This window comes from Rhododendron vialii, chromosome 7a, assembly GCF_030253575.1.
Source record: "Rhododendron vialii isolate Sample 1 chromosome 7a, ASM3025357v1".
NCBI lineage: Eukaryota > Viridiplantae > Streptophyta > Magnoliopsida > Ericales > Ericaceae > Rhododendron > Rhododendron vialii.
The window spans coordinates 37503351-37573780 of NC_080563.1; the positions used below are offsets into that span (position 1 = coordinate 37503351).

At 38.3% G+C, this 70430-nt stretch overlaps 5 protein-coding genes across 8 annotated transcripts; 3 read left to right on the forward strand and 2 right to left on the reverse strand.

The window, feature by feature from the left end:
* The first annotated feature begins 2494 nt into the window (after positions 1 to 2494).
* On the forward strand, positions 2495 to 9152 carry LOC131331996 (auxin-responsive protein IAA9-like). 3 transcript variants are annotated; one of them, XM_058366006.1, is made up of 7 exons: positions 2495 to 2710; positions 4852 to 5294; positions 5717 to 5943; positions 6253 to 6479; positions 6616 to 6757; positions 7700 to 7761; positions 8748 to 9152. In XM_058366006.1, exons 2-7 carry the CDS (start codon positions 4890 to 4892, stop codon positions 8783 to 8785), a joined length of 1101 nt encoding a protein of 366 aa, XP_058221989.1. In that variant the 5' UTR covers positions 2495 to 2710; positions 4852 to 4889; the 3' UTR covers positions 8786 to 9152. The 3 variants fall into 3 exon arrangements, with proteins under 3 accessions (XP_058221989.1, XP_058221988.1, XP_058221991.1); XM_058366005.1 differs by having other exon boundaries at positions 2500 to 2710; positions 5705 to 5943; XM_058366008.1 differs by lacking the exon at positions 2495 to 2710 and adding an exon at positions 2909 to 2974.
* A 2410-nt stretch (positions 9153 to 11562) lies between these two features.
* LOC131331995 (glutamyl-tRNA reductase 1, chloroplastic-like) lies at positions 11563 to 15034 on the reverse strand. The gene is made up of 3 exons (XM_058366004.1): positions 14487 to 15034; positions 13588 to 13829; positions 11563 to 13018 (listed from the first exon to the last, which is right to left on the reverse strand). Exons 1-3 carry the CDS (start codon positions 14761 to 14763, stop codon positions 11888 to 11890), a joined length of 1650 nt encoding a protein of 549 aa, XP_058221987.1. The 5' UTR covers positions 14764 to 15034; the 3' UTR covers positions 11563 to 11887.
* Positions 15035 to 20702: 5668 nt separating this feature from the next.
* LOC131331997 (ubiquitin-fold modifier-conjugating enzyme 1) lies at positions 20703 to 23734 on the reverse strand. Its single transcript, XM_058366009.1, has 3 exons — positions 22723 to 23734; positions 21400 to 21461; positions 20703 to 20979 (listed from the first exon to the last, which is right to left on the reverse strand). The coding sequence occupies exons 1-3, from the start codon at positions 23050 to 23052 to the stop codon at positions 20850 to 20852; spliced, it is 522 nt and encodes a 173-aa protein (XP_058221992.1). The 5' UTR covers positions 23053 to 23734; the 3' UTR covers positions 20703 to 20849.
* Positions 23735 to 25259: 1525 nt separating this feature from the next.
* Positions 25260 to 54564, forward strand: LOC131331993 (uncharacterized). 2 transcript variants are annotated; one of them, XM_058366002.1, is made up of 27 exons: positions 25260 to 25462; positions 27377 to 27536; positions 28477 to 28569; positions 29243 to 29345; positions 29499 to 29670; positions 36575 to 36749; positions 37473 to 37601; positions 37700 to 38290; positions 38551 to 39150; positions 42253 to 42321; positions 42733 to 42846; positions 42922 to 43161; positions 43500 to 43547; positions 43696 to 43842; positions 46320 to 46472; positions 46589 to 46651; positions 47692 to 47802; positions 47950 to 48033; positions 48126 to 48173; positions 48325 to 48399; positions 49722 to 49817; positions 50283 to 50363; positions 50452 to 50523; positions 52024 to 52068; positions 52195 to 52278; positions 52409 to 52512; positions 53833 to 54564. In XM_058366002.1, exons 1-27 carry the CDS (start codon positions 25260 to 25262, stop codon positions 53948 to 53950), a joined length of 3978 nt encoding a protein of 1325 aa, XP_058221985.1. In that variant the 3' UTR covers positions 53951 to 54564. The 2 variants fall into 2 exon arrangements, with proteins under 2 accessions (XP_058221985.1, XP_058221986.1); XM_058366003.1 differs by lacking the exon at positions 27377 to 27536 and having other exon boundaries at positions 25329 to 25462.
* A 10070-nt stretch (positions 54565 to 64634) lies between these two features.
* LOC131331998 (receptor-like protein kinase 7) lies at positions 64635 to 69091 on the forward strand. The gene is made up of 3 exons (XM_058366010.1): positions 64635 to 65315; positions 65968 to 67967; positions 68323 to 69091. The coding sequence occupies exons 1-3, from the start codon at positions 64753 to 64755 to the stop codon at positions 68709 to 68711; spliced, it is 2952 nt and encodes a 983-aa protein (XP_058221993.1). The 5' UTR covers positions 64635 to 64752; the 3' UTR covers positions 68712 to 69091.
* The last annotated feature ends 1339 nt before the right edge of the window (positions 69092 to 70430 follow it).

The window sequence follows — 70430 nt, forward strand, 5'->3', positions numbered from 1 at the left end:
CATGCTGTTCGACGGTGAGATTGATCTTTCAGGATTAGTCGAGGTGCATGTAAACTGTCCCGGACACTTGATTATAAAAATAAAAAATAAAAAATTTAATAAGTCTAAGTGCATCTTTTTATAATTGGCGAAAAAATCGGATTGAGAAAATTAAAGTTCACATCAAATTTTATCTCACATCGCTAATCTAAGCCACTCAAGTTTAGTTAATATCATCTAGACGTTTTTTCACATATAGCCACTTTATTTTATGTTATAACCTCAAAGAAATCTAAAATGAAGTTGGATATTGAATGACCTCACCTCAAATAGTCGAATCTCCCCTGAGGTAAAAGCCTCCACCTCCTCTATCCATACCTTTACATATTTTCGAGTAGGACGAGAGGAGTGTTTGACATTATCTCACATCGGTCACATAAACCGTCCAAGCTTATTTAACAATTAACACTATAATTTAGAAATTACTCCACCTATTGTCAATCGATTCTATGTTGAAACGGGGACTATTATATCGTACTTTAATGTTATTTCTCACTTATAAAATGTGACAAGTGGAAAAACGTCACTAAAGATTATTTTAGTCAACTGGCTTTTTGACCCTCTAACATAAAATTAATAAATCGGTGAGAGGAGGGAAGTCCTCCTTCTTCCCTTCTGCCCGTTGATTGATCATCTTCTCCCCCTCCTTAATTATTTTATTATTTAACGGACCCAGTTCTAGGTTTGGATTAGTGAAGTTTTACCCTTCCTTTTTTACCAAAGGTTAGAAGAGTTTCATTATTGGAGTATTTTTCAACGATAATGCTTCGGTCAGAAAATCGGACACAGATATGTACAAAGTCATAAAAAATAAGTGGATTTCGAAGTGCATACGTGATTTTCGGACGGTTCCAAATCTTTGTCTGTACATCAATGTCCTTGACACTACTTTTCGATTAATATTATAGATTTAGTCGCGCTAGTGTTGGTTTTCAATTCCTAGCAATAAAAAAGTCAAAAATAAAAGTAGCAATAAAAGAAAAAAGTGGAGTACTAGAAAGAATAATTGAAACGGGACCTAAAGAGTTTTAAAAAATGCGAAAAAATAATTTCAGCACATTGCTCAAATACATCAGCACTACAATATTTTTTTGTTATTATGCAGGTTTATATATTTAGGAAAAAATTACTCATAATTCAAGTTTTCACAAATAAAAATAATATTACAAAATACACAATCACATCAATTAATGTAAAAAAAGAAAAAAAAGACATCAATGGATAGGTGGGAGTGAAAATGACCTTGCTAGACATATACCCCTTCTAATTTTACCCCACGGAAATAAATTGTTTCAAGATCCTTTTTATCTGGGTATTTCGGACTTAACCCATTGAGTGTTTGGACTTTATGTCATTTTATGTTATTATTCAACCGTTAGTTGAATTCCCATTCTCTTTCCTCCAATTTGATGTACTTTTTGTCAAGTTTTTTTAATACTAACAACGGTCTTGCTATTGTCAGCCCACTGGATTGACGATAAATATACTAGAAAACAAAAAAAAAAACACGTAATTTTGTGTACTTTTTGCACCATTTAATACATATTCACATATTTATTATTGTCAGCCCGATTTTAGAATTTTCCTACTAACAAATTTTATTGCTAATAAAAAGGATCTTTTTTATCTGGTAATAGTATAACAGAAAGAGTTAAAAAAGGAGAAGCGATCTATTTTTGTTCCATGTTTTCATCTCCTTTCTCTCTCTTTTTGCCTTGGTATTTTTGTTGGAAGTTAGACTTTTTCCCCTCTTGGTAGGAGTATTTTATTGGTTGGAGAAAAGCCGCAGGTTCGGGTATTTATAGCCTCTTATTAGAGTTGCATATACTCCTAATATTATCCGCACATGATGGAGCCTTATATTCCGTCTCGACATAAATGCCGTGAAGTCGCTTAGATTCAGTCTCGACATAGATGCCAAGAAGTCGCTTACAATTACAGATAGTGGTGCAGTATAACACAACGATAATACTCTATGGCCCCATTTGATAAACGGATTGGAGGTTGGGATTGGATTGCGAAGGTGATGGTATTTGGTAATACTTTGTTTGGTTTCCAAAATTGGTCCGGATTGGTAGTCCCATGGGATAAACAATCAATCCGGCCCATAGAGGATATTAGCAATACCCATTGGGACTTGGTATTCGTAGTCCAATCCCAAACCCCTTTTCATTACTAATCCCTTCTCATTATCAATTTCTTCTCTCAATCCAATTTCATCATTTAATCTCATATAAAATAAACATAATATTAATAATCTCATTATCTAATCTCATCTTAAATAAACATACTCATTATTAATTATTTCTCATTAATAATCTATTCTTATTATCAATTTCAATTCTAATCTTATCTCTTTACGAATCTCATCCATTCATCTATCACTGTTATCCAACCGGAGAGGTTCTGACCATACCCCCACCCTATTATAGCGAGAAAAAGAAGGGAGTATTTTATTTGGCATTGAGCTTCACATCGGACACCAGATTAGCTTTTTTATAACTTTCCGCCCAGTGGAGGGTCCATCGTCTCTCTCTCTCTCTCTCTCTCTCCTCTCTGCGTGTGTGTGCTGTGCGTGTGCATTTCCTCTGAAAATCGAAGAAAACCTCACTCCAAACCGTCTCTCTCGCCCTCTCCCTCTCCTCACAAACTGATCCAGAAGCTTCTTCAGGTTAATCCCCCTACCCTCCTCCACCTTCATTTCTCTTGGAATTTCTCTTATGCTCTCTCTCTCTCTCTCTCTCTCTCTCTCTCTAAATATATGTATTTGTGTAGCTAATTCCAACCTTAGTAGTTTTCCTTTTAGTGTTATTGTGCTCTGGTGGTAGTATATTATTTTGAAATTTTAGTGGTTGCTCGACTACTTGTTCATGAGCTCGATGGTTTGGTTCTTCAGATCTATTTTCTGATAAATAGGCTTAGAAGTTCAGCTTAGGTCATCTCCAGCCCTTTACTCAATTTTATCCCTTAGTTTTTACTCGAATCTCCTGCCATCAGCTTCTCTTCCACAAATCTCTCTCTCTCTCTCTCTCTCTCTCTCTCTCTCTCTCTCTCTCTCTCTCTCTCTCTCTCTCTCTACATATATATATATATGTACACACACATATGTGTGTGTGTGTATGGTGCGCGGGGTTGCCTTTTTAGGTTGCTCTTTGCCCCATTGTGATTCCTCGTGCTTGGGTTCCTTTTAATCGTTGTAATTTGTTTCCAAAGATTAATGAATTCTGTTTTTTGCTCTTCAAAAAAAAAAAAAAAAAATTCTATCTGTGTATACACAATTACACACGCATATGTAGAAACACAGGCATATCTTTGTGTATTTATTTTCGATATTCTCTATCCTATTGGAGTAAATATTGTGTTCTGTAAATTTATGCTTGAGATTTAGTATCTTATTTTATTTGTTGATGAGCTTCAGTTGTTAAGATCTTGAGATATTTTTTCTCACACAGCCATAAGAATTTATCATATGTCGTCTCCTGCTCTTTACTGCAATTTTACATAATTGAAAAAAAAAAAAAAACATAGTACTCGAATGGGCAAATCCAGATATGAGCGAAAATTGGATATAAAAGCGTCATTAAATGGCAGGGGGGTAAATTTAAAAGACCAAATAAAGCCCTGAAAATTCAGTTAAAGAAAACAGTCCCTGTTGATCCGAGTAAAAAATCTGAGTAAAGAAATACAGTATATAAATTTGGGTGAGTTATTTAATAGGTGTGAAGCGCTCCAATGGGAAAGCTTGGATCTAAGCATAAAGTTGGGTAGAAGCTTAGCTAGTAGCATAGTTGTTGAAAGGCACAAATTGACTATTAAAGATTAGTACAGATTCGAGTCTCCCTTGATTTGAGTAAAAATTTGAGGAACTCAATTCGACATAGTGTTGACTCAAAGAGTGGAGGGAGTTTTAAGAGATTTTATACTCTTATTTGAGTTGAAGTGGAGTTTTGAGTAAGGGATGGGGATGCCCTTGGACCATCTCCTGCCCTTTGACAAAAATTTACCCTCATTGCTTAGAGTTTGAGTAAAAACTTCATTCGGAATGAAGCACTCCAAGGGGCGAATTGGAATCTTAGCATAAATTTGAGTTATAGCTTCATTGACAGCATTAGGTTACAGCACAGTCCCTCAGTCCTAAATTTAGAAGCCACAAAATGGCATTCAAAATTTGAGTAAAGATTTGAGTTCCCTTGATTTGAGTGAAATTATCATTACTTGAGGTATCAAATAGACTATTGGATGTAAATTTGGAGGAGTATTTCATGCAACTGCCTTTGAATTTTGTATGAACTTGGGGTTTTGATTTTATCTCATGCCTCGGGTGTCAATTTTATTTGGTAAAGTTCTGGCAATACCAAGTTGCTAATTGAAGAGCAAGAGGTTTGGTTTTTTTCTAACATTTTCTCTTTTGCGGTGCTTATTTTGTAACCTTATACATGGAAATGTACTGCATTTGAAGTCAAAGACTGCTAAGAACTACAGAACTTGAGGCTGTTATGTACTGCTTCTGCATGTGAACAGATTTGGGGTTGAAGTTTATAAGATTAATCCTTTCCGATATGTTACCTTTGAGGAAGGGTATATACGTTGTGTGACCATGTTTTTATAGGAATAGACATTGCAAAAGGAATTTGTTAGGATAGACTTTTTTATTGGATGGTTTGTTTAGCAAGTGTAGTCAGCTGTTGTTTATTCTCTGCACCTTTTCTGTTTTAGTCTTCATTGGTTATTGGTTTTCTATCCTTTTTGGTCTTTAATTGGGATCTTCAGATTGATGGATAAAATTCTAATTTGCTTCTGTGGTAAGAGCAGATAATAAACAAAATCATCTCTTCTGGCTTTGAATTCTGATGTCTCCACCTCTGGTTGGAGTTGGGGAGGAGCGTAAGAGCAATGTCACTATGTTGGCTTCTTCGGCCTCCTTGGACAGTATGTCCACCAATGGGCCTGAACTGAAAGAACGTAACTACATGGGGTTATCAGATTGTTCTTCGGTAGACAGCTCGACAATTTCTACGTCTGAAGACAATAGCAGCCGTTTGAATCTGAAGGCAACGGAGCTGAGGCTTGGGCTTCCTGGATCCCAATCCCCTGAAAGAGGTCCAGAACTCTGTCTGCTAAGCTCAGCAAAACTTGATGAGAAGCCTCTCTTCCCTTTGCATCCTTCGAAGGATAATAATTATGTGCTATCCCAGAAGACTGTTGTTTCAGGTAACAAAAGAGGGTTCTCTGATGCTATGGATGGATACTCAGAGGTGAGAACTGCTTTTTCTGAAGAAATGTGATCTTTCAACCTATATTACATGCACTCGGATACCAGCTATTGGATAGGGGCATGGATGTGTTTTAGATGTTAAACACAACTAATACAAATGTCAAGGACACGGGGACAGTATTTGTGTTTTTAATATTTCAAATTTTTGCCTTAGGTACATTGTGTTTACAGTGTGTCATAATTCATTTCATGCCTAACATGTAAGTTCTATTCATAGTTCTGTAGTAAACTTGTATCCTAAATATGCTTTCTAGGTGAGTGCTGAGCTAAAATGTTGGGACGCATATCCCTTACTCTTATTCAAGTGTGTCCGATAAACATACTTCACATAATTCGAAAATGATGTGTAACATGGTTTCTGGAGATATACACAGCACTGACATTTCACAGCCTGATGAACAGGGAAGATTTGCTGCTAATTCCGAGGTCAAGGCTATGCTATCACCTAGGACTATTCCAAACTTGGGTGTGAAATCTGGTACTGCAAAAGATAACACTGGGACTCAACAAGCCACAACTAAAGAGGTAGTGCCTCAACAAGTGTCTCAAGAGAGGCCTCGTGCTTCCAATGAGAATGTTCCAAATCGTACTGCTGCTCCAAATGGCAATAGCAGTGCACCCGCTACCAAGTAAGTGCAGATAACTTGAAAATGAGGCGTTCCATGAGAAAGTAGGCTTTACTAGGGCCTGGGGGTGTTCACAGATTGGATTGGTACATCCTTACACTTAGCGGTGCCTAACCCATCGGTTCTATTTTATGAACCAAGGCCAGACTGGTATTTTGTGAACCAAGACCTAACCGGTCTACTTCAAAAATCAAACCAACATGTGCGGATTGGTCCGACAGGTTGATGGTTCAAGTTATTTTATTTTATTTTTTTGTACATCTGCAGGCTTAACCTTGAGAATTGTCTTGATCTATAATATTTATATGGCAGGGCACAGGTTGTTGGTTGGCCACCTATAAGATCGTTTCGAAAGAATACATTGGCCACAACTTCGAAGAACACTGATGAAGCAGAAGGAAAAGCAGGGTCTGGTGCTTTGTTGGTTAAGGTCAGCATGGATGGTGCTCCTTATCTTAGGAAAGTGGACTTGAAAACTTACTCTGCATATCAGGAGCTCTCTTCTGCCCTTGAGAAGATGTTCAGCTGTTTTACTATTGGTGAGATTTGAAGTTAACGATTGGTAAAATGGTCTTAGTAGATGGTTTTCATACTTTTCAAGCGTTTGTTGTTCTTAGATTGCATTTTCGAAGATGTATGCGTGGATCCAGTTACTGCCATTCTGGTGTCATACAGGTCAATATGGATCTCATGGAGCTGCGGGGAGGGAGAGGCTGAGTGAGAGCAAGCTGAAGGATCTGCTGCATGGATCGGAATATGTTCTTACTTACGAGGACAAGGATGGTGACTGGATGCTTGTGGGTGATGTCCCGTGGGAGTAAGTGCTAATCCACTCCTTGTGTTATGAACTTATGATCTGGTTCATCATTTGGAGCAGATGGTATAGTCATAAAATAATGTTCCTCTCATTTAATGAACCATGGAGTTGGTGACTCATTGGAAAAATGGGCAGTGCTTTTGAGAAGCAACCTAGTGCACAATAACTAACTCATAGAGGATCAAACATTCTGTAAGAGATTTGACGCCATGACCTTCGACCATAGCTCTAATATTTTATAAGTGCCCAAAGGCTTACATTGTTAGAAATGGGCCCATCCATGTATTTCAAGCTATCTAATGAGAACTTTTATTAGTGTAGAGGTAGGCGTTTGGAAGAAAATTGTCAACTTAATGTGCCACAATGCTCTTGTACAAGCCTTGAAAAAATCATTTTGAAAGCTTTTATGAGTCTCCACGTTGGTGGACATAGGTGTCATGTCAGTAGAAGTCCCACACTCCCGCGTACACGCTCATCAAAGGAGATGACTGTCCTACATTTCTTAGAAGTGAGACTTGCATCCTACAGGAAACCCCAAAATAAACATTGCTCATTCGCCATACATGTACATAATTATTCATGCTGTATATTTCCAGATAGAACTTGATTCCGAGCTTATCTTTTGGAAGCCTTCTGTTGGGAAGTAAGGTGGAGATATCGCTTTTGTGTAGCCCAACAATTTAAATGCTTCAATTATATCACTCCCATTTGTCACAAACTCAATCATGAGTATTATCCTCTTCTGTCAGCATTGAAATCTTTTTCTCCCCATTTTTTCTTCCCACTTAAACAAAAGGAACCTTAGTTCATACTGAGTTTACATGGCTTTAGGTCATAGTTTCATTTGCAGTACTTAGCATAGAAATTTTTTAATTTTGGCCTGTGTTATTCTTATCTTGCAGTTTGTTTTGGGGGTCTAATTTATGTTTGGATCTACTACAGGATGTTTATTGATAATTGCAAGAGGCTGAGGATTATGAAGAGTTCTGACGCCATTGGCCTAGGTGTGTTTATTTGCTGGTCCATTTGTTTTTATGTTACAGCTTTTGTTACCATTTCTTGTTACCGGGACCAAATAAGTATCCTGTTTCGAGAAATACAGTTCAATGAGTAGATGTGCATTCTCTGGGATCCCACCTTTTTGATAGTATCTTTCTTCTAAAAGATTGATTATTGCCTCCATCTTTAACTTCGGATCTTGTCAGTATGTTAGAGCTACGTACACACAAATTGGTTGACGAATAAAAGAGGGGTTTAAATGTTTTTATCAGTGACTTCTATTGGATCTATTTAACTCGTAGCTCTAGCACCTGAGAACCTATTTATGCCTATAGCAGTCTACTCCATTTTGTTTACCAAATAGGCTTTGCAGCCAGGTCTTGGAACCTTCTTTGGATGTTGCAACTTCTTTGGCAAGATGAAGAGTGACGATAAAGCGGTAAACAGAATAATTGATTTTTACAGTACCAGATGGAAAAGGAACAAGGAACAGCCGAGCAATGTAGTTAACCTTTCGTACTAGACACATTTAGTCGACTCGCATGTTGCTGCTCTGGAATTTACCGACATGACTTAGGTAGTGTTTAGTTTCCTGGAAATGGAATCCTTATTCCTAGGTCTCCTCATGGAATGGGCTGTGTGGCCATTCACATCAGCTCTCTCTCTCTCTCTCTCTCTCTCTCTCTCTCTCTCTCTCTCTCCTTGTAGTTTGCGTAGTGTTAGCTTTCGTGAAACAGGCCAACCTAATGCGGACCGTTTATAAGTTTTTTCTTTTGATAAGTAGATCAAGGTCTTTTAACGTATTGAAGTCCAAAAGTTCTTGAGTTTTCTAGGTAGTGCGTAATAAAGGTTAGAAGTTTTCAAACTTCTTTCTATAGATGTGTATACATGCTACTTTGTATTTATTTATTGTAAATTTTATTTGAGTTGTTTCAGGTTTGTGTAACAGATAGTAACAATATATTTCTAACTTATTTTGGTCTTTGTGTAGCTCCTAGGGCCGTTGAGAAATGCCAAAACCGGAACTAGCTAGCATTTATGCATGGTGTTGCTATCCATTCAACAATACGGAGGGGAAGAAACTTGGGTAAGAGTTGTAAAACGCTTCTCCCAGATTTTCCTTGAAGGTTGACCGACTGGACAGCAGATCATTGGCTAAATGCCTTCTATGTGTTCTATTTTCCTGGTAATTCATGTTCCCTAAGCCTTGTTTAGTGTAAAACTCGTAAGAAGACCGTTTTCCTGGACAGTACTTCTGCAACTTATATAATGAATGTGGTGTGTCTTGCTCCCGGACTGGATTCTAAATTCTTATTATGTCAACTGTAAAGTGCATTGCTTGTTGAACGTCTGGTTTTGTGTGTTTAATGAAAGTCGCGGTCTTCGTTGTCCACTAGCCTCAGTCCTCTTCGACTAACTTGCGTGTATGGTGCGTTCACATAAGTGCATTTGTTTTTCTGCCAACTATGATGGAATTGGACATATTTTGCTAGCATTGTAATTGTGATTTTCTATATAGAGTTGTTGACTGTTTGATCACTAGCAGTCCATTGCACGACAGGTGCAAACCTTTAACTTCCCTTCGACTTACTTGCTCATCATATTTTAGGTGGATGTTTATGTCCATGTTTTTCGATTTCGTATCCGTTCATGTGCCAACTATGATGGAATTTGACATATTTTGCTAGTGTTTCATCTGATTTGTATGGATTAGGTTTAACCGTTTGATCACTTCCAGCCTATTCCATTCTAGGTGCAAACCTTGGTACTTCCTCATCTTATTCACGGTGGATGTTTTCTTCAATGTGTTTCCGTTTCGACTCCAGTACACCGTTGACTCAATTTTTTTCCATACAAAAGAAAAGGTTAAATAGATTTGGTTACAGAGTGTTAACAGTTTTCAGAACTAGTATATTGAGGGAAAATTTTACAATTTGGTATGGTGGATTATATTTTAAACTTGGTTTTTCGATTTTTTAGAAAATCAACCTAAATTTCAGAAAACGTATTCGAAATGATGGAGAAGATGGAGGAATAGAGAAGAAAGTTTGGAATGTTGGAATTGGAACGTTGTTTTTACCTACTCCTACCTGGGTTGGACTCAAGGATTGTACGCGGACGTAAATACTGATTTGCCAGCTTTTTTGATATTCTGTCTGATGGGGATCATGTGATGCATAGTTTGATTGACTGCATTATTGATGTTCCCTTGGACAAATACCCCTATCATGTCTCCATTATTGATGTTCATTAATAGTAGTACCCAGGCCAGGTACCACTCGAAAGGTTGCGGCGGTGCTACCCCCACCGTTTTGTTTTTCACATCATCTACTCTTATCCAATTATATCAATTATTACTCAAACCAAGTATAAGCTAATCTCCCTCCTTAACGTATAACATATCCATCTCTTATCCATCATTTTTCCTTATTCATGTAAAATCTTACCCGCTTGACATACGGGCCGCTACGTAATGAAACAGAAAAAGTAGTAAATGGGGGAAGGTAAGTCATTGCATAAACTCACTTCTGAGCAATGTTATCAATACCATTCCGTACCGGCCGGTACATATCGTTTTTGACAGAATCCGGTACCCTACACCTCTAATTCCGTTCCGGCTCACATACTGGTCGGTACCGGCCAATACCAGATAATACCGGACTATTTTTAAATTTATTTTTTTCTTCAAGTACCGGACAAATACCGGACAGTACCAGGCAAATACCGGATTTTTTTATTTTTTATTTATTTTAAAAAAGTGTATATTATACGTACTATAAATTCTTTTAAGTAGGAAAATAACACTACTAGCGATCAATCCGAAACGGTATCCGGTATTTGACCAGTACCGATACGTACCGTTCCAGTAGGAAAACCGGTAGCCTGACCGATACGGTATTCAAAACATTGCTTCTGAGTTCTAACATTAAACTTTCGATCTCGCTTCTCCGGCTTCTGACATTGCTCTAGGATTCGTGGTTGGAGAGGGAAACTCGAATCCCCCATTTTACATAGAAGATTGAGAGGTCCAAAACAACAAATAAAACAACAAATCTTAAGTATCAAAACAAGTGAAGGGCTAAGTTGAATCTATGTTCTCCCCCCCCCCCCCCCCCCCCCCACCAAAAAAAAAAAAAACTCAATGACAACGAAATGATCGACACTATGTTTGCCTTGGGTTAGTAAACCGGATTGCATTCTCTGCCTTCTCTCTTCCTTTCTTTTTTGTGCTCAATAAACAGTTAAAGAAAGGTTGACTAGCATTGTGACCCCCTGGGCGTCACCATAGGAGTTTCTAACCTCTCTGAATATTTGGCTGATAGGTGCTCTTGTGAGGTAGCCATTGTCCCGGAAGGGACAGTCCATCCTGACAGCTCCCTAAGGGCGCAAATTGAACAAGGATGTCCTCGCAGTCTCACACACAACATATGGTTCATGTGTACTACCACAAGCGGGTTCGAACTCGTGACCTCGTGGAGAGGGAGGGAGTTTCACCCCTCAGTCCCTCACCCTTGCCAACTTGACTACCACCTCGGTGGTCGTCCTCTGCCTTCTCTATCTTCTAAGAAAAGGACTTGGTGGGCAGGCCTGGGCCTAGAAGATCCTTAAGATGGTCAGCTTGGTCCAGATCACGGTCCGACCCGTCTTGGATATGAAGGCCCATGTCCATCCCTAAACCTCTCTACACTATGCAATCTGAAACAAGTTGTCGTGGACACATCGTGACAACTCTCAAGCATTCAAATATGGCAACATTCCAAATGCAGAAACGAAAGCAGAATCTCCTCAAAAAATGGGAAATGGTATAAGCCAACCTCGATATATTGGATTCCTCAATAGTTTAATTACAAACAATACAAGTACATCAGAAACCAGATTGGGGACTATTTCATATGGTACAAAGGGTTAATCTCAGATACATCCTACAAAGTCGAGTGGGGGGGGGGGGGGGACACTTGGTGTTGAATCACCAATAAATGATACTCTAAATGAATTTGGAAACATCCCGGAAATTGATTGAAACGTAAGTTACAACAACTGTGGCTCTACAAATGACTGTGAGGCAATCTTACCTCTGATTATTCAGACTCAAGTGAAAGAAGTACCTCAAAAAAAATTTGACAGAGTAGTTCACTTCTGATTTTGCTCCACCTTAGCTCGAATCTTCTGTTCCAAAACGGATATCTCTGTTTCAAGACTAAACATTCTGTTCAACGCGTGCATATTCTCTAGAGTTTCATCAAGAGTCCTACTATCACTCCCATCACATCTCAAATGCTGCATGGGACCATGAAGTAGCTTGTTTACAATTCCCCGACTGAGATCATCAACAGCTCTCTTTGTTTTCTTTGAAATATCATCACCCATTTTCGACAAGCATTTTTCTAGCTCCGCAACCCTCACTCTTTCTGCATAAGCTCTCAGTTTCTTGATTGTGGGAACGGTTTCCAATGAATCTCTCCAGGCTTCGAATTGCTTAGATTCCTCACCGATAATTTCTTGAGCCTCCATCGCTTTCCGAATCCTATCCTCTTTGTTAGCTGCCACGACTTCCTTTAGGTCGTCCACGTTATAAACCCTTGAATTTTCAACATCCGCAACGCACGTGCCCACATTTCGCGGAACAGAGATATCGACGAAAAGCCTCAAACCCCCAACTTCTTGACTAACAGGCGGAAGATCATGTACGTTTTCTTTCGTGAATAACAGGGTATCTGAAGCAGTGCTTGTGAAAATCACATCTGCTTCAAAAGCACAAGTTAGCATTTCGGAAAGAGGCTTGTAAATTATTTCAACATCCTTCAATTCGTCACGGATGGCAGATACTCTCTCTTCGGATCGGTTCACAACCACCATTTTGGTGCACCCTTTTGCCACCAAGTGTTTGATCACAAGCTTTCCCATTTTGCCTGCTCCAACGACCAACATCTTAGCAGAGTGATGACATGACTGAGGAAGCTTCATTAAAGCCAACTCAACGGCGGCTGAGCTAACTGAAACTGCACCCGATGCAATGTTTGTTTCCGTTCTAACCCGTTTTCCAACAGTGATTGCATGCTTGAATAGGCCACTGATGTTCCTGCCAAAGCCGGTGACTCCTTGCCCAACTTTGACCACTTGTTTGACCTGAGCTAGGATTTGACCTTCACCCAAGACTAGGGAGTCTAGCCCTGCTGACACTTCAAAGAGGTGCTGTGTGGCATCTTTATTGTACAACAAAAACCGGTGCTCGCAAATCTCTGAGACAGGAATCCCGCTTGTCTACAAAGGAAAGAAGATAAGTGTAAAGTGTCTAAACTCTAAAGAATGATAATCACATATTCACATTGTTATGACATGTTGCAACTTGCAAGTGAAATCAAAGAGAAGAGATTAGCAGTTCCAGTGTGATAACTACTATGACATTTGAGAATATAAGCATGATTTAAATATTCTCCATGTCAATTCATGTTCCAAGCAAACTTTACTCAGACACGTAGCATGGTGGTAATGTGACACTCACAATGTAGATGCAATATATGTTCTCACAAAGGCTCAAACCTATCTCATTCAGATCAAAACCATTGACTTCACTACACAATTTATTTTTTTCCTAATAGAAAACAGAATAGAATGAACATAAGAACATAAATGGCAGCCAGCTGGGCTGGCTCATCAGGAGTTTGGGTATTGTGAGTGTTTAAAGGGTCCATTATGCCTCTCCCTAGTCAATAATTGTCTTGGTGAGTTGGTATGTAGAATTACCCTCCCTCATTCCAAAACAAGAACATAAACGTCAGCATGAGGGAAAAAGAAATTATAAGCAAGGGGTAAAGAGAAATGGAAAGTACCTTCGACATCCATTCAGTCACTTCTTTTACACCACGATGTTGAGACAGTGCAACAACGTATATCTCCATCCTGTTGCAGGTACTAAGAACAGCAGCTTCTTCAATGTGATTCAAACCACACAGCTCTGCAATGGCTCGAGGCCACTCGGCTTCAGGAATGGCCAATTTTTCACGCATTTCAACAGGTGCAGTGTGGATACTGAGCCCAATTACAACAATGCTGCTCCTTTCCTTTGTATACCCTGATGAAAATCAAATGTAAATTTTCAGAGACAGCTCATTCATTTTTCTGGTCGATATAATTCATACATAAAATGATTGACAAAGATAAAATCAACTTTAATGAGAAACAATACATGTATTCAGAAACACAAGTATAAAAAACTTGATAATCATTTCATTAGTTCAAAAAGTATTACTTAATTCATCATTATTACCGCATTTTTGGCCGCAAAAGTAGTAATTAAACTCCCATACTAATTTCATGTATAGGCATAACTTAGAACCAAACTCTTATTAAAATCCCTCCACTCTTACTCCCGTCCTAGACTCAAACTCATACCCGATCGAGTTTTACTCAAAATCTTTATCAAATCGAGGGAGACTCAAATTTTTACTCCAAATGTTAAAGGCTTGGTTCACTCTTCACTATTAACAACCATACCATTAATAAAGCTTTTACTTGCGGTTGTGCATATATTCGGGGTTTTCCATTGGAGTACTCTCTACCAAACGAAGCTTTTAGTATTTGAGTAAGGGCTGGAGATGCTCTAAGACATTTAGGCCCCCAAAATTTTAGATTACATTTGGGACCCGACCCGATGCAACCGTATCCTCGGCTAATGCCCAAAGCATTGGAGATTAGCGCATAATTATATGAATGGATATGCGTGACTTACTGTCAGCGGCTGAGGTCTTGAGTTGCTCAAGGGCCGAAAGGCTCGGAGAACGAGAATCCGATGACGCATTCTGATCGATTCCTCCAGCGGTCTGAACCAAGACATCGGAAGCAACCTCGCATCGAATGGCGGGCCCACCTCTCCGAATCAGGGCTCTTCCGGTTCGAGCCTGCTTGCAGAAGACTCGAATCTGACACGGCGGCACGGCGGCGGCACTGTTGCTGAGGAGGAGAGTCTCGAGCTTCGCCCCTCCGAACGCGCTCGAAACTGCCATCATCGCTGGCCGAAAATAGCTTCGTAAGTGCCGAAACCCCAACAACCCTTTCCCTAACCCTTGGATTAGATTAGATGTGTGAGAGAGAGAGAGAGAGAGAGAGAGAGAGAGAGGGAGAGGTTTTAGGGACGGGCCGTGTTTGGTCGTTTCACTCGCTTGGTAATGTGAAAGGGGGGTTGTTCGTGTGCTAGGAATTGGTCTGTTTTTGTACGTAGTAGGAGGCTACCAGGAGCAGTAGTCGTTTTGTCCGGTTGATTGTTGTGTTTGCTTTCACGCAATTGAATAGGATTTAGTTCTTTGGATCAGACCGCAAAAAAATTAATTTTGGTAAATCTCTAGTAGCGGCACGAATGGTCTTTCTTTAACCATATTGAGAAATTCTCTAATCTTGGTGCCGAATGACCTTTTCTTGACCGGATAAGAATAAAATTAGTTAAAGTACACGTAAATTTATTGAAAGAGAGAGAGAAGGGGAGTTGGTGGGGTTTGGTTGTGGTGGCCGGTGGGGAAAGAATTGACCGAGATGGGGGGAGGAAAAGGAAAAAGGGGTATAGGTGGAGATTAGGGGATCGAATTTCTCTGGGTTTCGATTGGCGGGTGGAATACACGTTTTATCCACACTCTCTCAAAGAAATTGCTATTCCTTTGGAATGTGGGATCCACTTGCTTTGTTTAGGAGATTTTTTTGGGCCTCCCAATTTGGACTACTGAATTTTCTTTTCTTTTCTTTCCCATTGATGTTCAAAATTGAATTTTCTTCTTGTATAGGTTACTCTTGTACAGCGGTAGGAAGAAAAGGTCATGGTACTAGTTCTGAACATATTCTTTTATACTTTTGTCTTTGTTTTATTTTTTTTCTTCCGTCTCTTAAGTGTCGTTTGATTTGTGAAAGTTTTGTTTCTCGTCTTCTCAAGAGTTATAAGTTTCGTCTTTGGATAAATATTTTGTCCTCGTATTGGGTTTTTCAGATATGATGTTTTTTCACAATGATATATGTGCCTACAGTGTTTTTATCCCACATGATGTTTTTGGCAGAGCAACTTATTGTGGCTTGTCAGATCTGTAGTTTTTAAAAGTTCATATTTGGTTAGAGTTTATCTGATCGTTTGAGTATTTGTTGTCTTGTATCTTTGGCTAGCATTTTATATCTTTTGAGATTGCTGATTCTTGGTATGAATTTTCAGTAGATTGCTGTTTGCGTCAAGCTCAATGTTTGCCTTGAGGTGAAAGACATCGACTGTCTTGTGTGTTTTTCGTTTTACATTTAGAGGATTAGTTTGGCTTTGCCCATAATATTTGTAATAAACTCCGTTATGTAAGTGCCGATGGACCGTTATTAATATAATATTCATCATTTTGTCAACCAAAAAAAAAACCTACAAGAAAACTAGAAAACATAAAACTAACCTAATCTAACAAACTATTATACTACTTTGTTCCTTGTCCGTTTTTCAACATATCATTATCAAATTACTCATATTTTTCAGTCTATAATATATATTTTTTATCATCTTGAAAACTTTTTTTAATCAAAATAACTAAAATCTATCAAATAAGATCAACTTTGCATATAGAAAATATTATAAATTCAATAATATAAACAGTTTTTGGAGATGTCATAAATAGTGAAAATGGACAATAATTATGTGACGGAGGGAGGAATATTATGTTAACGACTAACATTATGGACTTGAAATTAATCAAGGTACTCATAAATTGGCTTAGAAATATATGTAAAATGAATCATGCTATTTTTGCACTTTTGTTATGCTAGTAATGGAAGCTCAATTTGCTTATGTTTTGGGCATTTTTATGACCTTAAGTCCTTAAACTATTCCTCATTTTTTTTAAAAAGCCATAAAGAGCATAAGCACTAGTCCCCCAGCTTCCAATCGATTGTTGGCTGCAAGATACCAAATCACCACTAAAATCAAAGAAAGGTACCCTAGTATTTGTCTCTTCTAAAAACAGTCTTGATATTTGCACTTAATTTTCAAATTAAAAAGCATATCCGGCCAGCATCCAAAAACTAACGGAAGCTGAGGTAATTCATGCCTTGTCTTGGCACCATGGCATCCACTGAACTGCCCTAATTAAAAAATATTCCTTCTCTTTTTCTTCATCAATAACCAACAAAAATATTGGCATGAGCCAAAGGTGACAAAAGAGGGCCAAGGCAGCTTATTTTACCAAAACCTTAGGGCTTGTTTGATTCACGATTTAGAACATAGTATCGGATTACCAATACCGTAGGAGCGCGTCCCAATATTCGGATGTTATAATTGATAGACGGATTATGAGGGTGTTTGTTAGAGCTTATAATATCAACATTTAGTTCACACCTTTCGCCTACGTAAATTGTTTGAAGCATTTCTGCTTCTTGAGGGCAAAACAGCTTGAAAATTGGATGCAAAAAAAAATTGATAGATTGAAAGATCTAATTGGACAATATAATTTCTACGGCTTGTAACTTGTAAGCAGAATAAGCTCTTACCATCCTTAATTGTTATTATTATTATTTTTTGAAACGGCGAAAATATGATTAAAGAACTTGACAATGGGTACATCAAGGGAAAGAGAAAGGAGAACACTAACTCTCATGCTATTAGTCCCGTTAATCAAACATGGCCTTGACAGTATGTGCGGCATTACCAAAAAGAAATTATTGTTTGATTTGTGTTTTGAGCAGGGATGGAACCAGGATTTTGTAAATGCGGGGACCAAACTATGAACAAGATTTTGAAATTTCAAGGTTCGGAAATCTAATAGTTTGTTTGGTTTAAATTTTGGAGGTTTTTTGAGTAGTATGTAGAAAGGGATATAAAGAGGAATGAGATAAATAATTGAAGGAAAAACTTACGGGAGACCGTGACGTAGAAAGAAAAATTGGGTTTTGGATCCAAAACAAACACATTTTTACAGAATTTAAATGTCTAAATAGCACTTAATACAAAATATAATATTTAGGTGTTATTAACAAAAAAATGCTAATATTCATATTAAAAAAAAAAACTCACTCGAAAGGACGTGGGGGCCGTGGCCCCCATATGACCACACATAGATCCGTCATTGGTTTTGAGGGAGGTTTTTAAGAGTAACGAGTGAAGAGAGAGATAGAAGAAATCTATTGGAGATCATGGCAGAGATTTTAAAATTCAAAACGAACAAGTCATAACATTTCTATTTTCTGATGCATAAAGGTGATAGATTTCAGTTTTTTTTTTTTCCGAGCATTACTGACGGAACGTGTTTTCAAGAGCATTGAAGGCCACACGGCCATGGAAATCTAGTTAAAGGTGATAGATGAGTATTGAAAGAAAAGGATAAGGCCCGAAGAGGAGAAGGGGGAAGATATGTGATGGGGATTGCCTTGTTAAGATTTCCTGAGTATCTATCAGCCACATCTTCCATGGGAAAGGCGTGGAGAAGATTAGTACTCACACTTTAAAAGATACGACCCCATCTGGGACTGCATGGTTCTCAAAAAAAAAAAAAAAAAAATTTAATTAATTAATTGATGCCGGGCATCCCATCCGAGCCGTCCAAAAAATAACCCCATCTGGGACTGCATGGTTCTCAAAAAAAAAAGAAAAAAATTTAATTAATTAATTGATGCCGGGCATCCCATCCGAGCCGTCCAAAATATTTTTTGGACGGCTCGGATTTGAAAGGGTAAATATTAGGTACAAAATACCCAAAACACCCCCCTCAAATCCGAGCCGTCCAAAACATTTTTGGACAGCTCGAATGGGGTGCCGGGTACCACATGGAAATATCCTCCCCGTACCCAAAATTTTCTCAAATGTCCGAACCAGCTTACGCGCACCTCGATTAATTTTGAAAATCAATCCCACCTCCACTAGGAGGGGTCTCATACGTGAACTGACCTCAAAGGAATTGATAGTGCGCACCTAAATAGGTTTCGATGTTTATTTCAGATCTTTTCTATAGTACCTTCTTTTTAGTAATTTGTTTATTTATTTTTGCAAAAGAACACCTCATTAACATTAATCAAAGGCGCAATTACACAGACAATCTATGCACAAATTGCAATGTGGGGCCCACTATGAGTCTCACACAAATTATATGAGTCGTTAATTAAATTTAACACTTTTTTTCAAGAGTTTTCGCAAAAAATAAGCTCAATCTGATACCTATAAGTACTCGATCAACCATCTAATTTTTCATTTAAATTTTTTGGTTGACCTCACATTGCGATCTGTACAAAGATTGTCCGTGTCTACAGCCTTCTTTCTGAACATTAATGAGGGTACAAGAGATGAGAAAGCAGGATTACTTTTTTGAAAAAAGAGGAAAAACCATTGTAAATCAACTATTGCAACATCTTATTGTGCACAGTGTACTCTTTTACTGCATATTTTTTTCATAGCCAACATAGCTAGATAAAGGAAAATTTTCCCAGAACATGGTTGATCAAAACTAAATCAAACTCTCCCTAATTTCGTCGTCATCGTTTTTGAGATTAAGTCACTTAAGATGGTTGGTCAAGTTAATGAGCTATGCATAGAATCAAACTCTCCCTAACCCGCAACTTGATTCAGATCTTTGAGCGCATGATATACCGTTTATATCAACACCGAATCCCGCATTCTTGCCTTACTGTCAAAGATTTTCTCAACTCGATTCGCAGCATTACATATACTGTCTGAAGTATATTTCCAGGTATAGTTTTTTCCTCACACTTGCATCAATATTTGCAATGGAACAGAAGCCAGAACAGATGCCCAACCGATATGCCGCTAGGCTGACTTTCAAGCCTTAATAGTACTTGGGTTGATCTTGTCACCATTACAAGTTAAGTTTTTCAAATTAGAAAGGCCCTCCTAATTTAATGTTTTTCCTCTCAGAATAATTAACAAAGAGGAATCTCTACCAGTTCAATAATTTGATTTCCAACCCATCTGGGTGTAGCTCACCTGTTGATAGGTGAGATCCACTCCATAATTGAAGAAAATGGGGTTGGACTTACTAAGCCGTTGATCTATTGTATGAGCACATTGGAAATTTACAAGGGAAAAATGACAATTGAGAGTGACATATACAGGTTCCAATTGAGAGTAGTGCAGGTTCTGAACAATTATGAACGGAATCCGACACCTGAAAGATGCAAGAATAAGTAGGGAACTGGTGTTCTCCCCCACTACTATAGCATAGATTCGCCCGCACTAGCTGAAGATTAGAGGTTGTTATTTCCAGTGTTTTCTCTTAGGAAAATGGATACAAGAAAGTTGAGAACTGACGATGGTAAATATAGTCAAGCAAAGAACATGTCCTCTTACCTACGGAATGCAAGATTGCACAAAGGACTCAAATAGCAAGATGACTATGCTTAGCTCATACAGGACCCAGATATCGATTTTAAGTATGCCCAGTACAAAAATAGGCCAGCAAATTGGCGTAATGGAGATGGCGACCAACTATTTATAGTTCATGATTTAGAGATTGGAAATTTGGAACCGCCGACAATTTAACCTAGAGGATCCTAGCCGCTGGTCCTACTTTGATTGCAAAGATCTCTGTAAGGAGAATGAAAAGGAAGTATACATGGATAAAACTTATGTTGAAACTTTAACATGCGAAGGCCCAAACAAGCAGAATAGATCCTAGCCACTGGTCCCAGTTTCATAGCAAAGATCTCTGTACGGAGAATGAAACAAATAGCAAACACACTCTACATCATCAACAACTCTAGTTAGCCTTAAGGCCTCCAATCTTATAGTAGAAGTCCAAAACCTAACTTTAAAAAGGAGATAATATTGGGAAATAAAGCTAATCCTGATTTTTGGAAGAACAATGGTGTTGGCAAGGTTTCTGATTGAGCAAATAAGAAAACACAGAAACTGGGCAAGAAGATATAAATCACTTTGCATAACTTAACTAAGGCTCAAAAAGATTTCCAAAAACTTGTGCTGCAGACCATATGGAACAATTCCAATAAATGTATTGTAAACCTCAGAGCATCCATAAATTACACACTTCAATGATTCCACATTTATTCTATATCAAACTACGGGAAAATTTGAGAAAGTTAAACACCGTCTCTACACCATGAGTGACAAGTTAAATTACTAAGACTCGCTAGCTGAGGCAATATCATCTTTGTGCTTAACCATACCAGAATCCACAAGAATGGGAACCTCTGCTGCAAGCCATGGTGCAAGACCCAAACAAAGGGCATGTGCTATACCAAACCTAGGGCTGCCATAACAAAACAACGCAAATTGACAAGAGTCAGAATAAAAAGTCAAACGCAATCTTGTAATGCCAAACCAGAACAAGATATCCAAACCATGAACTGAACCAACCACTAAACAGGGAAGGAGCAGAAAGGGGCTATGAGTCTACAAAAATTCGCTCTCACCGACTTCAAAATTAAACACAAAATTGAAATTATGTTTCCTTGGTATCTGTTTCATTCAGTTTGCTAACAAACAGCAATAGTACAACTGTAAACTACTGGCACCTCAAATCCGTCAACTGATAGGATAAACATCAAATGAGCATTCCAAAGTACAATGAATACATACATTGCAATGTGAACATTATCATTACACCCTAAACCTCCTAGGATTAAAATTTAAAATAAAGTCAAATAAAACAAAAGGAACAAGATCATACCAGTTCTTGGCCCAAAGAGGCTTGAAATGCACGGTCAAGCATATCTTCCCTCCTCTATACATCTGAAACACCCAAAACCACCAAAAAAACCAATGTAATTACGATACATTGAGTCGCGTTAAATCAAAACAGTGAGGCCCAGTTTGGATGACATGAATTGGGAATGAGAGTGGGATTCAGGATTCTCATGGTTACTCTCTAAGTTACATGGGTCATCTTACATCCGTGAAAGAGCCATGTCGGACACTTGATACTAGATAGAAGTATGAGATCCTTGTCCGACAAATTTAGCCAGACATACACCTAGCACGCGTATCTTCTAACTTGAAATTCTCCTTGGAACTCCTGTGTTATGCATGAGTGCCCTAAGGCATTTTGTAAACATTTTTTTATCAGAGAAAATAAAAAAGTTCCACTCAGAAATCTGAAAATTTTGGAGTGTCCCCATGTGGTCGTGCCCTCGAGATGAAAATTGGATGAAGCATATACTTTGACACATGCCCGCACCCGATAATGGTACCCGAGTTCATGTAACAAACATTACTACCATTGGAACAGACTGAATAAAAAGTCCTGATGACCTATCCAACCCAAAATCGCATACCCAGGCTAAGTAAAAATTTGATCACATTCTCTCTAGTGGCAATCTTAGATTTCAGACTGAATCCATGAAAAACGAAAATATAATAACAAATATATAAATTCCCTAAATATCTTCCCATACCATTCAAGTATTAACCAAAACATTTAAGTAAGAACTGCTGGATACATTTATTCCTATGAATCACATCCTCGTTCCCCCTCAATGTTAGCCTCCAACCATAACCTAAGGGTTGGCCTGGTGGTCAAGGCTGAGACTTGGGGGTTTGCTCCCTCGTAAACGTCTCAGGTTTGAAACCACTATCAACTTCTTTGGGGTATCAACTCCTTTGAGCCAAAGTCCATATGTATGGAACACTTACTCCAGCTTCAAGTCACCCGCCAGTGGACGGAGGATTGGTCGAGGTGCTTATAAGCTGACCTCAGACATCTTTTCTGATTCGATTTCTTTAACATGTCAGAGATAGTTTCGGCATTTAGAGAGTTGTATACGTTCTATTTATTTCTTAACATATGTGAACCCCGTTTCGCTAAGGTTATTATTCTCTGTTGCACGAGACAAGTCATTCTCTCCAATATATCACTTTTAATTTAAACAACAAGTACTTATTTGACAAATACGGAGTAAATATTTATTTTAGTCAGTGGAACACATATTGCGGTTGTAATTCAGATAATTGCATTCTTCTACTGCTTGTAATAAAAAAGAAAAAAGCAGAATACCTTCTGAGTCTTCCCATCGAGCTGGGGCAACTCGATCTCGGGCGCGGTGGACGGGTACGTGACGGGGATATCAAACTGAAGGTCAAACTCGTACTTCAACAGGTTGTGTACGTACCAGCACTTTCCGGTCCACCGCGTGCCGTCGGCGTTGGCGGCGATGCGGAACCAGTCGTTGTCCTTGGACTTGTTCATGGAGGTGTAGGCGATCAGGGACCTGTACTCCTCCTTGAGCCGCTGCGTCCAGGCGGCGCCGTCGCGCGGGCCGGCTTTGGTGGAGAGGAGAGGGATCTGGGTTAGGGTTGATTTGGTGCTCGGATCCCAGCCCTCCATTGTCGAACCCCTGATCGTAGACTTTGTCGACTGGTTTGGCGTCTGTTGCTGTGCTTTGAGTTCACGCTTCTGCTGGGTGTGCCTGTTTGCTCTGTACCCACTGGATTATTTTTATTAGACAAAAAATTTAGAATTCTAAAAGAGCAACCACAATATAATAATCAAAATAAAAAATTATTAAAGTTAGTAATGTTCTTAAAAAAATGTTCATATTATAGTTGTGAATATCGTTCCGTACCGGCCGGTACGTACCGGTTTGGAGAGAAAACGGTACTCCAATCATACAATACCGTCCCGGCCACAATACCGGCCGTTATCGGTCGGTACCGGCCATTCCAGACAACACCGGGCGAGGCGGTGGTACCGGAAATTTCGGGCGGTATTTTGCTAAACTGGTACAGAACTCCAAATGACAACCAGAGAGATTGATGAAGCAACAAAAAACATAAACACAGTCTATCCCTTCAAATCTGTGAAAGAGGGGAAGAAAATTTCTATTCTTGACCTGTAAATCTACCTCTTCAGCCACTAGATCTGAACATCCACCATCTTCAAAAAAAGACCACCATTGTCGTCGTCATGGTGTGTGCAAATCGTTGATCTCTGTACTAATTGTCTTCAAAATAATACCATTGTCGTCACCATGAGAGAGAGAGAGAGAGACGCCTATTACTATCAGAAAGAAAATGGATGGGTGGGTGGGTGAGGTGGAGTAATATCAGACCCAATCCCTCCGAAAATGTGGAGTTTTGGTTGAGTTTCACATAATTCAAAAAGACTCCTTTTCTATTTGTTTTGTATTTTGTTGCATACAAAATTAAAGTAAAGAACGTAATTTAATTTTATGATCAGCGAAAAAGAATTGATAAAAAATGCATGGATGTTATTAAGAATTTAAAAAATATAATTTTATGGTTAATTGAGAAAGGTTTTTTCTTCTTTTCTTTTTCTTTTTTTCTATTTTTTGCGCCCAAAATTGTTTACGGGAATAAAATTTTACTCCTCTCAAGTTTTGATAGTTATGGGTGTGTTCATCCTCTTCTTCTTTTCTTTTTTTTTGGATTTACTAGATGAGAGTTATATAATGACAGTTCTAAAAAAAAACAATGTATTTATAACTATATATTGGTAATTGCGCTGAATCCGAAACGGCACTGGTATTTGACCGGTACCGGTACCATACCGTACCAGTAAGAAAATCGGTACTCTTGCCGGTACGGTATTCAGAACTTTGGTTCATATTGTAATAATTAAAATTAGTAATTTTCTAACCAATAATCAAATTTGGGCATTTGAATAATCAAAAGTAACAATATGAGAATTCACATTGTTAACTTTAGTAACCCTCTAAATGAATAATTAAAAGCTGACGTGACAAATTTTAATTATTTACTTTTGATTATTACGTTGCGGATGCCCTAAATCATTATAAATGGTAAGAAATGGACAATTTTGTAAGTGACACGCATGTTATAATTGGATAAATAAAATGAAATGGACAGAGGGATTTCAAAATTACTTTCTTGCCACTTGTCCGAAGAGTCGAACGATGTAACCCTTACATTACCATCGAGTTTGGGGAGTGAGTTGACGCGGTATCGTTTAGTTAGAGCAACCACATCAATTGCTATTTCTCAAAAATGACAACTACCACCCCACACCCATAAATCAAAAGATTCTCAAATATGACAAATTCCATTTTATTTCCCGAATTTTAGAAAATATATATATGACAAAGTTAGCATTTTTAATTGAAAGCGGAAGAAAAATGAGAATGAGAGAATGACGTACGCGAGTGTAGCGCCCTTGCCATATTTTACTCACAGCCCTCCCAAGGCCCGAAACACATGTGCATGGCCCAGTAGGGCAGCCCACACCGGCAACCCACAACCGAAAACCCACTTCCTCGGCCCCATCTATATATTCGTATAAACCCACTACCGCCCCCAAGCACTCTCTCTCTCTTCTCTCTCTCCTCGTGTCAATTTCCGACCCTCCGAAATCGAGCCACCCAGGCGTGGTTCAGTTCCAACCCCGCTCCTCGTTCAAATCCCTCTCTCTCTCTCTCTCTCTCTCTCTCTCACACACACACACACACACACACACTTACCGAACCCTAGAAAATCGAACCCAACTCTTTGTGTCCATTCCCTGATTCAGTTACAAAAACACACGCACGCACGCAATTTCAGACGAATTGTGTTGCCATGTCTGGGCCTTCGCCAGAGCAAGCGCTCGCTCTCCTCGCCCAAGCCAACAACCACGGCGATTTGGCCGTAAAGCTATCTTCTTTGAGACAGGCCAAAGATATCTTGGTTTCCGTAGAGCCTTCTCTTGCCGCCGAACTTTTCCCCTATCTGCTCGAACTCCAGTACTCTCCCGAAACCCTCGTCCGGAAATCCCTCGTCGAGTGAGTTCCTATATCCCCTTAAAAAAATTTACCAGTTGCAAGTTCTTTAATTTTTTTAATGCGCAGCGGTGGACGCATGATTTGTGCCTAGTAGGGGATAATTATTCTATACCTTTGGATGCCACGTGCTCCACAGTGCAGTAGAGGCTCATTATTTGTGCCTAGTCTAGTACTGGTAGGGGCTCGAACCACATGTATTTCTATATTGATATGAAGGATACATTTCATAAGTGTATATTGCTACTTGTGAGGTTCGAGAAGAGACGAGATTGTGTGTATGTGTTCAACCAGATTTTAATTTTATACATGCGATGATGCGATTGGAATGATTGGTAACTTAAAATTTTGGGGATGAGCATCTCCAGCCTTCGCCCATATTTTTTCTCAAATTTGAGTTAAATTTTGGGCAAAAACCCATTTTGGGTAGACATATCTTCAACCATCAAACCCAAATTTTACACATCTCCCTCTTTCTCTCTCTCTAACTAGCCGTTGGAGAAATGGGTCAAGGCAAAAGTTGTCTCAGATTTGGGCAAAAAAATGGGTAAAACCCAAAATGGGGAAGGGTTTGGGTCAAAGATTGGAGAGAGATTTTTGTGGTTTTTGCCCCATTTTTTAATTTGAGTTGTAAAATGGGTCAAGGCTGGAGATGCACGAGTTGCAAGTTATTTAATTTTTTTAATGCGCAGCGGAGGATGCATCATTTGTGCCTAGTTGGGGTTCAAATCAAATGTATTTCTATGTTGATAAAAGGAATGCATCTCGTAATTTTATATATTGCTACTTGCGAGGTCCGAGAAGAGACGAGATTGTGTGTATGTGCCTTTAATTTTATACACGGGATTGAAATGATTGATGACTTAACATTTTAGGGATTTTTTTCCACACGTACAGGAATTTGTAAGATTTGTTTTCCACACAATAGACTTGTAGGGGCCAATCTTATAATCCCTCCGTTCCAAAGTGATAGTCCCCTAAGAAAAGGCGTGCAATTTTGAATAAAAAAATAAAGTACTTCCGTTCGTAATTTTTTCATTTTCTTCGCACCAAATTTAAGATCTTGTTTGGTTCTTTGATTTGGTTCAAAGAAACTCAAAAATATCATGTATGTAAATATGTGGGAATGTTGGAGTTGTGTAGGGCCGGGCACACCCTGGCATACCCTTTATGTTTGCCGCTGCTAATGCGTTTCGTAAATTTAATGTTTTTGATAATTGCCCTAGGGGTGATTTGGTCACACATGATAATGACCAATGCGTGTAACAGTAAAGGAAAGCAGTGAAGGAAGGGGATAAGGTTACTGTTATTGAAAAAGGCTTGGGTGATGGGAAGGCATGAAAATTGACATTTGGGGTGCTGTGCTAATGAAGGATATGTATTTATTAAATAGTTGATTATACTGCAGTTAACAGAGTAGGATGACAGAAAAGATTTGTGCAAGTCCCAATTAGTTGGGAGTTGGGGCACAATGCTTAGTTTGGTTTGCCCTGTTGTCCCGTTAAATTGTTCCCATGGGTTTGTGTGTGCGGGTGTACACAGCAAGAGGCCAACTATGTTGTTGCAGTTGTCCCACTTTGCTTTTGTGAGATTCCGAAGGAGAATGTCATACTTTGCAGCAGATGTCATTTTAATTTTTTCCATTGCTATTATCATTTTTGTAATCTAAGCTTACTGATTTGCTTTTGTGAGATTCCGAAGGAGAATGTCATACTTTGCAGCAGATGTCATTTTAATTTTTTCCATTGCTATTATCATTTTTGTAATTTGAGGTTACCGATGAATGCGTATCAAAAAGTAATTATACTGCTATATTTAATGTGACATGCTTATCTTTGAGGTCTTGAGACTATTTCCTTGTTGATTTTAATTATTCTTTGATGTTTTGATCCAAACATCGTTCTAATTGGTTGCTAGGGCGGTGGAGGAGATCGGGTTGAAAGCAATGGAACACTCTTCAGTATTAATGCCAGTTCTATTGGCGTCTTTAAACGATAATGATTCTATTGTTGCCAAACAATCCATTGTCAGCGGCACCAACATTTTTTGTTTCGTTTTGGAGGAGTTGTCATTGCAGGTCTCCCCCCACCCTGCATGCGTGTTTGGGTTATCAAATAACAACTAGTACCCTGTTGATTTACTCTTCGGAATGCATGTTGTAGAATGTGGTGCGGTTTCTTTGGAAAACAATGTATTTAGCGATTCATAGAGATCCTAACTTTTCCTTTTCATTCTCAAAGTTTTACTTAGGTGGAAAGCAATACCATTTTTGAATGATCTTGACAAAATATACTATGGATGTTAATTTTTTGGCAGAGCTTTCTGACAATAAGTACCCAAAATTCCAGTAGGGCAATCCATGCAAGCTTACCTCACTTCTACATTATGTGGCATGCCATGTTCCAGTATACCTTAACATGCCAAGTAACATAGCTCTGTCAATACTCGCTTTAATTATTTTTAAGGCAGATAGTTACTTCTTGTTGTTTTCTATTTGTTTTCCTAGAAAATATTGGTTTGTTCCTGGAATGATGGTATAAGGACACTCTCCCTTATGGTTACATTATCAAATTCACTCGCTTGAGGTCATGACAGTTCACTAAGTTCGACGATTATGTGCACAGCAAGAGTAATTCCCCCCAAGGGAAAAACTGCAATTTAATGGTTAACCAGGAACATAATTTATTTGACGTCATTTGTCCTACTCCTACCCTTGATCAATTTTTGATAGTGTGGCCATGCCGTCTGAAGAGCAACAAAATAGTTTCTCAGTTTGTTTCAATCCATGTATATTGCTCTGTATCAAATAGTAGCAGGATATCCTGAACATTCATCATTTCTTAAGAAAGTTGACTTTTGTGTCAATCATGCACATGAGACTCCTTGTTTCAGTTCATTCTAATTGTTAACAGGATGTTGTTTGCCTTCTGACTATTTGTTTTTTTGGTTGTGGTTGGGTATAATGTTTTTTTTTGGCTATACTTAGATCTCCGAAACTAAAGTTTGATAAATTGTAGTTTCACCGGCGCGGTATAGTTGAGAGGTGGCTTGAAGAGCTTTGGACGTGGATGCTTAAGTTCAAGGATGTTGTTTTTGGCATTCTGTGGGAGGTATGTGTGACTTTTCTCGTCTTGCTCTATAGGTCCAATGACCGCGCAAGGAATTTAAGCGTCTGTGTAAATTGTACGTCTACTGCAATCAGCTGAAGGAGTTAAACATCTAGATGAGGAAACTCCTGTTATTGTCGTATTAATATATCTAAAATTGTTGAGGTAGATATTTGGCTCCACAAATATGTTGATGAGGTAAGGAGGCAGTACATGCTTGAACTTTCTCTGTGAGAGAGGGAGATGGACATATGAGTGGATCAATGACTTAGTATTTATCTTTTGATTCGTTTGGTATGGGGAGGTATTGAGAATGATATTTTTTGCTAAAAGGTCACGAAATCTTGCATTTCGCAAACAATATGTTTTTCTTGTTTATTAGTAAGTCACTATCTGTAGTTTGTTCAACATTCTTATTGCCTGCGTCAATGGTGGAAACAAATGATACTATTTGGCTGTGATAAAGTTTTTTAGATGATTTTTATGGTTTCAGCAGCACAATTAATAAGTTCCTGGAATGCGGTTGTAGCTTCTGGGTGCATATCTTCTTTCTTTCTCATTTGTTGTTAAATATTAGCATTATGGCTGAAGAAAGAAGTCTGATAACTATGCATAACTTGCTGATGAGACTGAAATACACGGCTAACATAAACCTCTTTTGGACTTGATGTTTTAGGCTAGTTCTACTGGTAAGAAGCTGCTGGCTTTGAAGTTTTTGGAGACGTGTGTTTTACTTTTTACATCTGACAGCATTGATTCTAAAAAATCTGCCAAAGAAGGTATTGCATTTTATCATTGATTGGTTTGTAGTTTCAAGTGCGGATCAGCCGCATCTTATGTTTTGTTGCTTTTGAGCTTGTTTACCCAATTCCTTCTCTGTGAGCTTTCATTGTTGAGCAGCTAAATTTTTTGAATGGTGCTCTTGACTGTAGGTACAACAATAAGTGGTCGGACTTTTAACATGTCATGGTTGGTTGGTGGTCACCCTGTCCTGGATCCAGTTGCACTGACGGCAGAAGCAAATAGATCTCTTGGCATCCTACTGGATTTGTTACGATCAGCCAGTAGTCTGCCTGGGCCACTGACAATATCTGTTGTTAACTGGTGAGTTATTTCTCCAATGCTTGATTTTCAAATATAAGAGGTATATTATGTGATAATTCTTTAGTTCCTTTTCTTTGATTAAGTGTAAGTACATCAAGGGGCCCTGAAAGGGGGCTTCCTGATAGAAGAGAAAGCTTTTGACTGTAACAGGGTGTTGTAAATATTTCTGAAGGAGAGCAATTCCAATAAGAAGAACAGTGGATTTTCATTTAAATTGAAAAGAAAAATTCAGAAACTAGGATATGATACGAGTCAAAGGTGCCAACAACATACGGGAATTCAGTAGATGAGATACATTGGGAAGTAACAAAATATGTGGTTGACTTGAATCTGGCGGCAAACGTCTTTGTATAGAGGAGATTGGAGAAAATGGATTCATATAACTGGCCCTCAGTAGGGGCGCTATTATTTTTCAAGTTGAGAAAGGGTCCAATTTTCCTGACAGCCATCATCTTTCGCATTGAGGCTATAAGGATAATGTTAACCTTATGATATGCAATACTGTCTGGAGATCAAGCATTTGAACCAGCAATTAGAATTGCTGTTAGTTTTTTAACTTTGGTGTTAGGTGGTCTTAGTTTTATCACAGGAATAATTATTGGTCTTTAGTTTATATTTTTTGAAGTTGCTGGTTGTTTATGTCGTACTTAACACCATGATGGAAGAGTCAAGATTGCTGGCCCTCAGGAGTTATTGAAAAAATGAAGATGTCTGACTCAATTCTAGAACTTGTTTTACTATCTCCTACTTGAGGCAGGGATAGCTGCCAGAAAGAGAAACCTTAATAATACTCCTTCTGTCCCTAAATAAATGTCCGGCCCGCAAACGTAGGCCTTTAAATAGATTCATTCTTTTCATTCAAAAAATTGGAAAAAAACACCTTCACCCCAAAGGTATTTTTTTCTCCAATTTTTGGAACAAAAAAAATGCATGTTTTTAAATGCCTAGGTTTTCGGTCTGGACAATTATTTAGGGACAGAGGGAGTAGTTTTTATTGTTTTTGCCATACTTACCAAAATACAATTTGAATTAAAAATGGTCATATCTTCATGTGACAGCTAGTTTAAACTCATATTGCTAGAAAAGGCTATTTTTACCGGAAGTTTAGGGCAGCAGTATCATTTTCCAATAATAGAGTGAGGTTCTTTCACAAAGGGTAGGCCCGTAGGGTAGCTGCCAGAATGAGAAACCTTACCATTAGTTTTTTTTTTTTTGCCATACTTACCAAAAAATAATTTTATTTAAAAATCTAAAAATAGTCATATCTTTGTCCTTGTTTTTGATAAGTTAAAATGGTCATATCTTCATGCAACAGCTAGTTTAAACTCTTAAATCTGATATTGATCCACATGGGGTATTTTCCTGTAAAGTATTACTAGAAAGGCTATTTTTATCAGAAGGCTAATTAAGGGCAGCAGTATCATTTTCTAATGCTAGTGTGAGGTTCTTTCAGAAAGGGTATACGTGAGGTTCCGAGAACAAGAACATTGAGCTGAGACCTTGAAAGATCACTCATGTTTTTTCTTGTTGGATATCAAGTGGTGAGTATATATGCATGATTATGTCTGTTAGGTGGTGTCCACCTGCTCTTCAAAAAAAAAGTTGTCCACCCAGTATGCATGTATGGTCAGCAGCTAGATTTATATGACAATGTATTGTTTTCAGATGCATTTGTACCTGTACAAAGCATGCTGATCATAATCCATCTATATCGATTGTACATGAGATAGAATCCGTAACTCCTTGTTGATAGGGACTGTTTGATGTGTTTTTGTTTTCTGCCTTTGCCAGAAAGTGATTAGTTTGACTAATCTAGATTGTTGTATATGCAGCATGAATATGGAGAGATGTTTACCGATCAATATCTAGAAAGGCCTCAAATCTTTATTATGGATTGTTAAGGGTTTAACAGGAGTTTCTTTTCTTTTTCTTTTTTTTATTTTGAATTTTGGAGGGATCGCTAAAACTTGGGTACTGGATGTAGTACAAGTCCAACTGCTTGCCTGTGGTATTATTGCAGCATGCTGACCAGGACTCTTGTGCAGAGTTAAATGGCATTGGACATATGCTTGGCACCGCTGATTCAGTGGTTCAGATATGGGAGATACGAGATAACTGATACCAACACATCAAGCAGTGATTGGAGTTATTAAAAGATGAATTTTTATGGTCCTCTGCAATGAGAAAATTTGTTGGCCAAGCAATGCAGTTTATACCTTTTTAACTAGTCCGAGAGGCTATTTATGTCACTGTTGTGTGGTCTTTCCAACTCTGCAATCTGCATACAGCTGTAGCGTGCAAGTGCTGTTGACAATGTATTGCTGATTTTATTACTATTGATACACAGTTAAATCCGGCAATAATTAAAATTTCTTTTTCAAGAGGGCATTGCCCAAAGTTATTCATGGTCTGATTTCTTTTCTTGTGGATCCGCAATCATTTTCCGTCATTTTATTGTTTCTCTGGTTATGTTGTGCTACTTGGAGGGTTAAATCTTACGTTTGTTTGCTGATTTCATGATGAGTGTTGCACACCAGATAAGGTGTTGGTTGTTTGCCTATTGTTTGTTCATTTCATGGTCTGCTTCCTTTTCTTGTGGCTCTGCAATCAAAGGAAAAGGGTTTTGTGGTATTTTGTGACCATCTTCATCCTGGGTAGCTAACTGAAGTTAAAAAGGAAAAAAAATCTGTTTCTTGGACATTAATAGGATTGTGCAGTCCATCAGCATGGTCTAGCACAGTTTTCCACTACTAAGAAGACTCTCAAGAACTGCTGTCAGTTGAACAATTTTCATGTAAGCTTTTACATCAAGAAACTAACATTTTCCCAAGGAATGGTTTGCAAGGAATTAATAAATATTTGTTATCTAAAGTGATTCCTATGGGAGTTGTGCATTTGAGTGATAGCAAGATATTCCAAAATGATAATAACCACAGTGAATTAATTTCTGCTCAAGCACTTAGCTGCAACAGTCCTCTAGAATCTTGATGCATGTGAGATTGAGAAGGGGTTACAACTTACAACTATGATTTTGTGCGAGATTTTATATGTAGGTGTGAATAACTCGACTAAATGAGTTAGATCGTTATAATGCACACTTGGTTGCCATCCCCCTCCTCATCATCTGGGTCTTAGCCAGGTTGTTCTGCTTGTTATATTCAGCTTTATTTGAAGCCTCTCAGGATTGTACGTATGTAGATGCTTAATCAAGCAAATGAATTGAAACATGTTGTATGTGGAGATTGTCTAGTGCCATGTATGAGGTTTGTGTTGTAGTCATTCATAATATCTGGATATTGGTCTATTTCACTGCAGGAAACTATAATGGTTGAATACCCTTGTGCATGGATATATTTCCTATGTTATTTTGAGTTTGATATATGTACAAGGCCACCTGTCAATTTCTGCGATTGATCAGGAATGGATTTTGGTTCCATGGGCTACACAGTAGAAATGATAAGAGGTTGTTTAGGGGTCGAAGATAGTTAATTTTGGTTATGTTGAATATTAGCAGCTGAGAAAGGGATAAATTGGAAAGTATTGAAGCTTGGAATCAGGAGATAGTGTTGAAGGTTCTTATGTGAAGACAATGTTAGACATGCCTGTTAACTATTGGGAATCAGGTTATGTAGCATGACATGTAATGTGTTCAAGTATCTGGAAAAGTTATTGGGGAGGATGTGATTGTGGATCACTGACTGGAGATCAGTAGACCACTGAGTTCCACAGGATGGCTAGGGAAACAGAAGGATCAGTCCAACTAGGAGGAAAGTGGAGAGTACAGATCTCTAGGTACTCCCAGAGATCAAAGATATGGCTAGGGAAACAAAAGGAGCAGTACAACTAGAAGGGAAGGTAGTGGAGAGTGCAGCTCCCTAGGTCTATACCCAGAGCTCAAAGACAACATCCTGGGAAGATGATTTAAGGACTTGGGATGAAAGAAGGTACTTTGAGGTTTGTTTATGGAAGGTTGATCACGTGACTCTAGATAACTATTTGCAAAAAATGTGTTATTATTGTGCACGTCGCGTTTATTATTGATGTATTTTGCACCAAGTAGTTGTCGATTGATTATGTTGATAATTATGCGGGCGCAGATGCTGTAACAAGTTTGCCATGTTTTGGCTATCTTTCCACCGTTTGGTTGATACTAGTTCTGAAGGTTTGCTCAGTAGCAATTTTTTGGCAGTGGTTTTTTGGAAGTTGGCTTGTATGTGACATGCACAGTCTAGGGTTCAAAGGATAAAGCAATTCATCTACCTTATGTCCTACTAGTGAATAACTTAATGTTTGAATCCCCTACATTCACAGGGGAGATGCAATATGGGCACCTCATAATAAAAGTGATGTTGCGGTGGAAGAAAATCTCAAGTGATTCTGGGGTTGCCAGGGTTAGTAAGGGTGGTATGGCTCTTTCCAGGAGATTGTTCCTCAGGTGGCAAAGTCGATATTGTGGTACTGCAAGTGCAACTAGAATTTGAAGTAGTAGATGGTTGTGTTAGAGGCAATTCTGTTTTTTTTTGTATTATCCTACGGTAATAAGTTGGAGCACGACAGTGTTATATTGTATTGGTAGCCCTGGATTCCAAAACTTAGTCATTACTAGTTTCTGAAAAGGGTGAGATAGGTTAAGACTCTTTTGCAGAAGATTGTTGGCCTGGTGGCAAAAGTGATAATTGTGGTATAATAAATGCAACTCAAACTTGAAGTAGTAGATGGTGGTTTGGAGGCAATTGCGATTATTTATTTTATACGATCGTAATAACTTGTAGCCGGCCACTTTTATATTGTACTGGTAGCCCTGGATTCTGGAACTTAGTCACCACTAGTTTCTGAAAATGGTGAGATTGGTTATTGTGATTATGTAGGCCATATTAAAGTTTGCAGTGAATGTTGATGGTTAGTGAAAGGATTTGGGAGGGTAGTTAGAATAGTGCGTGGTGGTGTTTGGAAAAAAGCTGGTGGGAGCAATGGCGGTGAAGTGCGCCACTAGTCATGGTGGTAATGGGTGTTGAAGGGTCGCATTGGAAATTAGAATTGTAGCCCTAATATTGCGTTCATTTGTTCAGCTTTGATAGTTCTCTAAGTTGGAATGAGTTAAGTTCTTTCTTTGTTAATCCATTTCGACGCATAGTTTATCCCTCCTTTATTGTTCTTAAGAAACCTCAAATCTTTCTTGAGGCTTTGGGCAACCTTCGGCCTATCAAGTCCTCAAAGGTAGTTGACATATTCAGTTTTTTATCTGCTTGCCGGCCAAGGCATGCCTAAGGTTTCTAAGTTCTTCTTAGTTTATCAAATGGTTTCTAAGTTATTATGGTTAAGAGAAGCTCCAGAAGCTGTGTTCGCTTCTCAAACTGTCATCTATGAAGCACCAACACTCCCAGTGATCGCCGTATCCGTGTCGGACACCCCGGGGACACGCGGCACGCCACATCAGTATTAGTACTTCTTATGGGGTAAACAAGCCAGGGATGCGGCAGGGTAGTGATCCTGTGAGAACTGGAGGTGATTCAGCTAGCATTGCCTTTTCGGTTAGTTATCATGGTTGAGGCCCCAGAGATGCTTACATATGGTTGGAGAGAGATGAGCTTTGGGTAGTAAAGGATTATGCTTGCAAATCATCTCATTGAGACCGGACAAGGACCTTCATGACATTCGTATTCTGAAAGTTTGGGTTGTATGACTGACTGGATGGCCTGGTTTCTTGGGTAACCTTGACAGGTCTTTTCTTTAACATTTGAAAGATTGATGTTGCTATGCCTTGATAATCAATAAATCATCGACCCTCTTGAATTGCATTTTTAAAGAAAGAAGTATGGGTTTTTGCTTTCCATCCTCTTCTTCATCTCCATAGTAGTACAAAATTCCTCTGAAGTCAGGACATTGAAGAATGAGTTTTCTATATCTTTTTAAGCGGGTTTATTCCATCTTAGCGGCTGCCCGCCCTGTCGTCTGCACAATGGGTTGCTTATGATTCTCGGATACGAAGATATCAAATGGCTACATCAAACTAGCTTGTGCAGAAACGGAGTTGTGAGAGAGGAATAAAAGTGTCGTGCTGTGAGGTGAAGTGGTGGAATGCTGCACCCTAGATGGTGAAAGTCCAGTGTCAACCAATATTAAGCTTTAGGTTTTGATGAGACACTTGCAATATTAACATTCTTTCCCCCATATTCAATGTTGTAATCCTGTAAATTAATGGGACCCTTAAAATTGAAATTTGAAGCATTATAAAATAAAGTTCAGGTAATCCTAGTTTAAGCTGAAAAGTAACACTTGACCTTCCCATGCGATGGTAAATTACAGTAGAAAACTAGAAGCATGTAACAAGTGTGTAGTATTCTGTGGATCATACCATATTGGAGACACCGATTGGGGTGTTTTCCTGTGTGGACCTTCATGTTGCGGTCTATTCTGTTTTGGTGTTGTCTTATTTTACAAACTTTCCGTGTTGCCACTGAGTCTTCATATCATCAAGCTTTTCAGGTAGTATCAGATTAGAAAGCTTGCAATCTGTGAAAAAGAAAAAAGAACAAATAAAAACTGAATGTGTAATCTTAAAAAGCTGCCTTGGCATGGACTAGGAAGTCTCGATAACATCTTAGTCCTTAGAAAAAGTTCATACTGTCATCAGTTTGATGTTTCACCTATTATTGGAAGACCATTAAAAAAAAGGTTCATGACTGCGAACATTGTACTGATCTGGTTCTGGGTTTTATTTTGTGTACACTTTGTGAAGTAAGACTGTTATTCTGCAGTTATGGTGGTTTTGGGCCTCTTGGCTTGTTTGATCTGAATATATTTATGTGTTTTGTCTCGTGTTTTTTGTTTGTCATTGAACTCTTTGATTTCTTTTGGTTGTCATTTGGGCCTGTTATCTAACAGCTGTATATATTTCTATCAGTCTTGCAGCCATTGGAAGGAAGAGGCCACTCTACTACGAATCAGTTCTCTCTGCACTACTTGATTTTGAACCAAACTTTGAGGCAGAGAAGGGAGGTCATTTGGGCAGTATTCAGTACTCTATAAGAACTGCAATGTTGGGGTTCCTTAGGTGTACTTATCCTTCCATTATGGAGGTAATTCTTTTCCTTGACATTCTTCAAATGATCCAGTAGGTAAATTTTTTCGTTCTCTCATCATATTGAATCTGCTGAATCGAAATTGGTAACTAGTATCAAGCTCTTGTTTGTGGGGCTGTCTAATGCTTTCCCAATGGCTGTTAGTGAGAAGATTTTTTCACTCAATAAATCGGTGAGAGTACTGTTTAAAGAAAGTTCATTGTTGTTACATCACATGGGTTATATTCTTACTTGCTTGCTCTTATCTTCCTAGGCCGTTGAATCTTGATTGATTGGTGGATCTTTATGTCTTGCAAATATTCGTGATTTTAGTTTTTTTTTTCTTTCCTTTTGTTAAAATTTGTATGGATGATTAGTTTTTGAATATTTAGTAATAGTTGTTTTTATATCTTCGTAGTGCTAATATGATTTTTGTTGATCCCGAATTTGATAGAAACTGGTTTGGTTCATAATTTATAATTTGATAGAAGCAGGTTTTTGGTTCATATTTTATAATTTGATAGAAGCAAGTTTTTGGTTCATAATTTATGGAAGCAGGTTTTTGGTTTATAATTTATAATTTGTTAGTGTATTAGTCAACATGTACCTGTCCTATTTATTGAGAAAATGATGCGTCCATGCGTCCTTGTTGGGTTGTGTCCGTATCCGTGCTTCGTTGTGTCTACCATCTCATTACATCTAGAACACGTTGCTGACAATATCTGTTTCGTTTTATCACAGTCAAGAGATAGATTGCTAAGGACACTGCGTGGAATCAATGCTGGGGATGCGGCAGATCAAGTTATTCGACAAGTTGATAAAATGATGAAAAATTATGAGCGTGCTTCTCGTGATGCGCGGTTCGCCGAGGTTATCTTCTTGGTGGTGCACCTCATTGTCTTACTTTTGCCATTCATGACCCTGGTCAGTGGTCACTCTTGTATCTGATTGTCACATCTGCTTTTCAGGACGATCAGCTACCAAGTCAGCTCCCTATGTTAGGGGATGCTATTAGAAAACGGCCTATGCCTCTGGAAAATGAAGAGCCAAACAACGGTTATGATGTGGCTTCCAAAAGAATTCGTCGTGGTCCTAACAGTCAGTCTGATCCACCAGGTCAAAAAAGTGATTTGGTGCAGGATTTTGCTGGTAATGGAGTATCTTCCAAGGTTCCTTTGTTGGATGGTGGGTTGACTCCTGTTGAACAAATGATTGCCATGATTGGTGCTTTAATTGCTGAAGGAGAAAGAGGCGCTGAGTCACTTAAACTTCTGATATCACAAATCCATCCGGATTTGCTAGCTGATATTGTTATAACTAACATGAAGCACTTGCCGAAAAACCCTCCACCACTTATCAGACTTAGTACCTCTTCAGGAAGTCAACAAAGTGGTTCAAGTGGTCAATCATCTGATGTGGTACCAGTAATTTCCACAGCTTCTACTGAGTCTCAAGTGCTTGTACCACAAACACCTTCATTTTCCTCTAACACTACCTCAATATCAGACATGTCTACATCCATTAGCCTCCCAGCAGATTCTAAACGCGATCCAAGAAGGGTAAAATTAGCCATTTCATACTCACTATTCCCTCCATCCTTACTTATGTCCATTTTCAACAGTAGTGCCTTTAATCGATTCAAATAAAATAACTGGGATTTTCTCATTGGCAGTTAAATTTTGGAAAATGTCACATGGAAATATTATTTTTGATTTGATTAAAGAGACAACCACCAAAATCGGCAAACAAAATGGTTTGGAAGGGGTAGTTTTCAATCTCCTTTTACTGTCCTAAAGTAAAAGACTTGTAAATTTTGCAGGATCCGCGCCGCCTTGACCCACGGCGTGTGGCATTACCCGTTGAAGTGCCACCACCACCTATAGTGGAGGACACAAGTTACATGAAATCGGAGTTTGTTGATTCAATACCTGCGGTCACAAGTGTTGAAAATATTTCAGTGTCTTTGATGCCCAGACTGGAAGCAGACCTGCAAATATTCCAAAGTCCAATAGTTTCTAATCAACCACCTCTAAAGGAGGAGGTTATGGATTTAGATGTCAAGGACAATGTCCCTGTCCTTGACGTCAATACTGGCTTAGATCCTCTACTTTCTCCTGTTCGTGAAGTTGATGAGGAGTTAGTGGAAGTTAAGGCATCAGATATTGGATTAACTGAAGAGGCTCATATTTCATCTTTAATGCAAAGCGACCAACTTTCGCCAGATGCTTCAAACACAACTGTATGTGAAGAGGCCTATCCAGATTTACCTGTCCTACCATCATACATTGAGCTGACAGAAGAACAACAAAGGAATGTGAGAAAGCTTGCTGTTGAACGGATTATAGATTCATACAAAGATTTACAAGGGACAGATTGTAGCCAGACACGCATGGCACTGCTTGCTCGATTGGTTGCTCAGGTGGGACCCCGTCTTGTCTCTTGATTGGTTGCTCGATTGGGAAGCCAATTTCTTATTCGCCACTATCAGCCACTAATTGTTGACTTCTTAATTTTGTTATGTGTTGACTTTTAAACCAAATGTAGATATGATATGCAGTGATAACTGTGAGAGTTTACTAAACCTCATCATGACAATTTTAATCACATAATGTTAATTGCCTTATGGCCGTTTCTTCTCTCATGTTGTTTATTTGCTAGGCTTAATAAGATTGATGGCGTTTCAATGTTGAGTTTTCTTTTGCCTTGTCTGAAATGATACACTGTGGAAGGCTGTTATGCAGGCATGGCAATGATTTGTTCCAGTCATCCATATAGGGTTTCTTTACTGGAATGAGGTTCTAAAAGGAACTCTTATGGCAAAGCGTCTTTGTTTTTCTTCTAAAGAAATGGTGATATAGGTTTCTTAGTACTCATGGAAGATTTGATGTACTTAAATTCAATTATTCATGGGTTACCCCTTCACCAATTTGCTTTGAATGCTTGAAATTCCCAATGTGCTAGAAGTCTTCTGCAATTTAACTTCCAAGCAAGAGCACAACTCTGAAATATTAGAAACACAGTACCTTTAAATCTTGAAGAAGACTAGGATTGAAGTGATGTAGCTTATTTAGTGTATTGGTTGTTTCACAACCATTTGAACTTAATTCATGAGGAACTTAGGTGAATCATTGATTTCGAAGTGACTTAGAGGAGACAAATAGAGGAGTTCAAGAAAAGAAATACCTTTGATTATCCATTTATCCTTCTACTTGCCTGTGGGAGGTTGATAGAGAGCTTTGATTGCACTTCACTTAAAATTCAAATCGACTGCAAACTGGACACTCTATTTGAATAGTCCATTGCACACTAGATTTGAATTTACTATTATCTATTGAAGGCATGTCTAAGAAAGTGATTTATGGTTCCGGAGTCATTTTTGTACAGGCGATGTAAAACAGTTGAAATTGGTTGTGGTGGAATGGCAGAATTTGCAGATGCTTTGGAGTGGTCTTAGAAGCACGAATACGAACATGAGCGCACATACGGACGCAATTTTTTTCGAAGAATGCGGATCCATACGTGGCTCGGACAAGGCAAAAAAAACAAAGTGTATTTTAAATTGGGATTTATATTAGCATTGTATCCAGAAAGAACCAAAATCATAACTTGCTATCTTACCTTTTATTTTTTAGATATTGTCATAAAACAAGGTTTTTATTAAGTTAAACTTTGTAATTTGTACCTTTTAGTTTTTAGATAATAATATAAGCCACAAAATAAGTTTTGGAAAGCACAAATTGACCCATGTTGTGTCCACATTTGTGTCGAACTTTAGACGTGCGTGTCCCCTTCTTAAAAACTGAGAAAATTAAAGGGACATGGCATGTCCCTCCTTTCCTCCAGCATATCCGTATACCGGCATGTTTGATGCGCATAAGGATCTGTTATGAGCAATTCTAGTTTTTTGAAATAGTTTTGATCCGACATTCTAATCGTTGGATTGCTATCCCCCTTCTACTATGTTATCATGACATATCCCAGATGATCTTTGACTGAAGCTCCTTTTTGCATGCTATTGCTGGGACTGAAACTTGACCTCTTCCTTATACTGGTGTGTTAAGAATGCCATGCTAACTTGGTTTGAAGTATGCATTTGTTTGAATGATTACTTGAACTTAAAGGCGTGACTGGAGTACGAGTTGTTATAACTGACGACTTTATGATGGTTGTAATACTTGCTGGAAAATCAAAAACATGTTTATGGTGATTTGATTTTCTCAAGATGAAATGTTCACTCTTTTAGCATGTGGAAAACATCAAATGGAACATTTCTGCTTGATCAACCTGGGGCTTGTTGAGTTCTCTTTTATGCATTCGGAAAACCTTTGTGTTCCTTCAGTTCCTGGGACCCTGTTGGAGGAGTGGATGTCAATGGTAGCCTGCATCACATCTTTTATAGTTTCATGCCACCTGTTAGTTCAGTTCTAATTTGGCATACATATACCAGTGTTGGTGTGGGTCATGGCAACTATTTTAGGTCAATACAGAAGTTCTGAATGATGGAATAATTGAAATAATATCGAAGTCAACCCTAATAGTCTAACTGTTAGGGTTTGGTTGGTTCTGGCTATGTTTTGATTGGATTAAAAAGCCAGATCTTTGTGATGCACAGTCAAGCTATATATATCCATGTCCATAGGCCCAGGATTTAAACCACATTAGAGGAGATCCACGAGGATGTATTTTATTCACTGCTGAAGTCTATGTTATATAACATGTTCTTGAAATTTTTCTATTTGCTTTTAGTTTTAAAGATTTCCCCCTCGCAGTCCCCATATTCTGTCTGTATAGTGGATACCACTTATCTTCATGATAGTGTTTGTAATCCAGATTCCAAACTACCTCGACTGTCTCCCTGGTAAAAGAGTTGAAAAGGAATTCATTTACAAATTAAGGATGTACAGAGGTCTTATGTTCTCAATTAGGAATATTGAAAGCATTTACTTCTCCACTGAATGTCCCATTTTACCCCTGGATGCCCTTCAGAATTGTAATGTCCTGTTTTGATGCCGTGCAAGAGTTCTGGAGCCTATACTCGGTTTCAGGATGTCATGTATCTACTGGGTTGAACTTTTGTTTGTAAGTAACTCCCAAATTTTAGAAGTTTGGAAAAGGCATAATGCATACTAGGGTGATTTGTTTGTTAAGAAGGCACTTTTACTGGTTCACAAATAATATGGTTATTGACAGGCCTGTTTTCCAGTTTCTGTACCTGCAACTAAGCTGCAACCCTTTAAGTAAATCAAGCATTTATCTTGATTCAAGATTGTCAAAATGGAAGTGCCTGTAGACTGCCTCTTAATTTGGTCTTGAGCTGTGTTTTTGTTTTTGTTTTGTTTGTTTGTAGACTGTTAAGTGTTAACTGTTGCTCGAGTTTCATTAACAGGATTAGCCTTGAGATGTTTTAAAAAAAAATTAGATCTTCAATATCATTTGTGGTTTGCCATCAAGATTATTGGTTTATGCATCTCTTATGTGCTACCTGGAAAAGCGTATTGATATGTTGTTATATCTCTTGTAGATTGATGCTGATGATGAAGTGGTTTTGATGATGCAAAAACATATCGTCTCAGATTACCAATACCAGAAGGTATCTGCTTCGTGAATCTTGCATCTTTAAATCATAAAAATACCCAAGTAACATGCTTGTACATAAGGCACTATTGACGGGAACTTGTTCAAAAGCCTCCAAAATTCTAGCTCTGACCGTATTAGATTGTTAACTGCCACCTTCCCTGATAGGTTAAGCTGTCAGACAGAGGGTGACTTGTTATATGAAACCTCAACAACAATTCTCTGCAATCACATGTTGAAATTCCAGAATTAGAGTTTCTCAGTCTGAATTCGTTTTTTTAAGGCCATATTACACTTTGGAATTGATATTGCAGCTATAAGTTGAAGTTTCTAAAACTTAGTTACAGATTCAAGATTTGCAATTCTTTTGTTAATTGATTATTTTAAGAAACCCTTCAACAATTTCTAAGTGTGGTTTCTTTTTCAGGGGCACGAGTTTGTGATGCATGTCGTGTACCACCTGCATACTCTCATGGTCTCTGATTCAGTTGAACAGTCCTCATTTGCGGCTGTTATATACGAAAAATTCCTCCTGGGAGTGGTAGGCACTTTATTAGCTGGTTAAACATCATGTTCGTCTGTATTAGCATTATATATTTACATCCTTTTGTTGTAGGCAAGATCATTGTTGGATGCTTTGCCAACTACTGACAAATCTTTTAGTCGACTTCTGGGTGAAGTTCCACTTTTGCCTGATTCAGCATTGGAACTGTTGGACAATTTATGCTACTCTGATTATCAGCATGGAAAAGATGGTCATGATGGTGATCGTGTGACCCAGGGCCTTGGTGCTGTGTGGAGCTTGATTTTGGGGCGTCCACTTAATCGGCAGGCTTGCTTAGACATTGCTTTGAAGGTAATATGAGGAAAATTTCAGACCTCAGATATCTGTGTTTGTAGCCTTTAATTTCTTGTTCTTCTAGATATATGCTTCTAAGTGCCAACATTGGTATGGCTACTCTTTATATTAGGACATGCTTGGCCTTCTAATGGCTCAAACTCTAGCTGACCTTGAAAATAGCGCCCAAGTTTTGATAGCTTTGAACATAAACCCCCAATGCCTGAATAAGAGCGGCTAATTGTGTTCTGCTTTCTTGGATACAAAATGGCAAATGCTTTCCCTTCGTAGGGCTGTCTACTTTACTTATTACCTTGTTTCTGTTTGTTTCTTATTGATGGTTTTGCTAATTGCAGTGTGCTGTTCATTCACAAGACGACATTCGTGCAAAAGCTATCAGACTGGTATGAGGACTTGTGACCTATTTGCAATTCAGGGTTTGACAAATTGGGTTTTGAAGCTGTTGAAGCACATAATTGTTTTTGTTTCTTTGTACTTCTTGCAAAGGACTGCTAATAATTTCTTAAACTTCTGTTGGTATTTGTTACGCAGGTGGCCAACAAACTCTTTGTCCTTAATTATATTTCAGAAGATATTGAGCGATTTGCTGCGAATATGTTGTTGTCGGCTGTTGATCAGCATGTTTCGGATATAAAGCTTGCACCATCTGTGTCCACTGAGCAAAGAACAGAAGGGGAGGTACTTGCCATTTGTTTCTTGCATATTTGTTCATTTATGCCCTTTATTCCTTGTAAATAAATGTCAAAAAGATGAGGGCCATGAGGCATGATCAGTGTGCAAAAAACATGTTCTGGATGTTAGCTTTATAAACTTAGCATTGTGGCTCAGTTAAGTTTTCATCCCACTTAGTGGTATATTCTTCTGTTCTCTATACTAGAAATGTTCTACTGAAAGCATTTTTGTTCTAAGCGTGGACATGGAACCACAAAACTTCCATCTTCGGGTTTTGCTGCAATAGAATGAGCTGTGGTTGTTTTCTGTGTGATTTCAATGTATGTTACGAGGAATCAGCAATTGTCCTTTATATCTGATTTGACCAAATATTGGTTCTTAACATTAGGTCTCTTTAATCCTAGTCGTGAATGTAAGTTTATGTTTTTTATTTTCAACTCATTCTATTCTGTTTTGCATTGTAGGAGCCACGCAGAGAGCATTTTAGCTACGGTAGCCTGTTTGTTTCTTGGCATGAAACTGGAGTTCTCTTTATTGGGTTTTATTAGAGTTTGTCCCGCAGTGGTTAATTATCTCCTCCAAAACTAGTGTATGAGCCTAGGCGGCTTCTCCACTAATTGCCAATTGGTTTTGACTTGGATGCTTTTACATGGTATCATAGCTAGGGTTTCAGAGAATTTGTTTTTATTCATCTTCTTCGAAGCAGGAGAGGAACACGAAACGGAATGGCACCGGCCTCAGCAAGGCATTCTCGTGTGAGGGTGCGTCAACCCAGTGTGGGTGCACACCTCTGCCTTTGATTTTAAAAAGCCTCTTACACCTTTTCTACACTCGAACTGAGCATTTTTGTGAACTCTTTTCTGGTGAGCGATCACAGCACTGAGAGAATCAAAGGCCTTGTGTTCACACAGGTTGCAATACTCATTGGTATCGTGAGCTGCCCTGTTTCTTCACGCATACTCTCATTCTCTCTCCTCTCTCTATAACCACCCCTCTCTCTCTCTCTCCCTCTCCCCCATTGCGGAAATGGAGTCTCATCAGCATCACCAGAACGAAGAACAAGTGGTTGTTCGTGATACCAATGGGTATTGCAACCTGTGTGAACGTGAGTTCTTCGATTCTCTCAGGAGTCTCAACGCCGTGATTGCTCACCAGAAAAGAGTTCACAAAAATGCTCAGTTCGAGTGCAGAAATGGAAGTTGTAAGAGCCTTTTTAAATCAAAGGTGAGGTGTGCACCCACATTGGGTTGAGGTACCCTTGCACATGGATGCCTCGCTGAGGCTGATGCCGTTCCCTTTCGTGTTCAGTTCCATCTTCCTCTTCTGTTTTGAAGAAGATGAATAAGAACAAATTTGTTTGAATATGTCTCACATCAGTTATAATGACCTCCAAAACTAGTATATGAGCCTGAATTGCCAATTGGTTCTTAGTTGGATGCTTTAACATGGTATAGAGTTAGGGTTTCGGAGAACTTGTTCTTCCTTGTTTGTGCTATAAGTGCACGGTTGTTTGTTGTGATTCATGTGTTATGGATCGTTTGTTTACCTTTTCACGTGCGAGTTGGGGGTCGCATGTGCGGGGGAGTATTAGAGTTTGTCCCGTAGTGGTTAATTATCTCCTCCAAAACTAGTATATGAGTTTGGACGGCCTCTCCACTGATTGCCAATTGGTTTTGAGTTGGATGCTTTAACAAGTTTTAGCGACTGCATATCTACGATCAAGGCATATAGTTTTCCCAACCTCTTAAACAATAGATTTTTGTTTGGCAAGCTGCAAAAGATTTTTTGTGATGTAATCTCTTTGGAATGTTTATTTAATTGGTGTTTGCAGGGAAGGAGGGAAAGGGGGGCACGTGGGGGCACGTGCCCCCGCTCGAAATTAAAATAATTTTGTTATAATTTTGTATATTTTGCATAATTATGAAATTAAGTGTGCTACTACACATAAACAAGTGCATATATCTTGAAAATATACATATAAAACTAGTTTTATGTTTCAATTTCGTCATACGGTGCATTTATACTTGTTGATTTTCGAACTATTTGTCTACTTGGATTGATTCTTTCTTAATTGTACTTATTTTTAACCGTCTAAGAGTAATATTTTAAAATAATATCATTAATAAAACTATATCGATCATTCTAAAACTTGTCGATGTACATGGAAAACATACTCTCAAATTTTGTCTGAAATTTTGTGCTTATTTTTACATAATTTAAGTGAAAGTATGTGTTATATATTTTTGTAGTTTGCATTGCATGCCTTAATTATGTAACGATCTTATTGTGGTTAACTAAAAAAATAAATTTTCGCCATTATGATTAACAAAGTGCCCCTACTAAACAACATTTCTGAATCCGTCCCTGGGTGTTTGTATTGTTTTTTGAAATATCTGTTATTGTTAACCTGTTATTTTTCCTATATCTAATAAGCTTTCAACAGTGTGTTGGTTGACAATTTTATTTCTTTGGATTCTTTTCAGAGAGGAAGTCAGGAAACATCCATTAGTGGTTCTCAGTTTTCAGAGCCTGGAACATCTGAAAATGACCCCATGACGGGTGCACAATCTGATTCGTCAGTTTCCTTTGCTGAAGCCCAACGCCTTATTTCCTTGTTTTTTGCTTTATGTATAAAGGTTTGAATCTGCTTCATTACTGATAACCTATAAGATGTGATTAATTGTTGTTTTTTCCGTGGTTGATACTCATTTAATTTCTTTATTATTATATCCTTGTCTGTTTGTTTTTGCAGAAACCTTGTCTTATTCAACTTGTATTCGATAACTATTCTCGAGCTCCTAAGGCGGTTAAGCAGGTCCGTTTCTATTCGTTGTATTAATTCTTATGATTGTAAAAGTTGATGAAAAGTTCAAGTAGCCCATGAATGCATTTTAGGATATTTTATGGGAGAGGTCTGTAATATTGGAATCTAAGATGTGCTGGTTTAATCTGGAATCAAAAGGACCCAACCTGACCCTTTCTGTTGTTTGACTCCGTATGTGGTTTTGACATATTGGTAACCAGTTTGAAGTCATGTTGGTTTTAGGCTTTGGCTTTCCCGTAAAATGTGCCACAATAGATAGCATTTTGTGATATGTGAAAGAGCTTAAGTATTTAAATGTAATTTATATAAAAATATAAATTTACATTGTGGGGTGGAAATTCATGTTTGTCATCCATGCATAGACAAAAATTGCTGTTCGGGTTCGGTTTTCTTGGGTAAAATTTGGATAGATCCTTATCTCTGCTGAGTAAGTACCTGGTGTAAACCTCTGGTTAAATCTTGGGTTGACTTTATAGACCTTGGAGCTTCAGTCTGTCAACATAGTGCATATACTGAGCTCCAGGTCGTCTGCCTTCCTCCTTGATAATAGTTGTGAATTACTGCAGTTCATAGAAAAAAAAGTATAGGCATTGTGTTATTTTTGTATTCAGAGATACTGCCAATAAACTATTTGGATTCACATGATCCATTCACGAGAAAGAAAAAGCACTTTCTTTACCATGAGCAACCTCAGAGCATATCCGCAATGTAATAATCAAAAGTGAATAATCAAAACTTGCTACGTCAGCTTTTGATTATTCATTTAGAGGGTTGTTAAAGTTAGCAATGTGAAACCCACATTGTTACTTTTGATTATTCAAATGCCCAAATTTGATTATTGGTTAGGAGGTTGCTAACTTTGATTATTACAATGTGAACATTTTTTTAAACACACATTGCTAACTTTAGCAATCTTTTGATTTTGATTATTACATTGTGGATGCTCTCATGCAGCCAACATTTTGGTTATTTCTTAGTTTTCAATGACATGACCTATCTACCATTGTTCTGAACCTTCTGTGTTGATGCAGGCCATCCATCGCCACATTCCAATTCTTATGCGGGCCCTTGGGTCCTCATATTCTGACTTGCTTCACATAATATCTGATCCACCACATGGATGTGAAAATCTTCTGACTCAGGTAGTTTCCTTTTTCTAGACTTTATCATATAGACTTTTTGACATATTTGAACAACTGTTTGAAAGCTGGGAATTTCTGCTTTTCTTGTCAATTTTCTGGCCCCATACTCCCGAGCAATGCTAATACTGGTCCTTTGGTTTCTACTAGGTGCTACATATTTTGTCTGAGGGGTCGATGCCTTCGGCTGATCTGATTGCCACAGTTAAACACTTATATGAAACTAAGCTACAGGTTTTCCTATCAACAAACTTTGATGTTCCCAGTTGCTTACTGTACCTGCTTTCTTGCTAGTGTGGTCTTTATTTGTATTATTGCTCTTGCAGGATCCTGCAATTCTTATTCCAATACTATCGTCATTGTCCAAAACTGAGGTGCAGTTCAGATATTTGTCCCTTTTGTGTATTTCTTGCTAGTCCCGTTATGGATTTTCTTTTAAATGTTGCCCATCAAGAAAAATACTATGGTCCTATGGATAAACGTATAAACTTAGCGTCTGTATTGTTTTAAATTTTTCTATATCAGGTTTTACCTATTTTTCCTCGGCTTTTGGAACTTCCGTCAGATAAGTTTCAGACAGCACTTGCTCACATACTACAGGTTGGAATCAATGCTTATTATTTACTCATCAGATATGGCTACTGTGCTTCATGATATTATGCTTGTTTCACCCTGAGTTTTTCTTTTATCATTGTCGTTATGATTATGATTATTTTTTGAATTGGCAGCATCTCTAGCATGCTTATTGTTTTTGCCTTTTTTGGCCAGGATGTAGTCCTTATAACAGACTCATGTTTAGCATGCTCATTTGTTTACCTTTATAAAGTTTTCGTCTTGATGCCTGTACATTTGCGTGCCTGATAAACGCAGCTTTGCTGGTCTGTGTTGTTCATTATATTCTTGGACTGAATATGGACCATGTTGATACTCTTGTTAGATAGCTAACTATCCCAACTTCTTAATCTGTTCGATAAGGGACTCAAACTTGGATACTCCCTTTCCTTTGTGCCCTGTCTTACACGTGGATGAACAAACTGACTGACTAAAAAATGTACACAAAAACAGACAACCAAAGCTCGTGTTAGACCACCAGTGTACAAAAAGTTTAAGCTGTGACCGAGGAAATGAGCCTAATGTTGTATCAAATGAAGAAACCTTCTGAGACATCAATTAATTAACTTCACTTGGCTCAGAATATTAGACTCAAGTATGATTAGAAATTGTGGGAAAGAAACAACTTTCAAGGATATGTCACCACTGTAAGTGGTGGGAAGAAGACAATGCTTAATGAAGCGGAAATGCTTGTGTCATATTTGTTTTACATATATTTGAAATACACGGATATTTAGTGGAAATTCGGTTTTGTAAATTAGTTACATTACTTAAGAAGATGTTCTGGCAGATACAAGGATGCCCTCTCTGATGCCATTTGGCTTTGATTTGGGGGCATGGTTCTACAACAAAACGTCCATGTAGCTCCTCGGTTCTTGGAGGTTTAGGGGGGCCACTGTTTTAGTGGTATTCTGAGAGCAGCCACTTTATGCATATATTGCCAAAGGTTAGGTCTGTCTCCAATCATTCCCTGCCCATACCCCCAATGATTGGGGACTAGATGGGTTCCGTTATGTTGTTGTTGTTGTTGTATCTTGTTTTACGCGAGATCATATTCTGGCAGATACAAGGCTGAGGCTGTTTATTGAACACTTTGGTCACTCAAGCTGTAGTTCCAGATTTGTACTAACTTCATCAGTTTTTCTTTCTAGTTCTAAGAAGAGAGCATGACTTTGAATTAGTGACGTGACCCATGTAGTATTTTTCTTTAAGCAAAATCGTGGAACTAGGATGCTAGTTGAGACAAAATTATTAGTTGGTTGTGTTTGAGCTCAAGAAAATTGCTGTAACTCTATAATGGATCATGGCAGGGTTCAGCACATACTGGTCCAGCATTGACACCAGCTGAAGTTTTGGTTGCTATCCATGGCATTAATCCCGAGAAAGACAGGCTTTCACTTAAAAAGGCATGTATCAATCTTTTTCTTGTTCTATCGGTATTGGAAGCATTTGTTTTCAATCTGTTAAAAGGTGATACTGAACAAAACACACATCTGTAGCTTTCCAAGTGGAGATTTACGTTGCTATATTTCACTTCATCATAGACATGTCATTCTTCATGTGAGATCTCTTACAAATGAATTCTGAAGTACTTCATACATATAAGTTAACTAGTCAAGCTTTGCTGGTTCAGACATTTTAGTGCACATCCCGTTGAAACTTGAAGAAATTATTCAAAGCCTTACATCAGTAGCTATAGGGGCTTGCCTACATGAAATATCTAGCTTCCGGTAGTTCACATTTGTGTCTTATTTAGCAGTGGCCATGAAAGTTTTTAATATAGGCCCCTTTAGGACTCAATCCCTACAAAATTGAGTGCGGTTTGCCATTGAAGGGGTTGTTAATGTTTCAATAGGTTTTCCTTTTTTCAGATTACAGATGTTTGCTCAGCTTGCTTTGAGCAGCGCACAGTTTTCACACAGCAGGTCTTGGCAAAGGCCTTGAACCAAATGGTACGCAAAGTCATCCTATGCACAAATTGGAAGCTTCCAGGCATTATTTCAAGTTACACATTTTAATTGTTTTTCTTTTTGTTCTCAGGTTGACCAAACCCCTTTACCTCTTCTCTTCATGAGGACAGTAATTCAAGCAATTGATGCTTTTCCCTCACTGGTAATTAGTGGTTAAAGTCTTTCTTCGTTAGCTTGTCTGTGTATGCAAGGAGTTGATGTTGGTGTTATAGTCTGATGACTCTGATTGATGAACAACTTTCTTTGGAGCTTATGTATATTAAGTTGAGGTCACACAGAGCAGTACCTTAGGACAGTAATTCATCTGCTTTTAGTACCTAGTTGGGAGGACATTCGCTCACATACTGTTCCCAGCTTTTTTATTTTGTTTGGGCAGTTCAAATTAATGTATGTGTCTGTGTTGCTGGCCTTGTGCCGATAATTTGATTCTTTGCTGCCTTTGTAAAAAGGATTGAGAATAGAATTTGTTTCTTCGGGAGGTCTACTTGAGCAAGGTAAACTTGGTATATCAGAGCATCACCATGCATTGATTGGACTTTGATTCGCCTCTAGCCAAACCCTCTGGAAGGGGGAATATTGATTAAAAATGATTGGATTGTAGTTTTTTCAGTTTGATGAATTCAGTTGAAGAAAGGAACGAAACAAGTTAATGGTTCTTTTATAGCGTGGTCCTGTGGCTGCTGCCAACAACTATGACTTGATGTTTGATCAAAATCCGACTACCAAAACTTATAATTCTAGATGACAATTTGTTTTTGGACTTGTAGTTGAAGATGGGCAAGAATGTAGGATTAACTGCGTACAAGTCTCTTATGTACAGGAGCTGGGGCTGTTTAGTGGTAGTTAAAAATGTTTGTTTTTTCAAAACACTGAGTTTGAACTAACGAATACAGTGCTTAAATGGATTAACAGAATTACTGCTGGGATAACTAAAAGAGTTTGTATAAACGGTGAGTCCCAATTAAATATCAAGACGCCTACATTTCTCATGAAATAACAGTTTGCACCTTCGGGAGATTGACGCCTTTCCCCTTTGAATCGACAGCCAAGAAGGGGAATTATAGATTTATTGATTTCCATGGTTTGATGCTCTAAAACTGTCTAATACTTTGTTACCATTTCCATCCTGAATATGGCTTCGCATTGGTAAATCTGCTTCTCAATGTTGTCCTGGTTTTTCCAAAAGTTGACATTTTGGATCAGTTGCGACTTTTGTGCTTGTAGATGTCATTTTTCGGAAATAACATACTATAAGAATCTGCTGTTGAACTGTGTGTAAGAATTTATGCCTTGTTTGGTTCCCATTTTGAAAAAAAATTTCCAACTCAAAAAACACTCATTACCCCTCCAATCATTACTCTCTACTTATTACCCCTATCTCCAATCGTTATTCGTATTTCTCTCTCTATCTCTCTCCACTCATTACTCTCATAAAAAATTTCTCAAAAACTCATCCAAACACAGCATTAAGGACTCAAGGCTTACAACAAAATGATAATCTCATTTTTTTCTGTGAGGCTAAGGGTATTTTTATGGTTGCCTGTATGTGTGTAGTTATATCTATAGTCATATAATTAGAGAGCTATTGCAGAGGTATTCATTGCAGTCATAGTTTATGACAGTCGTGCTGCTTTATTGCCAGGTTGATTTTGTCATGGAAATACTTTCCAAGCTTGTCAGTAAACAGGTATGGCTGTCGGCTTGCTCTTTTTCTTCCGTAGAATATGTATATCTTGTGGTTTCACAAGCAGTGATACTGATTGCAAGAAGCTTTGAGAAAAGAACTGATTCTGTTTACATAAAACTGGTGCAGATTTGGAGAATGCCAAAATTATGGGTTGGGTTTCTAAAATGTGTCTCTCAGACACAACCACATTCTTTTCATGTCCTATTACAGGTATACACGTTTGGCTCGTACAAGTTTCACATTCCTTCATTTGATTTTATAAATATTACAACAGCTTTCCTCCTTATTTTTGGCCTATACACTTGTGAATGCCATGAATTGTCATGAATGCCCATTGCAGTTACCACCACAACAGCTTGAAAGTGCTCTCAACAAGTATGCTAGTCTCAGAGGTTCCCTTGCTGCTTATGCCAGACAACCTAGTATAAGGACGTCCCTGCCTAGGTATAATTCTCTTGGACTTGTCCACCATTCATGCTGTGTGATATCTTATTAGTGATGATTGTGTGGAAGGTGTTTCCAGCCAGCATTCTGACTTTATAGAAGTGAGCATAAGGATGTGGATACGCATATGGACCAGGATGCGGTTGTGGGACTTGGAAATCACCAAAATTATTTTCTTGAATAATTTAGTTGTCAGTACATGAATATTTTAGGAACAAACAATCAAGTTCAATGAAACCTACCACCAATTCTGCATACTGAAAAGCTGATATGGAGGGTACATTCATGGAGCTAGCTGATGCAGAGACTTTGTCATGGCCATACCTAGGGATTTCAAGCATTGTCAACGAGAGTGAGGGGATGGGTTCGATGACACAGAGGACGAATGATTGTAAGATTAGGACTTTGAAGGATCTTGCTGAATAAAAAATAAAAAAAAAATCATTTTTGCTTCCTTTTTGACAAATTCACCTTAACTACAATACTCCCAGTTTTGACCCTCAAAACAATTTTGTTAAAGGAGAGGTCAGAGGGGTGTCCCAGATGTTTCCATCCAGACAGAAAACCAATTGAATAATGTTTCCCTTTCGTACTTGGGGGAATTCCAGTTGCGTTCACATCCCATGCGTGTCTGGCATATGTACGGCACGTCGGCAACCAGCTGGGTGAGTTGCTGCTTCAGAGAGCTGATTCTTGCTTACAATTTAGGGAATTGTCAAATACTTAATTCATTGGAATGGGAGAAAGAACAAGTCTAATTGAATAGATTGTAAGACCGATAATGAAAGGAGAGGAGGATTATTAGCTGATTCCAGTTGATTTTTGTTGATCTTGGGCTGGTTTCATACTTATTAGCACGTAACCCTTTATTATGGGTGGGTTTGAAGCTAGCATTTTTGTTTGGTCTGAGGTCTCTGATGAAGCCTTCGAATTGTAAAACAGCTTTTCTTCCGCGGAGCTGTAATTCCTGTTTGGTATGTTTACCATATGCTTAAGCATAAAACTCTCAATAGTAATGTTTTAACACTGTTTAATTTAGAACATTTGAAGAAAAACATATTTGCCGTGTCTACTGAAAAAATCAATTATATGGAAAGCACTCAGACAATTGGGCATGTGCTCGCACCCGTCAACCACTCCTAGTCAATCTGACATATGCTATTTTCCCCTTGCATTATTAGTTCCCCAAGGGAATAGGCCTCTAATGTTAGTTTTCTGCGTAATTCCAAATTCAGATCTATTGTTTTTCTTAGGCAGGGAACTACTGAATTCTTTCCCTTGCTTTGTATCCGATGAACATAACAAGTGATGTTTTGGCAGGTCGGTGCTCGTACTTCTCGGCCTTGCAAATGAAACCCATGTTCATCAACCCCATCCGTTACCTTCTCTGCATGCTTCAGACACAGGTTCTTCAGTTCAAGGCGCAGCACTAATATGATAAAACAGAAGTCCTCGGGATTTGAGAAATTTCCCAAGCACAGTAGCACACCGTATTAATTAACTCAAGCCCATACCATGGTTCCATAGCCCCCGAGGGAATCACAGCGGAGTCATTTTAATACCATGGTTCCGTAGCCCTAGAAGGAATCCCAGTGCAGTCATTTTACCGCGGTGATCACTGGAATCTGGATAAAGTATAAATAGGGGTTTGTGACAAGTGGGAAAGGATTTGAGGCAAGAATTGCCGCCACAAGAAGCTTTCTTCGGTAGCTGCAGCTCTAGTGTTGTAATATAGTCGTTTATTCCCTTCTCTTTCCGGCCTTATTATTATTATTATTATTATTTTTTTTTTTTTTGCAATTTTTTTCTACTTTGGTCCGATTTTCAGCTTGGTGTAGCTTTTTCGGGATTTTGAATGTGTTATTCAAAAGTGCGTTGGTTTTTTCCCCAAAAGAGTAGTTAGAAGTGTCCAACCCGATAGTTCCTCTTCAGTTTTTAGGCTTGGTATTGTGGCTCATATTGTATTCATATTGGAGAGCAGGAGATGCATTTGGCCCCAACATAAAAACAATTGTTTTTTATTTTTATTTTTTATTGGTGTTATGGGCAAAATCCAGTTGTCGTTGTTAATGGCAAACAATTATATATAGTGCTCAAAATTCTTGTTTAAACAGAGTTTGAGCACGACCGTCTTTAAATATAACCAATAAAAAGCTATAACCAATTTTCCAAAGAGTTAACTAAAAGGAATTTATTTTTCAGCTTGTTTTGATATAGTTTTGTATTTTATTTTTCCCCAGTTCATCCGTAACTTTATTTTTCGATTTCTCTGTTGATTTGTATTACCTGCAAAATTCTTTTGGGGGCAAGTAAAATTTTTTTCCCCAGTTAATCTTTCGACCGTCTTTAGTTTTGTTTTTTGGCATGCCTCTGTCACTCTCTGGTGGTTGTAGCTGGTGCTTTTTGGTGATAAAATCTTACTTACCCCCGAAAGAGAGGAAATTTTCAATTAGGACATAGGGACCAAAAATCTTAACTCCACGCCAACCCTTACTGGTTGTGTTTAGAATCAACGTTATGCATCCCGTACCGGATGGTATATACCGGTATTGTCCAAATTTGATAACTTACACATCTAATTTTGTTTTGGCTCAAATAGCGGATAGTACTAGACTACTTTAAATTTTTTTTTGAGTACCAGACAATACTGGTCAATATCGGACGATTTGGACAAATGCTAGACAAATATTGGACCATTTTTTTTTAAATACATGTGTATATTATACTATAAATTCTTTTATGTAGAAAAATGACATTAATAGTGATAAATCCGAAACGGTATTCGATATCTCACCGATACTACTATGTACTGTACCGGTAAAAAAATCGATACTCTAGCCGGTACGGTATTCAAAACTTTGATTTATTGGTCAGGCATATGATATGCAAACTCAAAACCAACACCTCATGCGGAAAACCTTGGGTAAAATCCGCAGAATACGTGGGTGATTGTACATAGAATATTGTTGCCAGCAGGCAACAACTGAGAAAAGAAATCATGGACCAAATGACCATCTTTTCTTCTTCTTTTTGTTTTTCATCCTTTTGCTTGGAACAAATTGAAGATAAGATGGTGTTATCAAATCAAGTGGGATAATAAGTGGCAGAAAGTGCACTGATTAAATGGTTATGGTCTTTGGTCTATGAAAGTGATGGGTTATGACACATTAAGCAATAGTGATCATTCTTTATCGCCTTTTGTCTTCATCCTTCCTTCAAAAGAAGACCCCAATCAATCCCCCAATCACATACCTCCATGGTCAAGGACTCTAAAACCCGTGCACAACTTTCCGATGCATTTAGCTCTAAGGATTAGTTCGGTTGGTTGGTGGATTTACTTCTTATACAATTGATCAGAGCTCGACTCTTGGGGTCAGATCGTAAGAAATTAATTTCTTGTGAATTACTTAGTCTCGGCATGAATGACCTACTTTTGACAAGACTGGAGAGGGAATCAATTGAGGTGCTCATAAACTGGCCCGATTACTCATAACGGTCAAACAAAAAAAAAAAAGAAAAAGAACTTTCCGATGCACCTAAAAAAAATGTAAAAGACCCGTTCACATTCAATGTGTAAGAAAAAATGTGCAAGAGAACATAACTCTAATATTTTTCTGAAGAGTTTGTGTAAACAGATTATGTGCATAGATTTAAATATTAATATGTCCGGAACCATTCGTTGAATATATACGTCAAAAAAAAAAAAAAAAAAGAGCTCACGTGACAAAATGATGAGGTGCTCACATGCCCAGGTGTTTCAGCCATCTTTAAATACATTCCTTCGTCCCAAAATATTTGTCCAGTCTGCAAAACGAGAACTAAAAAATACTGTAATGCAATTCTTTTAAGAAAAAAATCAAACTTTTTTCATAAATTAAACGAACTCGTCGAGATCTAGTAAATTGTTGAATTTTTTTTAAATTTATCTTGTAAAACTTGAATTATTTTTACGTCCTCGTTTTGCAGAACGACAAACATTTTGGGACGGAGGTAGTATTTTGTAAGAGAACATCAAGTATTTATGTATGTGGCGATTTTTAAGAGGATATCAATATGTATAAAGCCCTAAATTTGAATCAACCATACACAAATTTCTTATTGGGCCAATTTTTACGAGACCGCTTGAAAGATTATTTTTAAATTATTGAACGACTCCAATTATTTGTGTGAAGCTCCAAAGTAGGCCCCACACAACTTTTGTAACTAAGAGAGAAAGAGAGGACAAATTTACGAGTGAGGCTGGCCTGATTTGCCAACAAAACGTTGTCATTTTCCCCTCACGGCAGGGACTCCCAAGTCCTCTTGGACTTGGCAGATCCATAATCCATTCACCTTCCAGAAGACTCATAATTATTGGGTCATTAAAAGGAATAGTTGGTCAAATAATCCCAGTTATTACTGTAGTATTATTTTTTGAAAGAATAGATAAACTTATTCACGACTCCGCGCAATTTCGGTCGTTCAAAAGTGTTTTAGATGATCCGGATTGAAAACAATCTCTTACGGGTAATTCAAATCGTCCAAGATTTTATATTCTTTGACACAGGACTTCGTGAGCTATATTTGTTATCCTAGTCTTTTTTTTTGAAACACGTTAGACATTCTCTTATCCTAGTCTTTTTTTTTTTTTTTTTTTGTTTTTGTTTTGATCCGCTCTTATCCTAGTCTTTATTTGACTAAAAATTGCATACACGCCAACAATTAATATAATACTCCTATATCGCCTTACGATAATCTTCTTGTATATTTTCTTGTTTTTTTTTTTTTAAAACAGATTTATTATCAAGCAATCAGCTTGGTCTGTCACCAATAACAAAAAATATTCTTTGAAATCTTAAGGAGAATATCCTGTTATTATAAACAATATTACCATCCAAATATACTAAAATATTCTTTGGATCATCCTTGGGATCACATTACTGATTACTTTAATCTCAAAGGTTTGTCTTTTAGTCAAGACCTAAAATTTAGAATTTGCTCGTTTCGTAAGGTTTTAAATTCAAAACATTTTTGAACGATAAAATTGAAAGCAATGAAAAAAGTGGTGAAACATGAGCGATTGAGCGGTGGGTAGACTTTCTGTATAACATTACTAAAATACCGTCCAAATACGGTACAAGTACAAATGATTACAGACAGAGACAAACACAAAAGATTATCCACGTGGTGAATTCATGCACCGAAGAAGCAGCAATTCCTCCACCTAGATAGTCAAATTGTGCGGCTTTTCCATCTTCCCTCTCTCTCTCTCTCTCTCTACTCTCTCTCCAACCATGTCGCCGGCGATCAACTCCGTCGCCCCCCTCCACTTCCTCCTCCTCCTCTCCCTCGCCGCCGCCGCCTCCTCCGACCTCCGCACCCTCCTCGCATTCATAACCGCCCTCCAAAACCCCACCACCAAAGCATTGTTCACCTCATGGACACCCCCGCCAATCCCATATCCAACTTCACCGGAATAACCTGCAACCCGGACGGCTCGGTCGTATCCATAGAGTTACCGAACCGGCAACTTACCGGTACCGTCCCGTTAGACTCGATTTGCCGGTTGAAATCACTCGAGAAGCTCTCGTTGGGGAAGAATTCCCGGCCCTCAATGGCGTCGTGTCCGATGAGCTGAGCAAGTGCTAGAATTTGGGGATCAATTTCTTCTCCGGCGCTGTCCCTGATATCTGTCTTCCCTGTTTCGGTTGAGATATCTGTACTTGAATAACAAAATAGTACTCCCACCGTCCCAATTTACCTGTCTCAGTTTTATTCTAATCGAATAAAAAAATTAGTTATATTTTTAAATTGGTAATGAATTTTATATCCAATATGAATCTTGTTTGATAAATCTCCATTTGTTCTATAATACAATGTTTTTAAAATCACCTAAAATATTATAAATTACAAAATATAATTAATTAAAAAATGACACAAACTCTCAAAAGTAATAATTAAATTGGGACGAAAATAGTATAATAAAAAAAATTAGTGGTAACGAGCCAATATATAATTTGAGAATATAATTATTATTTGTCCAACATATTAGTAATAGAAATCATTGTTATGGCGGTCGCCTTCACTCGTCTCCTATCTCCACCATTGCTTGCAAGAGTTGCTAGCACGGATAAAAGTTTGAACTTAAATTTAAAGAGAGCGAACATCTTGACTACCAGGGTGACTCTTTTGGTAAAACTAGCGTAGAAATTTAACTCCCAACAGTCCAACCTTATGTGATGATGTCAATATTGTATAAGAACCCGGGGTGGGTGTTGCGTAGCGTGTTGCGCGGCCTTGTCGGCATTGGTCCGACGATTAGAGATGTCAACTGCGTAGAGTTCGGCGAGTACTACAAATGTATCAATCAACTTTATCAAATATCGTTAAGTATCTCATCGGAACACATATAACTTGAAAATAATGGATTCAGTGGTTTTGATCCAATGTTTCGTATCCATTAGGATTCATTATTTTTCAAGTTATATGTTTTCTGATGAGGCACTTAACGATATTTCATCGAGTTGATTTTAGGTACACTTGTATTCTACGAGATCTACGTAGTAGACACCTCCGATCGTCGGATCGATGCCAACAAGGCCGCGTAGCACCCTGCGCAGTCCCCGCCCCAAGTTCATTGTATATTGCATAGTTAGCAAGTGTTAGTGAGATGTTAGTCAACAACCCCAACTCTGTTCCTCGTGAGGCTCGAATGTAGGCCACCACAGAAGGGGCATGAACTTTACCAACTGTGCTGTAACGATCCGCCCCAACTGACCTGCTAACCATTTGTCTAACCATGTGGTTCAAAATGTTAACCCTAAGTGTTATAGCTAGTCGGGTTTTTTCTATATATATAACTATTCCTTATTTCCAAAGTCTCGATGTGGGACTATTCCTTCACATGTGCTAGCTTGACAGTTGTTATATAGTGATTGGACATTGGAGAATGTTGTTGCTAACAACTGAGAAAAGAAATCGTGGACCATATGACCATCTTTTCTTCTTCTTTTTGATTAGAAAAAAATTAAGATTAGATTGATGGTCAATAATAATATTATGATTATCAAATCAAGTAATCCGTTTCGCTTTCTTAAATAAGTACTTAAAAAATAAAGACCTATTTTAAATTTAAAAATAATGAATTTATAAAAATAATTTTTTAATTTTTTGTAGGATTCGATAGATCTTATCGACATTTATTAAATAAAATTCACATTTTATATTTTTTTATTTTAATAAATCTATAATTTTAAAACTTTAAAATTATAAATAAATACTTATTTTTTAATAGCGAAAGCTAGCGGAACACCCCTGTGTGGACAGAAAGAAAAAATTAAGTGGACAGAAAGAGCACTGATTGGTTATGGTCTTTGGTCTATGAAGGTGATGGGTTATGACACATTTTAGCACTTGTGAAGTTGTGATCATTCTTTATGGCCTTTTGTCTTCATCCTTCCTTCAAAAGAGGACCCCAATTTCACACGTCAACACTCAAGGACCTGTGCTCTACTTTCCGATGAATCTAAAAAAAAGTAGGAAATTGATTTCTGTACCCTTAATTGATCCAAATACTCATTTTTTTCGTTTTTTAGCAGGTGATTTATGGAATAATCTTTGAAATTTATAAAAAGTATATGTATGCAAGAACTGTTTAGTAAATTTATCTGTTAAAAAACGTAAAAAGGTGTTTGTATCAATAATGAGAGTGTAAAAATCAATTTTCAAAATGGAAAAGGTAATTTACCAACCTCTCATGAGGTTTCTAACAAGTACACTGTGCTTCCAACCTTTCACTACCAACACCCCCCCCCCCCCCCCCCCCCCCCCCCACACACACACACACACACACCAAAAAAAAAGACATGTGCTTGTTCACATGGATGATTCGGAAACCTGTAGTGCAGAGAGCATTAGAGGGTGTGTAGTACATATCACAGCCGTCCATGAATATTTTTAACGATCCAAATTTAAATGAAATTTTTCCGAAGAAGAGTTCCTTTGTCATTTTATATCTAGACCATTGAAACCACGATTGGACGACTGTGATCTACCCTTCAGGATGCCCAGCATGATTCCGGATTCCTTGTTCACATAATGTTTAAGAAAAAATGTGCATGGGAATATAACTCTAATATTTTATGAAGGGGTTCTTTTAGGACAACCAAAATGCAAATTATATGGATGTTTCCGATACAACTTACACGGCTCCATAGGCCTAACAAAGTGAAAAATTTTAAAAAAAAATTGCGATAAAAGGAACTTTGCCGGATCTTCGTCACGGAAGCCGCCAGATCGCCTGAGCTTTGCCGAATCTTCTCCAAAAACTTGTCTAAGAACCACTGATCAACTGATGAGGAACCACCCACAACAGTATCGTGAAGGAAACTATTGTGGGGGTAGAGAGCCCAAAAATATATGAAGGATACAAGAGGGAAAATAAGTTCTCTCTTTCAAAGTGGGAGAAAAGGTCTCAAACCCCCGTCCCTATGCAAAGAACAACCCGATCTGCACCTTGGGAGTGTTTTTGGAGTTCGCCAGAAAAGTCATCAGAGGAGCACCAGAAATCTCCAGAGAGAGAAGCTCTGGAACTTCCCCCTCGGACAGGGGTTTATGAAGAGTTTGTGTACACAAATTTACGTGCATAGATACAAATACAAACGTGTCCGAAATCATTCAATGCACATAAGCTTTCCAAAATAATGAGGGGATCACGTGCAAAATGATAAGGTGCTCAAGTGCTTAATTAAGACGCTTTTGGATACATGTCTTCGGATCTTTTCACGTAAATCTTTATACGTAGTTCTTATAAGAGAACCTCACTGCATTATACATTTATGTATGTAGCATTTTTAAGTGAATCTCAATATATAATAGGGAAAATTATAGTTACCCCCCTCTAACTATGCCTCACGTACACTTACCCCCCTATAACTTTTTTTTTTGGCACTTAACCCCCTCAAACTAACGGAAATTCAAACTGTCATAACTTCAAACGGCCATAACTTCTTCATCCAAAATCGAAAATATGCAAATTATATATCGATTTCGAGGTCTTGAAGTCAGCTTTCTAATGACACCAAAATCACATCACGATTCAAAGCACACAAAAAGTTATGATCAAAATGGTCTTTCTGTCTACTAGCCCTTACTCTTTTGATTATAACTTTCTGTGTGCTTTGAATTATGATGTGATTTTGATGTCATTAGAAAGCTGACTTCAAGATCTCGAAATCGATATATAATTTGCATATTTTCAACTTTGGACGAAAAAGTTATGACCATTTGAAGTTATGACCATTTGAATTTCCGTTAGTTTGAGGGGGTTAAGTGCCAAAAAAAGAGTTAAAGGGGGGTAAGTGTACTCGAGGCATAGTTAGAGGGGGAAACTATAATTTTCCCTAAATAATACAACCGATCTAGTACATATTTTTATAGGGACTAAACTAATTTTTGCAATTTTCTTGCTGAAATGCATGAAAGATGTCAGAGCGCACCCTCCTGACAAGAGGACAGATGGATATCCTTGCACTCGACCTTAGTGATCCTGCAAAATGATAGCTTGGAAATGCGCAACGAAATTCGTCAACAAAGTGACACTCATGATTCTTCCCTCCCATCTGCATAACAACATTTAAACAATCAGAAAGAATTTCTGCGGCAATGTATAATTGGAGTAATTTAAAAACCCTATGAGAATTAATGCTGAATAATTGAACTGTTAGGAGAGAACTCGCAGTGAACTCCAACCCACTCCATGAGTTTCCCTTCCCCAATTTAAATCATTGAAGATTGACATTTTGTTTGAAAAGTATACCACAACTATACATGCATTATTCATTTTCGAAAATTAAAAAAAAGGAATAAAACAAAAGTTTGTTGAATATATTGAAGGAGCAATTAATGGAATGTTGGGTGGTAGCTAGCTAGTGTTTGGAGTGAAGTGGGTTGTGTCCAAAGAGAAGATCCAATCAGTTGAAAATTGAGTGCATCCTCCATTGACTAATTACTATAGACTCTTGGACTTAATTGTCTCCCTGGATATATACATACATATCCATTTCACCTTCCAGAAACTCATAATAATAATAATAATTATTATTATTTTTATATTTATAACAGAATGTCCGGGTCAGTTTGCACGAACTTCGATTAATTCTGGAACCCTGAAGGTAACGACCGGACATAACTTCCATTGGTCCCAAAGTTTGAAATGTTTGGCTTCGAATTCGGTGGGAATGAAACCCGTGAGTCTGTGACTTCATGGAAGAAAACTTTTTACTTTCTCACAATCACTTGGCCAAATGGCCAAAACTCATAATTATTGGGTTATTGAAAAGAATAGTTGGTCAAATAATCAGTACAGTATTATTTTTGGAAAGAATCCTCAAAAGTAACTTCTCTTCTTTCTCGAAAATAGTGGTCTTGCTTTTACATTTTTATATGCAAGTTTGTTCCAAAAGACAAAACAGATTTAGTTGGTAAATTTGTTTAGAAATAAAGTAATAAACCCATACACAGAATTTTGATGATTTTGTGCTTCTACAATTAAATAGCTCCTTATGATAATGCTCTAAAATGATGTACACAAGAGTGTTCAATTTAAAAATATCTTTTATATGCAACATGAATATTTTTTGATAGAGCTCAATTAATTCTATCATATCATAAGATCAAAATCCCGTAAGGCATTATAAAATGAAAGATGTGAGTAAATTAAAACTGAAACAAATAATCAGAAAAGACTAATAAATTGAGACGGAGTATGTATAATCTCTCTCTTTCATGTAACTGATTGTCAAGGAAATAATATGAAGATTTTATATTCTTTGACATAGGACTTCGTGCAATAATATTATGTACACAACTTTTTACCACAACCAAGCTGCTTGTGTTCATGAGCTACAATTCTTATCCAAGTCTTTTTTTTTTTTGATCTTCATTCTTATCCTAGTCTTTATTTGACTAAAAATTGCATGCATAAGATTGTCGGTCAATCTCCAACAATATAATACTCCTATATATCGCCTAACAACAATCTTCTTGTATATATTCTTGTTTTGTTTTTTTTGGAACAGGTTTATCATCAACCAATCTGTTTGGTCTGTCACCAATAACAAAAAATATTCTTTGAAATCTCAAGGAGAATATCCTGTTATTATAAACAATATTACCATCCAAATGTACTAGAATATTCTTTGAATCCTTGGGATCACGTTACTGGTTACTTAACCTCGAAGGGCTAGTCTTGTAGTCGAGAGGAAGACTTAGGGGTTCGCTCATTTGTAAAGTCTCATATTTGAAATTTCTCAAATGTTATTAATTTTTTTGGGTAGTTCATAAGGAGCAATTGCTCCAGCTTTAATTGGGATCTCTGTAAATACAAGGTGGGACTGAATTCTCAAAATAACTATGTAGCTATGTGCATAAGTTGATCCGAACACTTAAATTTTATAGTAAAAAAAACATCACTCTTGGTTTAGTCTGTTGTAGTGCCTGGAAAGTAATATAAAGTGACAAGAATATCTTGTTATTATAAAATGAGAAATGATAATATCAAAACTGTTTTTGTTAACAAAGTCAAAATTTTAGTGCATAATAAACTTGTACCGTTCGTGCATATGATAAAAGTTTTTTGTGCATCAAGATTTTGGTAACAAAAACGGTTATGACATTATCATTAAAATATTAAGACAGACTACACCTACCATCCTATATATTTCACCGCTCCCCTACAGCTCTGCTCAATATCACAGTCCATCTCGGCAATCAATGCTCCGAACAGAGCTGGCATTGAGCTAAAGCAAGTGTTGTGGCTACTTTAAGCTTCTAAAAAATTTTGAATTATAAGGACCTCTCCCATTTTTTTATTCATTATTATAGTCAAACAAAAGATGTTCTATTTTCAATTTTCGCTTTAAGCTCTCGAAAAATCAAAGCGGATTCTGAATCCGAATTTCAAGAGAGTTTTTTAAAATTCAAACAGTCCAAAAACATCTTTAGACGGTCAAATTTAAAGCGGTAGAAGTAGCTGTGAAATAGACTTTTTGTAAAATATTCTATAAAAATACCATCCAAATGCAGTGCAACCACAAATGATTACTGATAAAGACAAATAATTATCCACGTGGTGCATTCATGCACTGAAGAAGCGGCAACCCAACTACAACTAGAGAGTCAAATTGGGCGGCTTTTTCATTTTCCGTCTTCCTTATCAAGCCTCCTCCTTCCACCCTCTCTCTCTCTACTCTCTCTCCAACCATGTCGCGGGCGACCAACTCCGTCACCCCCTTCCACTTTATCCTCCTCCTCCCTCTCCTCTCCCTCGCCGCCTCCGCCTCCGACGACGACCTCCAAACCCTCCTCGCAATCAAAACTGCCCTCCAAAACCCCGCCACCAACGCATTATTCACCTCATGGACACCCACCAATCCCATATCCAGCTTCACCGGAATAACATGCGACCCGGAAGGCTCGGTCGTATCCATCGAGTTACCGAACCGGCAGCTCACCGGTACCGTCCCGTTCGACTCGATTTGCCGGTTGAAATCACTCGAGAAGCTCTCGCTGGGGGCGAATTCCCTCAGCGGCGTCGTGTCCGATGAGCTGGGGAAGTGCGTGAATTTGGAGTACTTGGATTTGGGAAACAATTTCTTCTCCGGCTCTGTCCCCGATCTGTCTCCCCTGTCTCGGTTGAGATATCTGTACTTGAATAGCAGTGGGTTTTCTGGTAAATTCCCTTGGGATTCGGTATGGAACATGAAGAGTCTTGTCGTTTTGAGCGTCGGAGATAACCCGTTCGATGCGGGCCCCTTTCCGGAAAGGTTAGGAATAGTATTATGCAACCATATTTTTTCCGATTTTTAAACTATGTTTGCTGTTTGAATTAAGTAATAATTTACTCCTATGTTTTCGAGTTAGATTTCCTTCCATGTATTCATGCGCTTCATGTTCGTCCGGTGTTCACTCTCAGAAATATACTCATCCTTGTACCCTCACGTCAATCTCATGAGTCTCTTATCTATTCTCATTCAATTTTAATGAAATTCTCAAGTGAATGATCCATTTGATAGTTAGATTTTCTTGGTCACGAGATTTTCTAAATTATATGAAGGCACCTTATCTGTTAAGGTTATGTTTTGATATATTAAAGCAACTCCACTCCTTAGTTTCAAAATGACGTTCTCAAAAATCATTTTTTTGACTTGTTACAGTGTCAAAAAGTCAAAAACTAGTGATTTGGTGCCAACAATATGGAATTCAAATTAAATGAATTGAGTTCTGTGGCAAGTTTGACAATTGCCAATTTGGATGCCGAATTTGGCGCCGGGCATTGCCAAATTTGGCACAGAGTGGAGAGGGTTTGCCATTCTTGTTGCCAAATTTCGGCTTTGGCGTGCGATTTGACACCAGGGTGGACTTGCTCTGAGAGAATGAAAAGCTTGGTTATTGACAATTTTTTTATTTTCCTGGCAGGGTGGGTGAACTATCCCAACTGACCTGGCTCTACCTATCCAACAGTAACATCCACGGTGCAATTCCTAAAGGAATTGGGAATTTAAGGGAGCTGGTAAATCTAGAAGTATCCGACTGTTTCCTCTCCGGCGAGATTCCGGCGGAGATTTCAAATCTGAAAAAGCTATGGCAGTTGGAAATGTACAACAACAGCTTGGTTGGGAAATTCCCACCTGGGTTTGGAAATTTAACGAGCTTGGAAAACTTTGACGCGTCCATGAATAACCTCCGCGGCGACTTATCGGAGCTCCGGTCGTTGACCAATCTGGTGACCCTACAGCTTTTCGAAAACAAGTTTTCCGGCGAAGTTCCGGCGGAATTTGGGGAATTCAAAAAGCTGGTGAATTTATCTCTTTATACTAATGAATTGACTGGCGTACTTCCATTGAAACTTGGGTCGTGGGCCGAATTCGATTTCATAGACGTGTCGGACAATTTTTTAACGGGTCCAATTCCACCGGAGATGTGCAATAGGGGTACAATGAAGGAGCTTTTGATGCTCCAGAACAGGTTTACCGGTGGAATACCGGCGAGTTACGGGGATTGCAGGTCGTTAACCCGGTTTCGTGTGAGCAACAATTCTCTATCCGGCGTCGTTCCAAGGCGGGTTTGGGGATTGCCCAATGTGGGTTTGATTGATATTGCTTTCAATCAGTTGGAAGGTCCAATTACATCTGATATTGAAAATGCAAAATCTTTGGCCCAACTATATGTTTCTAGTAACAAATTGTCAGGCGAGTTACCGCCGGAGATTGCAAGAGCTACCGGATTAATCGAGATTGATTTGAGTAACAATGGATTTTCCGGTAATATCCCGGCGACAATTGGAAATCTCAAACAGCTCAACAGTCTTCAATTACAGAACAACAAATTTTCCGGCCAAATTCCGGAGACTATATCCTCTTGTATTGCAGTCAATCTTGTAAACATGGCCCATAATTCTTTATCCGGCGAAATTCCGGCGACAATTGGATCATTACCGGCTCTGACCTCCTTAAACTTGTCGGAAAACCAGTTCACCGGTCAGATTCCGGCGACTTTGGCGTCTCTGAAGCTAAGCCTATTTGATGTATCCTATAACAAGTTATCCGGACCCATTCCGGATTTGCTTTCGATCGAGGCTTCTAACGGCAGCTTTGCCGGAAACAATGGTCTCTGCAGTCAGAACATCAAGTTTTTTCGGCGGTGTTCGCCGGATTCCGGTGGTTCCAAGGACCTCCGGTTGCTGTTTCTTGTCATAGCAGTGGGAGTAGCTGTTTTGTTTTCCTCTGTTTCATTTATCACCTTTTACCTAAGGAGAAGCCAAAAAGAGCAAGAGAAATCATTGAGAGAAGATTCATGGGATTTGAAGTCTTTCCATTTGTTGAGCTTTTCTGAGGATGAGATTCTTGATTCAATCAAGAAAGAGAATCTGATTGGAAAAGGTGGGTCCGGCGATGTGTACAAAGTTGTATTGGGTAGTGGCAAAGAATTGGCCGTGAAACACATTTGGAACTCAGATTCCGGCGGCCGGAGAAACACCCGGAGTACGACTCCGATGATACCGAAGGGCGCTAAGAAGTCATCGGAATTTGACGCGGAGGTTCGGACGTTGAGCTCGATTAGGCATGTGAACGTGGTGAAATTATACTGCAGTATAACGGGCGAGGACTCGAGTTTGCTTGTGTACGAGTATTTGCCTAACGGGAGTTTGTGGGATCGGTTGCATAGTTGTGGGAAGATGGGGTTGGATTGGGAGGTTCGATATGAGATAGCTGTTGGTGCGGCAAAGGGATTGGAGTACTTGCATCATGGTTGTGAGAAGCCGGTGATTCATCGCGACGTTAAGTCCAGTAACATTTTGTTGGATGAGAGTTTGAAGCCTCGGATTGCGGATTTTGGGTTGGCAAAGATTGTTCAGGCCAATGCTAGCAAGGACTCAACCCATGTGATTGCCGGAACGCATGGCTATATAGCTCCCGGTACGCTTGTTTTCGTGTTTAATTTCTCTATTTTGATGCTCGGCATATCTAAGAGGAGTATCCATAATTTAGTGTGTAGTTTGAAGTTCTAAAAAAATTTCTAGAGTTTGCAGTTTTCCTAATCCTTTTTTCCCCAGAAATGAACTCATGTTTTATGAATATTGAAATGATGTTTTCAATTTTCTTGATAACTACTAGTTGCACTTACAAGCAAACAAAATATGAGAGCGTTACAGTACAGATTCAAGCAATTATTTTCCGGGTACTTAACGTCTTAAGTATATTCAATAAGTAGCATTTTGAGTATGGGATCAACCACATCGGTTTAACGATGCTAAATGCCTCAATTTTGCAGAGTACGGTTATACCTACAAGGTGACGGAAAAGAGCGATGTGTACAGTTTTGGAGTGGTTCTGATGGAGCTCATAACCGGAAAAAAGCCGATTGAGCCAGAGTACGGAGAGAACAAGGACATAGTGTACTGGGTATCTAGCAAGCTGAAAACCAAAGAAAGTGTGTTAAGCACGGTGGACTCCAGCATCCCAGAAGCTCACAGGGAAGAGGCAATCAATGTGTTGAGAATTGCGATTCTGTGTACTGCTAGGCTACCAACTCTAAGGCCTACAATGAGAAGGGTGGTTCAAATGCTGGAAGATGGTGGGCCTTCCAAGTTGGTTGGCATCATCATTAGCAAAGATGGTGGTAGTAAGAAAGAGGAAATGAAGGGCTACGATAAAGTTTAAATTAATCGTTCGACGGTCAGAAATCTGTCAGTCGTGAGATTTACCGGATAAATTTGGCTTATCTAAATGTAATTTTTCCGTAGAAGAAGTTATTCCATGTTTTAGCGGAGAACAGACTCAGCATACTAATAACAATATGGAGTTGCACGATTACGTGGAGTTCATACCAACGTGCAGAGGGTCTTGTGTAATCGTGTGGCTCTGAGAATACCGCGGTGTTTGCCCTAGAGTGTAAAATAGTTTTTCTCCTTTCCATGGCCGGGTGGAGACAAGGGGCAGTTTGTTTTAGTGTGAAAAATCAACATGGGCCATTGTAATGTAGTGCTGGTCACTTTTGTACCATATGGAATACAAGTAAGACTACTTTTCGTGTGTTGGAAGTTGGAAGGAAACACAACAAAAAACTTTTTATGACCCTTTTGTGTTTGTAGTAGGCAATGAGGGGTTTAAGGAGAGATTTTTCAGTGCCGAACGGGTATATCGGGTATATCCCACGTGGTACCTGTTCGGCGCATCTAAGCCATCCGATAAATTTTTGAACGGCTTGGATTGAAACCCTTTTTCTCTCCAAATCTGAGCCGTTCAAAAACGAAATGGAGGGCTCGGATGCTCGAGCGGACACCACGTGGTACCCGCTCGGCACTGAAATTTTTTTCGGGTTTACGGCTTCGTTTGGCAGGGATTTGTTTAGTGTGCTTATGAATTCTGGATTCAGAAAATATATTTTGAACTGCTTGGGAGGGAATTTACAACAGAATTATTGACAAGTGATTCTCAAATCGAAAATTCACCCCTCACCGCTTATGTTTTACCGCTACCCCCACCGCTCTCATCTCACTGTCCAAAAGTATTTTGGACGGTTTAGATAAAAACTCTTCCAGGGAAGAGTAATTGGAAGAATTTTTTAAAATCAAGACCATTGATTACCGAGGCGGACGGTGAGAATGAGATAGCGGTGAAACCATTCTCAAATTCAATTTTCTTTTTGGTCAGTACGTTGGAAACATTTTATACTTTCCAAAATCCCTTCCGAACCCATTGATATGGGTGTCAACTCCTTCTCCATATGAGTTGAATCATCGAACTCACTGCACCAAAGTGCAACTACACAATCGTTGGATGAAGTTTCGATAACATTTTATTTTTTTTTAATTTTAGATTTTCATCATGAGAAAAGACCACGCAAAACCCTAATTTCTTGAACTGCTGATAATTCTGAAAAGTCGACTTGTCAATAATTCTGTTTGACAAAGACGACTTTTCCCTTTGAAGGTGACATTTTGGACAACATGGCTATTTTTCTAACAGCAAAGATCTTTCTTGAAGCATTGAATTGGGCTGGAGCAGGAGAGGTAGAAGAAAACAATACGCATTGGCAACCAAGGAGTTGGCCTAGTGATCCGAGACGGGTTCGGATCCGTCTGGAACTTAGGAGTTTATTTTCTTTTAAAATCTCACATTTGAAACCTTTTAGGTGTTATCAATTTTTTGGGACCAGTCCATACCAGTGGTGGCTTCAAGATTTTAGTTTAGCGGTGACAATATATATATATATATATATATATATATATATATAGAGAGAGAGAGAGAGAGAGAGAGAGAGAGAGAGTTAGGTTCCGGTGAGGGATCTCTCATTTTATTAAAATGCGGGACTCCCCTTCCCGATTGGATTTCGAGATGACGCCATTCCCGGTCATTTTTTTTACTGATTTCTCGCGG

Bases quoted from the DNA above. Each gene is read 5' to 3' on its own strand.
- LOC131331998 (XM_058366010.1), top strand. From the start codon at position 64,753: ATGTCGCGGGCGACCAACTCCGTCACCCCCTTCCACTTTATCCTCCTC. The intron at 65,316-65,967 runs GTTAGGAATAGT...TTTTCCTGGCAG, and splicing joins GCGGGCCCCTTTCCGGAAAG to GGTGGGTGAACTATCCCAAC. The intron at 67,968-68,322 runs GTACGCTTGTTT...TCAATTTTGCAG, and splicing joins GCATGGCTATATAGCTCCCG to AGTACGGTTATACCTACAAG.
- LOC131331993 (XM_058366002.1), top strand. From the start codon at position 25,260: ATGTCTGGGCCTTCGCCAGAGCAAGCGCTCGCTCTCCTCGCCCAAGCC. The intron at 28,570-29,242 runs GTATGTGTGACT...TTGATGTTTTAG, and splicing joins TTTTTGGCATTCTGTGGGAG to GCTAGTTCTACTGGTAAGAA. The intron at 37,602-37,699 runs GTTATCTTCTTG...TCTGCTTTTCAG, and splicing joins GTGATGCGCGGTTCGCCGAG to GACGATCAGCTACCAAGTCA.
- LOC131331995 (XM_058366004.1), bottom strand. From the start codon at position 14,763: ATGATGGCAGTTTCGAGCGCGTTCGGAGGGGCGAAGCTCGAGACTCTC. The intron at 13,830-14,486 runs GTAAGTCACGCA...GATTTTCATCAG, and splicing joins CAAGACCTCAGCCGCTGACA to GGTATACAAAGGAAAGGAGC. The intron at 13,019-13,587 runs GTACTTTCCATT...TTTCCTTTGTAG, and splicing joins TGACTGAATGGATGTCGAAG to ACAAGCGGGATTCCTGTCTC.
- LOC131331996 (XM_058366005.1), top strand. From the start codon at position 4,890: ATGTCTCCACCTCTGGTTGGAGTTGGGGAGGAGCGTAAGAGCAATGTC. The intron at 5,295-5,704 runs GTGAGAACTGCT...GACATTTCACAG, and splicing joins CTATGGATGGATACTCAGAG to CCTGATGAACAGGGAAGATT. The intron at 6,480-6,615 runs GTGAGATTTGAA...GGTGTCATACAG, and splicing joins GTTCAGCTGTTTTACTATTG to GTCAATATGGATCTCATGGA.
- LOC131331997 (XM_058366009.1), bottom strand. From the start codon at position 23,052: ATGGAGGGCTGGGATCCGAGCACCAAATCAACCCTAACCCAGATCCCT. The intron at 21,462-22,722 runs GTATTCTGCTTT...TGGGTGTTTCAG, and splicing joins TCGATGGGAAGACTCAGAAG to ATGTATAGAGGAGGGAAGAT. The intron at 20,980-21,399 runs GTATGATCTTGT...TTGTTATGGCAG, and splicing joins CCTCTTTGGGCCAAGAACTG to CCCTAGGTTTGGTATAGCAC.